At 33.0% G+C, this 72,089-nt stretch overlaps 1 protein-coding gene across 1 annotated transcript; it reads right to left on the bottom strand.

Moving 5' to 3' along the window:
• Positions 1–45,586: 45,586 nt before the first annotated feature.
• On the bottom strand, positions 45,587–46,494 carry LOC146880961 (uncharacterized). Its single transcript, XM_085669193.1, has 3 exons — positions 46,175–46,494; positions 45,949–46,111; positions 45,587–45,859 (listed from the first exon to the last, which is right to left on the bottom strand). Exons 1-3 carry the CDS (start codon positions 46,492–46,494, stop codon positions 45,587–45,589), a joined length of 756 nt encoding a protein of 251 aa, XP_085525319.1.
• Positions 46,495–72,089: the final 25,595 nt, after the last annotated feature.

Below are 72,089 nucleotides of genomic sequence, written 5' to 3'. Positions count from 1 at the left end.
TTGCATACAAGAGATAAAAATACATATTTTAATTTTGGAACTTCGATAAAGATTGACCTATATGTATTCCGATTCAAAAAGGAAAAATCAAGGAAGGGTCAATAGTTCGAGATTGAAATACTATTGGGAAAATGCATTTGAAATATTTTGGACTTTGTAGAAGTGAAACCGAGAAAGATTGGTGTCGAGTATAGATGTCAAGACAAGTAGGATACAGATAGTAGTTTTCATGTACCTTATTCGTTGGATAAATATTCGTCTCGTATTCGTACCTATATTTGTCGAGTATCCGTTATGTCGGTATCCGCGGGTATTTACAAAAAGAAAAATTTAATGTTTAACAACAAATTTTAAATTTTAAATACAATGCATAATATTTTTAAATTTTAAACAAAGTGTAAATAACTCATTTAAATAGTGTTGAATGATAGTTTACAAATAAATGGACATTTTTTAAAACCAATTGATAAAAAATAATCCATTCAAAATCAATGTGTTAATATTTTAATCAATTTTTAAATTTTTTTTTAATTTAAATGAGAGTACAGCATGTACGAGTATCCACGACTATTGATACTATGATACCCGTACCCGTCCCGTTAACATGCGGGTATAAAAAATATTTGTACCCATTATTTGCGGATATCCATCTTCAATATCCATTTCCTACCCGTTGCGAGTTTTATCTACGGATACCCGCGGGTACGAATTTTTTGGCCATCCCTAGTGTCGGTCCTACATATCACATAGTTCTTTATGAAAAAAACATATGTGCGTAAAAAACTATAATATATAATTTTTTAATTCTCAATAATTTTTAAATAATCAATTTAGAAGTCTATTCAATACGATTTGAAATGTTAAAAATAATAAAATTAAAAGTGTATCTAAAGTGGTTTTAAAACATAAAAAATAGAATAATGATAGAATGTTTCACTTATTTGACCCAATTTTTACTCGCCTACGTGGCATGGGTTATTTTAATGTTTTTTAATATGAAAAGAGAAGTGACGCGTGAGAAAAGCGAGAGTGAACGTTGCGGTTTGAAGGTCACGCGCTGCACAGGAAAACTAAGAAAAAAGAAGTGAACGTTGCGGTTTAGGGAAAAGCAAGAGTGCGGTTTTGGAAAAGAATAATAGAGGTGGATCCTTGCCGCAACTTCCTCCACAATTGGAAGCCCTAATTTTGGTGTTCTTCTTCTCCAAATCAAAGGGCAATTTGGTATGTTTTACTACCCCGATTGCAATCCCGTAGTTTTGTGTTGTTTTTCCCCAAATGAAACCCTATTTTCGTATGTTCTTGTTCAACGATTGAAATGCCATTTTTATGTGTTGTTGTTCCCCAAATCGATGCTCTCTGAATCCTAAATGTTGTTGTGGATTGTTAATTCGAAATGTGAACGTGTTTGTGTAAGCAAAAATGCTTCGAATGTACGAATGCTTTTGAAGAAGAATCGTTTCGGCAGTTAGGGTCGGGTGGGTACAAAATGCGAACTGCACATGTGTTGTTGGATGTTAGAAAGTGAGTTTGTTGGTTTCGACATTTAGGCTTGGGTGGGTACAAAAAGCAATCTGGATTTGTGTTGTTGGATGTTAGAAAGTTAGTTTGTTGATTTTTGACTATGTTGTGTGTAATTTGATTTATTTGTGCCGAATTTGTTTAAATTAAATTTGGTTAATGCGTTTTATAATTTCAAGTCAGTTGACATGAGTGGCATTAGTGAAGGTTCTAAAGGTAGTAAAGGTTGTGAGGTTGGAGATTGTAGTGATATAAGTCAAGTATTTTATTTTTTGTTGCTTTGTAACTTTAATTTATATTTCAGTAGAATAAGTTTAACCTATGGTTTTTAATATGAATATTTGCAGATTAATTTCAGACATTCTTGTAGAACACAATATATTGGTTTGTTGAATAAGAAGTTAAGTGTGGAGCAAAAACAATGTATTCAAGGAACACCATTTTGGTGGTTTATTTTGTTGCATGAAAGAGTTAAGATTAGTCGAAAGCTTCTTTGTGACTTAAGTAATGTGTGGGTGGAGAGTAGAGGGGGTTTCATGATTAACTCCGAATTTGTAGCGTTTAAGTTATTAGACGTAAGTTATTAGACTTGTTAACGAAAACTGAATTTTTTTTTATATTTTTTGCCAATCAGGACCTTAACACCAAATTTGCTACCTAGATCAGGAGCAAGCATATCAATCAAGTCGTTCTTAGTGGTCTTAATAGTGCTGTAGTATGCAAACTTCTAATTTCAGATTCATCCCGCTCCACCAAGATAGGGAAGGGCTGGAAGGAATTTTGCAATGAACATCAATTGAAAGAAGGAGATTGTGTGCTCTTTGAAGTGGATCACGCTGATGCCGATGAATTCATTACAGTCTTTGTCAACAAATGTTTGTGTAACGAGTAACTATGATGTTCAAACAATTAGATGTGATGTTATGAATGTTAAGGTTTTATGTTAAATCTGATATTTGTGTTTTGTGGTGAATGAGGTCCTACTTTAATTATATGTATTCCTTGTGGTATTTGAATGAAGTGTACTTTTCTAATTCAATAAGTGTCTTTTTCAAGTCAAGTTTTGGTAGGAGCAGTACTGGAACTAGTTTTCAAGTGTATTTTTACATAAAAACTTGTTTGGACACAATGCAAAAGCCATCCAAATAATTCCATCATCGTGAATCATCAGCAAACAACTTAAAGAAGTGATTGGAATTGAAGATAGAAAAAAAAACCAACTTTTCTGGTACGAGAATGAAGTGTACTTTTCTATTTCAATAAGTGTCTTTTTACACTCAAGTTTTGGTACGAGTAGTACTGGAACTGGTTTTCAAGTGTATTTTAACATAAAATTTGGTTTGGAGACAATGCAAAAGCCATCCAAATATTTCCATCACCATGAATCATCACCAAACAACTTCAAGAAGTGATTGGAATTGAAGATAGAAAAAAAAAACTAACTTTTTTGGTACGAGAATGAAGTGTACTTTTCTAATTCAATAAATGTCTTTTTTAACTCAACTTTTGGTACGAGCAGTACTAGAACTGGTTTTCAAGTGTATTTTAGCATAAAATCTGGTTTGGAGACAATGCAAAAGCCATCCAAATATTTCCATCACCATGAATCATCGCCAAACAACTTAAAGAAGGGATTTGAATTGAAGATAGAAAAAACACTAACTTTTCTGGTACGAGAATGAAGTGTACTTTTCAAATTCAATAAGTGTCTTTTTCAACTCAACTTTAGGTACGAGCAGTACTAGAACTAGTTTTCAAGTGTATTTTAACATAAAATTTGGTTTGGAGACAATGCAAAAGCCATCCAAACATGAATCATCACTAAACAACTTAAAGAAGTGATTCGAATTGAATATAGAAAAAAAAAAACTAACTTTTCTGGTAAGAGAATGAAGTGTACTTTTCTAATTCAATAAATGTCTTTTTACACTGAAGTTTTGGTACGAGAAGTACTCGAACTGGTTTTCAAGTGTATTTTTACAAAAAAACTTGTTTGGACACAATGCAAAAGCCATCCAAATAATTCCATCATCGTGCATCATCAGCAAAATACTTAAAGAAGTGATTGGAATTGAAGATAAAAAAAGAACTTTTCTGGTACGAAAATGAAGTGTACTTTTCTATTTCAATAAGTGTCTTTTTACACTCAGGTTTTGGTACAAGTAGTACTGGAACTGGTTTTCAAGTGTATTTTAACATAAAATCTGGTTTGAAGATAATGCAAAAGTCATCCAAATATTTCCAACACCATGAATCATCAACAAACAACTTGAAGAAGTGATTGGAATTGAAGATAGAAAAAAAAACAACTTTTCTGGTACGAGAATGAAGTGTACTTTTCTAATACAATATGTGTCTTTTTCAAGTCAAGTTTTGGTACGAGCAGTACTGGAACTAGTTTTCAGGTGTATTTTTACCTAAAAACTTGTTTGGACACAATGCAAAAGCCATCCAAATAATTTCATCATCGTGAATCATCAACAAACAACTTAAAGAAGTGATTGGAATTGAAGGTAGGAAAAAAAACTAAATTTTCTAGTACAAGAATGAAATGTACTTTTCTATTTCAATAAGTGTCTTTTTCCACTCAAGTTTGGTACGAGTAGTACTAGATTTGGTTTTCTAGTGTATTTTAACATAAAATCTGGTTTGGAGACAATGCAGAAGCCATCCAAATATTTCCATCACCATGAATCATCACCAAACATTTTAAAGAAGTGATTGGAATTGAAGATGGAAAAAAAACTAACTTTTTTGGTACGAGAATGAAGTGTACTTTTCTAATTCAATAAGTGTCTTTTTAAACTCAGCTTTTGGTACGAGCAGTACTGGAACTGGTTTTCAACTGTATTTTAACAAAAAGTCTGGTTTCGACACAATACAAAAGCCATCCAAATATTTTCATCACCATGAATCATCACCAAACAACTTAAAGAAGTGATTGGAATTGAAGATAGAAAAAAAACTAACTTTTCTGGTACGAGAATGAAGTGTACTTTTCTAATCCAATAACTATCTTTTTTAACTCAACTTTTGGTACGAGCAGTACTGGAACTGGTTTTCATGTGTACTTTAACATAAAATCTGGTTTGGAGACAATGCAAAAGCCATCCAAATAATTTCATCACCATGAATCATCTCCAAATAACTTAAAGAAGTGATTGGAATTGAAGATAGAAAAAAAAATAACTTTTCTAGTACGAGAATGAATTGTACTTTTCTACTTCAATAAGTGCCTTTTTCAAGTCAAGTTTTGGTACGAGCAGTACTGGAACTAGCTTTCAAGTGTATTTTAAAAAAAAGTCTGGTTTGGACATAATACAAAAGCCATCCAAATAATTTCATCACTGTGAGTCATCACCAAACAACTTAAAGAAGTGATTGGAATTGAAGATAGAAAAAAAAACTAACTTTTCTGGTACGAGAATGAAGTGTGCTTTTCTATTTCAATAAGTACCTTTTTCAAGTCAAGTTTTGGTACGAGCAGTACTGCAACTGGTTTTCAAGTGTATTTTAACGAAAAGTTTGGTTTGGACACAATACAAAAGTCATCCAAAAAATTTCATCACAATGAATCATCAGCAAACAATTTAAAGAAGTGATTGGAATCTAAGATAGGGAAAAAAACAACTTTTCTGGTACGAGATTGAAGTGTACTTTTCTATTTCAATAAGTGCCTTTTTCAAGTCAAGTTTTGGTACGAGCTGTATTGGAACTGGTTTTCAAGTGTATTTTAACAAAAAGTTTGGTTTGGACACAATTCAAAAGCCATCCAAATAATTTCATCACCGTGAATCATCACCTAACAACTTAAAGAAGTGATTGGAATTGAAGATGGAAAAAAAACCAACTTTTCTGGTACGAGAATGAAGTGTACTTTTCTATTTCAATAAGTGTCTTTTTCAACTCAGCTTTTGGTACGAGCAGTATTGGAACTGGTTTTCACGTGTATTTTAACAAAAAGTCTGCTTTCAACAAAATATAAAAGCTATCCAAATATTTCCATCACCATGAATCATCACCAAACAACTTAAAGAAGTGATTGGAATTGAAGATAAAAAAAAACCAACTTTTCTGGTACGAGAATGAAGTGTACTTTTCTATTTCAATAAGTGCCTTTTTCAAGTCAAGTTTTGGTACGAGCAGTACTGCAACTGGTTTTCAAGTGTATTTTAACAAAAAGTTTGGTTTGGACACAATACAAAAGCCATCCAAATATTTCCATCACCAAGAATCATCACCAAACAACTTAAAGAATTGATTGGAATTTAAGATAGAAAAAAACCAACTTTTCTGCTACGAGAATGAAGTGTACTTTTCTAATTCAATAAGTGTCTTTTTTAACTCAACTTTTGGTACGAGCAGTACTAGAACTGGTTTTCAAGTGTATTTTAACATAAAATCTGGTTTGGACACAATGCAAAAGCCATCCAAATATTTTCATCACCATGAATCATCTCCAAACAACTTAAAGAAGTGATTGGAATTGAAGATAGAAAAAAAAAATAACTCTTCTAGTACGAGAATGAATTGTACTTTTCTAATTTAATAAGTGCCTTTTTGAAGTCATGTTTTGGTACGAGCAGTACTGGAACTAGTTTTCAAGTGTATTTTAAAAAAAAGTCTAGTTTGGACACAATACAAAAGCCATCCAAATAATTTTATCACTGTGAGTCATCACCAAACAACTTAAAGAAGTGATTGGAATTTAAGATAGAAAAAAAACCAACTTTTCTGCGACGAGAATGAAGTGTACTTTTCTAATTCAATAAGTGTCTTTTTTAACTCAACTTTTGGTACGAGCAGTACTAGAACTGGTTTTCAAGTGTATTTTAACATAAAATCTGGTTTGGACACAATGCAAAAGCCATCCAAATATTTTCATCACCATGAATCATCTTCAAACAACTTAAAGAAGTGATTGGAATTGAAGATAGAAAAAAAAAATAACTTTTCTTGTACGAGAATGAATTGTACTTTTCTAATTTAATAAGTGCCTTTTTGAAGTCAAGTTTTGGTACGAGCAGTACTGGAACTAGTTTTCAAGTGTATTTTAAAAAAAAGTCTAGTTTGGACACAATACTAAAGCCATCCAAATAATTTCATCACTGTGAGTCATCACCAAACAACTTAAAAAAGTGATTGGAATTGAAGATAGAAAAAAAAAACTAACTTTTCTGGTACGAGAATGAAGTGTACTTTTCTATTTCAATAAGTGCCTTTTTCAAGTCAAGTTTTGGTACGAGCAGTACTGGAACTAGTTTTCAAGTGTATTTTAAAAAAAAGTCTAGTTTGGACACAATACAAAAGCCATCCAAATAATTTCATCACTGTGAGTCATCACCAAACAACTTAAAGAAGTGATTGGAATTGAAGATAGAAAAAAAAAACCAAGTTTTCTGGTACGAGAATGAAGTGTACTTTTCTATTTCAATAAGTGCCTTTTTCAAATCAAGTTTTGGTACGAGCTGTACTGGAACTGGTTTTCAAGTGTATTTTAACAAAAAGTCTGGTTTGGACACAATTCACAAGCCATCCAAATAATTTCATCACCGTGAATCATCACCTAACAACTTAAAGAAGTGATTGCAATTGAAGATAGAAAAAAAAACTAACTTTTCTGGTACGAGAATGAAGTGTTCTTTTCTATTTCAATAAGTGCCTTTTTCAACTCAGCTTTTGGTACGAGCAGTACTGGAACTGGTTTTCAAGTGTATTTTAACAAAAAGTCTGGTTTCAACACAATACAAAAGCATTCCAAATATTTCCATCACCATGAATCATCACCAAACAACTTAAAGAAGTGATTGGAATTTAAGATAGAAAAAAACCAACGTTTCTGCTACGAGAATGAAGTGTACTTTTCTAATTCAATAAGTGTCTTTTTAAACTCAGCTTTTGGTACGAGTAGTAGTGGAACTGGTTTTCAAGTGTATTTTAACAAAAAGTCTGGTTTCGACACAATACAAAAGCCATCCAAATATTTCCATCACCATGAATCATCGCCAAACAACTTAAAGAAGTGATTGGAATTTAAGATAGAAAAAAACCAACTTTTCTGCTACGAGAATGAAGTGTACTTTTCTAATTCAATAAGTGTCTTTTTAAACTCAGCTTTTGGTACGAGTAGTAGTGGAACTGGTTTTCAAGTGTATTTTAACTAAAAGTCTGGTTTGGACACAATACAAAAGTCATCCAAATAATTTCATCGCCATGAATCATCACTAAACAACTTAAAGAAGTGATTGGAATTGAAGATAGAAACAAAAAACCAACTTTTCTGGTTTGAGAATGAAGTGTACTTTTCTAATTCAATAAGTGCCTCTTTCAAGTCAAGTTTTGGTATGAGCAGTACTGGAACTGGTTTTCAACTATATTTTTAGATATAATCTGGTTTGGAGACAATACAAAAGCCATCCAAATAATTTCATCACTGTGAGTCATTACTAAACAACTTAAAGAAGTGATTGGAATTGAAGATAGAAAAAAAAAACCAACTTTTCTGGTATGAGAATGAAGTGTACTTTTCTATTTCAATAAGTGCCTTTTTCAAGTCATGTTTTGGTACGAGGAGTACTGCAACTGGTTTTCAAGTGTATTTTAACAAAAAGTTTGGTTTGGACACAATACAAAAGTCATCCAAATAATTTCATCACAATGAATCATCAGCAAACAACTTAAAGAAGTGATTGGAATCTAAGATAGGAAAAAAAACAACTTTTCTGGTACGAGAATGAAGTGTACTTTTCTATTTCAATAAGTGCCTTTTTCAAGTCAAGTTTTGGTACGAGCTGTACTGGAACTGGTTTTCAAGTGTATTTTAACAAAAAGTCTGGTTTGGACACAATTCAAAAGCCATCCAAATAATTTCATCACCGTGAATCATCACCTAACAACTTAAAGAAGTGATTGGAATTGAAGATAGAAAAAAAAAACAAACTTTTCTGGTACGAGAATGAAGTGTACTTTTTTATTTCAATAAGTGTCTTTTTCAACTCAACTTTTGGTACGAGCAGTATTGGAATTGGTTTTCAACTGTATTTTAACAAAAAGTCTGGTTTCAACACAATACAAAAGCAATCCAAATATTTCCATCACCATGAATCATCACCAAACAACTTAAAGAAGTGATTGGAAATGAAGATAAAAAAAAAACAACTTTTCTGCTACGAGAATGAAGTGTACTTTTCTAATTCAATAAGTGTCTTTTTAAACTCAGCTTTTGCTACGAGCAGTACTGGAACTGGTTTTCAAGTGTATTTTAACAAAAAGTTTGGTTTCGACACAATACAAAAGCCATCCAAATATTTCCATCACCATGAATCATCACCAAACAACTTAAAGAAGTGATTGGAATTTAAGATAGAAAAAAACCAACTTTTCTGCTACGAGAATGAAGTGTACTTTTCTAATTCAATAAGTGCCTCTTTCAAGTCAACTTTTGGTATGAGCAGTACTGGAACTGGTTTTCAACTATATTTTTAGGTAAAATCTGGTTTGGAGACAATACAAAAGCCATCCAAATAATTTCATCACTGTGAGTCATCACCAAACAACTTAAAGAAGTGATTGGAATTGAAGATAGAAAAAAAAAACCAACTTTTCAGGTACGAGAATGAAGTGTACTTTTCTATTTCAATAAGTGCCTTTTTCAAGTCCAGTTTTGGTACGAGCAGTACTGCAACTGGTTTTCAAGTCTATTTTAACAAAAAGTTTGGTTTGGACACAATACAAAAGCCATCCAAATATTTCCATCACCATGAATCATCACCAAACAACTTAAAGAAGTGATTGGAATTTAAGATAGAAAAAAACCAACTTTTCTGCTACGAGAATGAAGTGTACTTTTCTAATTCAATAAGTGTCTTTTTAAATTCAGCTTTTGGTACGAGCAGTAGTGGAACTGGTTTTCAAGTGTATTTTAACAAAAAGTCTGGTTTCGACACAATACAAAAGTCATCCAAATAATTTCATCGCCATGAATCATCACCAAACAACTTAAAGAAGTGATTGGAATTGAAGATAGAAACAAAAAACCAACTTTTCTAGTATGAGAATGAAATGTACTTTTCTAATTCAATAAGTGCCTCTTTCAAGTCAAGTTTTGGTATGATTAGTACTGGAACTGGTTTTCAACTATATTTTTAGATAAAATCTGGTTTGGAGACAATACAAAAGCCATCCAAATAATTTCATCACTGTGAGTCATCACCAAACAACTTAAAGAAGTGATTGGAATTGAAGATAGAAAAAAAAAACCAACTTTTCAGGTACGAGAATGAAGTGTACTTTTCTATTTCAATAAGTGCCTTTTTCAAGTCCAGTTTTGGTACGAGCAGTACTGCAACTGGTTTTCAAGTCTATTTTAACAAAAAGTTTGGTTTGGACACAATACAAAAGCCATCCAAATATTTCCATCACCATGAATCATCACCAAACAACTTAAAGAAGTGATTGGAATTTAAGATAGAAAAAAACCAACTTTTCTGCTACGAGAATGAAGTGTACTTTTCTAATTCAATAAGTGTCTTTTTAAATTCAGCTTTTGGTACGAGCAGTAGTGGAACTGGTTTTCAAGTGTATTTTAACAAAAAGTCTGGTTTCGACACAATACAAAAGTCATCCAAATAATTTCATCGCCATGAATCATCACCAAACAACTTAAAGAAGTGATTGGAATTGAAGATAGAAACAAAAAACCAACTTTTCTAGTATGAGAATGAAATGTACTTTTCTAATTCAATAAGTGCCTCTTTCAAGTCAAGTTTTGGTATGATTAGTACTGGAACTGGTTTTCAACTATATTTTTAGATAAAATCTGGTTTGGAGACAATACAAAAGCCATCCAAATAATTTCATCACTGTGAGTCATCACCAAACAACTTAAAGAAGTGATTGGAATTGAAGATAGAAAAAAAAAACCAACTTTTCTGGTACGAGAATGAAGTGTACTTTTCTATTTCAATAAGTGCCTTTTTCAAGTCAAGTTTTGGTACAAGCAGTACTGCAACTGGTTTTCAAGTGTATTTTAACAAAAAGTTTGGTTTGGACACAATACAAAAGTCATCCAAATAATTTCATCACAATGAATCATCAGCAAACAACTTAAAAAGTGATTGGAATCTAAGATAGGAAAAAAAAAACAACTTTTCTGGTACGAGAATGAAGTGTACTTTTCTATTTCAATAAGTGCCTTTTTCAAGTCAAGTTTTGGTACGAGCTGTACTGGAACTGGTTTTCAAGTGTATTTTAACAAAAAGTCTGGTTTGGACACAATTCAAAAGCCATCCAAATAATTTCATCACCGTGAATCATCACCTAACAACTTAAAGAAGTGATTGGAATTGAAGATAGAAAAAAAAACCAACTTTTCTGGTACGAGAATGAAGTGTACTTTTCAATTTCAATAAGTGTCTTTTTCAACTCAGCTTTTGGTACAAGCAGTATTGGAACTGGTTTTCAAGTGTATTTTAACAAAAAGTCTGGTTTCAACACAATACAAAAGCAATCCAAATATTTCCATCACCATGAATCATCACCAAACAACTTAAAAAAGTGATTGAAATTGAAGATAAAAAAAAACAACTTTTCTGCTACGAGAATGAAGTGTAGTTTTCTAATTTAATAATTGTCTTTTTAAACTCAGCTTTTGGTACGAGCAGTACTGGAACTGGTTTTCAAGTGTATTTTAACAAAAAGTTTGGTTTCGACACAATACAAAAGCCATCCAAATATTTCCATCACCATGAATCATCACCAAACAACTTAAAGAAGTGATTGGAATTTAAGATAGAAAAAAACCAACTTTTCTGCTACGAGAATGAAGTGTACTTTTCTAATTCAATAAATGTCTTTTTAAACTCAGCTTTTGGTACGAGCAGTAGTGGAACTGGTTTTCAAGTGTATTTTAACAAAAAGTCTGGTTTCGACACAATACAAAAGCCATCCAAATATTTCGATCACCATGAATCATCACCAAACAACTTAAAGAAGTGATTGGAATTTAAGATAGAAAAAACCAACTTTTCTGCTACGAGAATGAAGTGTACTTTTCTAATTCAATAAGTGTCTTTTTAAACTCAGCTTTTGGTACGAGCAGTAGTGGAACTGGTTTTCAAGTGTATTTTAACAAAAAGTCTGGTTTCGACACAATACAAAAGCCATCCAAATATTTCGATCACCATGAATCATCACCAAACAACTTAAAGAAGTGATTGGAATTTAAGATAGAAAAAAACCAACTTTTCTGCTACGAGAATGAAGTGTACTTTTCTAATTCAATAAGTGTCTTTTTAAACTCAGCTTTTGGTACGAGCAGTAGTGGAACTGGTTTTCAAGTGTATTTTAAAAAAAAGTCTGGTTTGGACACAATACAAAGGACATCCAAATAATTTCATCAGTGTGATTCATCACCAAACAACTTAAAGAAGTGATTGGAATTGAAGATAGAAAAAAAAAACCAACTTTTTAGGTACGAGAATGAAGTGTACTTTTCTATTTCAATAAGTGCCTTTTTCAAGTCCAGTTTTGGTACGAGCAGTACTGCAACTGGTTTTCAAGTCTATTTTAACAAAAAGTTTGGTTTGGACACAATACAAAAGCCATCCAAATATTTCCATCACCGTGAATCATCACCAAACAACTTAAAGAAGTGATTGGAATTTAAGATAGAAAAAAACCAACTTTTCTGCTACGAGAATGAAGTGTACTTTTCTAATTTAATAAGTGCCTCTTTCAAGTCAAGTTTTGGTATGAGCAGTACTGGAACTGGTTTTCAACTATATTTTTAGATAAAATCTGGTTTGGAGACAATACAAAAGCCATCCAAATAATTTCATCACTGTGAGTCATCACCAAACAACTTAAAGAAGTGATTCGAATTGAAGATAGAAAAAAAAATCAACTTTTCAGGTACGAGAATGAAGTGTACTTTTCTATTTCAATAAGTGCCTTTTTCAAGTCCAGTTTTGGTAAGCAACTGGTTTTCAAGTCTATTTTAACAAAAAGTTTGGTTTGGACACAATACAAAAGCCATCCAAATATTTCCATCACCGTGAATCATCACCAAACAACTTAAAGAAGTGATTGGAATTTAAGATAGAAAAAAAACCAACTTTTCTGCTACGAGAATGAAGTGTACTTTTCTAATTCAATAAGTGTCTTTTTAAACTCAGCTTTTGCTACGAGCGGTACTGGAACTGGTTTTCAAGTGTATTTTAACAAAAAGTTTGGTTTCGACACAATACAAAAGCCATCCAAATATTTCCATCACCATGAATCATCACCAAACAACTTAAAGAAGTGATTGGAATTTAAGATAGAAAAAAACCAACTTTTCTGCTACGAGAATGAAGTGTACTTTTCTAATTCAATAAGTGCCTCTTTCAAGTCAAGTTTTGGTATGAGCAGTACTGGAACTGGTTTTCAACTATATTTTTAGGTAAAATCTGGTTTGGAGACAATACAAAAGCCATCCAAATAATTTCATCACTGTGAGTCATCACAAAACAACTTAAAGAAGTGATTGGAATTGAAGATAGAAAAAAAAAACCAACTTTTCAGGTACGAGAGTGAAGTGTACTTTTCTATTTCAATAAGTGCCTTTTTCAAGTCCAGTTTTGGTACGAGCAGTACTGCAACTGGTTTTCAAGTCTATTTTAACAAAAAGTTTGGTTTGGACACAATACAAAAGCCATCCAAATATTTCCATCACCATGAATCATCACCAAACAACTTAAAGAAGTGATTGGAATTTAAGATATAAAAAAAACAACTTTTCTGCTACGAGAATGAAGTGTACTTTTCTAATTCAATAAGTGTCTTTTTAAATTCAGCTTTTGGTACGAGCAGTAGTGGAACTGGTTTTCAAGTGTATTTTAACAAAAAGTCTGGTTTCGACACAATACAAAAGTCATCCAAATAATTTCATCGCCATGAATCATCACCAAACAACTTAAAGAAGTGATTGGAATTGAAGATAGAAACAAAAAACCAACTTTTCTGGTATGAGAATGAAATGTACTTTTCTAATTCAATAAGTGCCTCTTTCAAGTCAAGTTTTGGTATGATTAGTACTGGAACTGGTTTTCAACTATATTTTTAGATAAAATCTGGTTTGGAGACAATACAAAAGCCATCCAAATAATTTCATCACTGTGAGTCATCACCAAACAACATAAAGAAGTGATTGGAATTGAGATAGAAAAAAAAAACCAACTTTTCAGGTACGAGAATGAAGTGTACTTTTCTATTTCAATAAGTGCCTTTTTCAAGTCCAGTTTTGGTACGAGCAGTACTGCAACTGGTTTTCAAGTCTATTTTAACAAAAAGTTTGGTTTGGACACAATACAAAAGCCATCCAAATATTTCCATCACCATGAATCATCACCAAACAACTTAAAGAAGTGATTGGAATTTAAGATAGAAAAAAACCAACTTTTCTGCTACGAGAATGAAGTGTACTTTTCTAATTCAATAAGTGTCTTTTTAAATTCAGCTTTTGGTACGAGCAGTAGTGGAACTGGTTTTCAAGTGTATTTTAACAAAAAGTCTGGTTTCGACACAATACAAAAGTCATCCAAATAATTTCATCGCCATGAATCATCACCAAACAACTTAAAGAAGTGATTGGAATTGAAGATAGAAACAAAAAACCAACTTTTCTGGTATGAGAATGAAATGTACTTTTCTAATTCAATAAGTGCCTCTTTCAAGTCAAGTTTTGGTATGATTAGTACTGGAACTGGTTTTCAACTATATTTTTAGATAAAATCTGGTTTGGAGACAATACAAAAGCCATCCAAATAATTTCATCACTGTGAGTCATCACCAAACAACTTAAAGAAGTGATTGGAATTGAAGATAGAAAAAAAAAAACAACTTTTCTGGTACGAGAATGAAGTGTACTTTTCAATTTCAATAAGTGTCTTTTTCAACTCAGCTTTTGGTACAAGCAGTATTGGAACTGGTTTTCAAGTGTATTTTAACAAAAAGTCTGGTTTCAACACAATACAAAAGCAATCAAAATATTTCCATCACCATGAATCATCACCAAACAACTTAAAGAAGTGATTGGAATTGAAGATAAAAAAAACAACTTTTCTGCTACGAGAATGAAGTGTAGTTTTCTAATTCAATAAGTGTCTTTTTAAACTCAGCTTTTGGTACGAGCAGTACTGGAACTGGTTTTCAAGTGTATTTTAACAAAAAGTTTGGTTTGGACACAATACAAAAGTCATCCAAATAATTTCATCACAATGAATCATCAGCAAACAACTTAAAAAGTGATTGGAATCTAAGATAGGAAAAAAAAAACAACTTTTCTGGTACGAGAATGAAGTGTACTTTTCTAATTCAATAAGTGTCTTTTTAAACTCAGCTTTTGGTACGAGCAGTAGTGGAACTGGTTTTCAAGTGTATTTTAACAAAAAGTCTGGTTTCGACACAATACAAAAGTCATCCAAATAATTTCATCGCCATGAATCATCACCAAACAACTTAAAGAGGTGATTGGAATTGAAGATAGAAACAAAAAACCAACTTTTCTGGTATGAGAATGAAATGTACTTTTCTAATTCAATAAGTGCCTCTTTCAAGTCAAGTTTTGGTATGAGCAGTACTGGAACTGGTTTTCAACTATATTTTTAGATAAAATCTGGTTTGGAGACAATACAAAAGCCATCCAAATAATTTCATCACTGTGAGTCATCACCAAACAACATAAAGAAGTGATTGGAATTGAGATAGAAAAAAAAAACCAACTTTTCAGGTACGAGAATGAAGTGTACTTTTCTATTTCAATAAGTGCCTTTTTCAAGTCCAGTTTTGGTACGAGCAGTACTGCAACTGGTTTTCAAGTCTATTTTAACAAAAAGTTTGGTTTGGACACAATACAAAAGCCATCTAAATATTTCCATCACCATGAATCATCACCAAACAACTTAAAGAAGTGATTGGAATTTAAGATAGAAAAAAACCAACTTTTCTGCTACGAGAATGAAGTGTACTTTTCTAATTCAATAAGTGTCTTTTTAAATTCAGCTTTTGGTACGAGCAGTAGTGGAACTGGTTTTCAAGTGTATTTTAACAAAAAGTCTGGTTTCGACACAATACAAAAGTCATCCAAATAATTTCATCGCCATGAATCATCACCAAACAACTTAAAGAAGTGATTGGAATTGAAGATAGAAACAAAAAACCAACTTTTCTGGTATGAGAATGAAATGTACTTTTCTAATTCAATAAGTGCCTCTTTCAAGTCAAGTTTTGGTATGATTAGTACTGGAACTGGTTTTCAACTATATTTTTAGATAAAATCTGGTTTGGAGACAATACAAAAGCCATCCAAATAATTTCATCACTGTGAGTCATCACCAAACAACTTAAAGAAGTGATTGGAATTGAAGATAGAAAAAAAAAACAACTTTTCTGGTACGAGAATGAAGTGTACTTTTCAATTTCAATAAGTGTCTTTTTCAACTCAGCTTTTGGTACAAGCAGTATTGGAACTGGTTTTCAAGTGTATTTTAACAAAAAGTCTGGTTTCAAAACAATACAAAAGCAATCAAAATATTTCCATCACCATGAATCATCACCAAACAACTTAAAGAAGTGATTGGAATTGAAGATAAAAAAAACAACTTTTCTGCTACGAGAATGAAGTGTAGTTTTCTAATTCAATAAGTGTCTTTTTAAACTCAGCTTTTGGTACGAGCAGTACTGGAACTGGTTTTCAAGTGTATTTTAACAAAAAGTTTGGTTTGGACACAATACAAAAGTCATCCAAATAATTTCATCACAATGAATCATCAGCAAACAACTTAAAAAGTGATTGGAATCTAAGATAGGAAAAAAAAAACAACTTTTCTGGTACGAGAATGAAGTGTACTTTTCTAATTCAATAAGTGTCTTTTTAAACTCAGCTTTTGGTACGAGCAGTAGTGGAACTGGTTTTCAAGTGTATTTTAACAAAAAGTCTGGTTTCGACACAATACAAAAGTCATCCAAATAATTTCATCGCCATGAATCATCACCAAACAACTTAAAGAGGTGATTGGAATTGAAGATAGAAACAAAAAACCAACTTTTCTGGTATGAGAATGAAATGTACTTTTCTAATTCAATAAGTGCCTCTTTCAAGTCAACTTTTGGTATGAGCAGTACTGGAACTGGTTTTCAACTATATTTTTAGATAAAATCTGGTTTGGAGACAATACAAAAGCCATCCAAATAATTTCATCACTGTGAGTCATCACCAAACAACATAAAGAAGTGATTGGAATTGAGATAGAAAAAAAAAACCAACTTTTCAGGTACGAGAATGAAGTGTACTTTTCTATTTCAATAAGTGCCTTTTTCAAGTCCAGTTTTGGTACGAGCAGTACTGCAACTGGTTTTCAAGTCTATTTTAACAAAAAGTTTGGTTTGGACACAATACAAAAGCCATCTAAATATTTCCATCACCATGAATCATCACCAAACAACTTAGAGAAGTGATTGGAATTTAAGATAGAAAAAAACCAACTTTTCTGCTACGAGAATGAAGTGTACTTTTCTAATTCAATAAGTGTCTTTTTAAATTCAGCTTTTGGTACGAGCAGTAGTGGAACTGGTTTTCAAGTGTATTTTAACAAAAAGTCTGGTTTCGACACAATACAAAAGTCATCCAAATAATTTCATCGCCATGAATCATCACGAAACAATTTAAAGAAGTGATTGGAATTGAAGATAGAAACAAAAAACCAACTTTTCTGGTATGAGAATGAAATGTACTTTTCTAATTCAATAAGTGCCTCTTTCAAGTCAAGTTTTGGTATGAGCAGTACTGGAACTGGTTTTCAACTATATTTTTAGATAAAATCTGGTTTGGAGACAATACAAAAGCCATCCAAATAATTTCATCACTGTGAGTCATCACCAAACAACTTAAAGAAGTGATTGGAATTGAAGATAGAAAAAAAAACCAACTTTTCTGGTACGAGAATGAAGTGTACTTTTCAATTTCAATAAGTGTCTTTTTCAACTCAGCTTTTGGTACAAGCAGTATTGGAACTGGTTTTCAAGTGTATTTTAACAAAAAGTCTGGTTTCAACACAATACAAAAGCAATCAAAATATTTCCATCACCATGAATCATCACCAAACAACTTAAAGAAGTGATTGGAATTGAAGATAAAAAAAACAACTTTTCTGCTACGAGAATGAAGTGTAGTTTTCTAATTCAATAAGTGTCTTTTTAAACTCAGTTTTTGGTACGAGCAGTACTGGAACTGGTTTTCAAGTGTATTTTAACAAAAAGTTTGGTTTGGACACAATACAAAAGTCATCCAAATAATTTCATCACAATGAATCATCAGCAAACAACTTAAAAAGTGATTGGAATCTAAGATAGGAAAAAAAAACTAACTTTTCTGGTACGAGAATGAAGTGTTCTTTTCTATTTCAATAAGTGCCTTTTTCAACTCAGCTTTTGGTACGAGCAGTAGTGGAACTGGTTTTCAAGTGTATTTTAACAAAAAGTCTAGTTTCGACACAATACAAAAGTCATCCAAATAATTTCATCGCCATGAATCATCACCAAACAACTTAAAGAAGTGATTGGAATTGAAGATAGAAACAAAAAACCAACTTTTCTGGTATGAGAATGAAATGTACTTTTCTAATTCAATAAGTGCCTCTTTCAAGTCAAGTTTTGGTATGAGCAGTACTGGAACTGGTTTTCAACTATATTTTTAGATAAAATCTGGTTTGGAGACAATACAAAAGCCATCCAAATAATTTCATCACTGTGAGTCATCACCAAACAACTTAAAGAAGTGATTGGAATTGAAGATAGAAAAAAAAACCAACTTTTCTGGTACGAGAATGAAGTGTACTTTTCAATTTCAATAAGTGTCTTTTTCAACTCAGCTTTTGGTACAAGCAGTATTGGAACTGGTTTTCAAGTGTATTTTACCAAAAAGTCTGGTTTCAACACAATACAAAAGCAATCAAAATATTTCCATCACCATGAATCATCACCAAACAACTTAAAGAAGTGATTGGAATTGAAGATAAAAAAAACAACTTTTCTGCTACGAGAATGAAGTGTAGTTTTCTAATTCAATAAGTGTCTTTTTAAACTCAGCTTTTGGTACGAGCAGTACTGGAACTGGTTTTCAAGTGTATTTTAACAAAAAGTTTGGTTTGGACACAATACAAAAGTCATCCAAATAATTTCATCACAATGAATCATCAGCAAACAACTTAAAAAGTGATTGGAATCTAAGATAGGAAAAAAAAAACAACTTTTCTGGTACGAGAATGAAGTGTACTTTTCTGTTTCAATAAGTGCCTTTTTCAAGTCAAGTTTTGGTATGAGCTGTACTGGAACTGGTTTTCAAGTGTATTTTAACAAAAAGTCTGGTTTGGACACAATTCAAAAGCCATCCAAATAATTTCATCACCGTGAATCATCACCTAACAACTTAAAGAAGTGATTGGAATTGAAGATAGAAAAAAAAACCAACTTTTCTGGTACGAGAATGAAGTGTACTTTTCAATTTCAATAAGTGTCTTTTTCAACTCAGCTTTTGGTACAAGCAGTATTGGAACTGGTTTTCAAGTGTATTTTAACAAAAAGTCTGGTTTCAACACAATACAAAAGCAATCAAAATATTTCCATCACCATGAATCATCACCAAACAACTTAAAGAAGTGATTGGAATTGAGGATAAAAAAAAACAACTTTTCTGCTACGAGAATGAAGTGTAGTTTTCTAATTCAATATGTGTCTTTTTAAACTCAGCTTTTGGTACGAGCAGTACTGGAACTGGTTTTCAAGTGTATTTTAACAAAAAGTTTGGTTTCGACACAATACAAAAGCCATCCAAATATTTCCATCACCATGAATCATCACCAAACAACTTAAAGAAGTGATTGGAATTTAAGATAGAAAAAAACCAACTTTTCTGGTACGAGAATGAAGTGTACTTTTCTAATTCAATAAGTGTCTTTTTAAACTCAGCTTTTGGTACGAGCAGTAGTGGAACTAGTTTTCAAGTGTATTTTAACAAAAAGTCTGGTTTCAACACAATACAAAAGTCATCCAAATAATTTCATCGCCATGAATCATCACCAAACAACTTAAAGAGGTGATTGGAATTGAAGATAGAAACAAAAAACCAACTTTTCTGGTATGAGAATGAAATGTACTTTTCTAATTCAATAAGTGCCTCTTTCAAGTCAAGTTTTGGTATGAGCAGTACTGGAACTGGTTTTCAACTATATTTTTAGATAAAATCTGGTTTGGAGACAATACAAAAGCCATCCAAATAATTTCATCACTGTGAGTCATCACCAAACAACATAAAGAAGTGATTGGAATTGAGATAGAAAAAAAAAACCAACTTTTCAGGTACGAGAATGAAGTGTACTTTTCTATTTCAATAAGTGCCTTTTTCAAGTCCAGTTTTGGTACGAGCAGTACTGCAACTAGTTTTCAAGTCTATTTTAACAAAAAGTTTGGTTTGGACACAATACAAAAGCCATCCAAATATTTCCATCACCATGAATCATCATCAAACAACTTAAAGAAGTGATTGGAATTTAAGATAGAAAAAAACCAACTTTTCTGCTACGAGAATGAAGTGTACTTTTCTAATTCAATAAGTGTCTTTTTAAATTCAGCTTTTGGTACGAGCAGTAGTGGAACTGGTTTTCAAGTGTATTTTAACAAAAAGTCTGGTTTCGACACAATACAAAAGTCATCCAAATAATTTCATCGCCATGAATCATCACCAAACAACTTAAAGAAGTGATTGGAATTGAAGATAGAAACAAAAAACCAACTTTTCTGGTATGAGAATGAAATGTACTTTTCTAATTCAATAAGTGCCTCTTTCAAGTCAAGTTTTGGTATGAGCAGTACTGGAACTGGTTTTCAACTATATTTTTAGATAAAATCTGGTTTGGAGACAATACAAAAGCCATCCAAATAATTTCATCACTGTGAGTCATCACCAAACAACTTAAAGAAGTGATTGGAATTGAAGATAGAAAAAAAAACCAACTTTTCTGGTACGAGAATGAAGTGTACTTTTCAATTTCAATAAGTGTCTTTTTCAACTCAGCTTTTGGTACAAGCAGTATTGGAACTGGTTTTCAAGTGTATTTTAACAAAAAGTCTGGTTTCAACACAATACAAAAGCAATCAAAATATTTCCATCACCATGAATCATCACCAAACAACTTAAAGAAGTGATTGGAATTGAAGATAAAAAAAAAACAACTTTTCTGCTACGAGAATGAAGTGTAGTTTTCTAATTCAATATGTGTCTTTTTAAACTCAGCTTTTGGTACGAGCAGTACTGGAACAGGTTTTCAAGTGTATTTTAACAAAAAGTTTGGTTTCGACACAATACAAAAGCCATCCAAATATTTCCATCACCATGAATCATCACCAAACAACTTAAAGAAGTGATTGGAATTTAAGATAGAAAAAACAACTTTTCTGCTACGAGAATGAAGTGTAGTTTTCTAATTCAATAAGTGTCTTTTTAAACTCAGCTTTTGGTACGAGCAGTACTGGAACTGGTTTTCAAGTGTATTTTAACAAAAAGTTTGGTTTGGACACAATACAAAAGTCATCCAAATAATTTCATCACAATGTATCATCAGCAAACAACTTAAAAAGTGATTGGAATCTAAGATAGGAAAAAAAAACAACTTTTCTGGTACGAGAATGAAGTGTACTTTTCTGTTTCAATAAGTGCCTTTTTCAAGTCAAGTTTTGGTATGAGCTGTACTGGAACTGGTTTTCAAGTGTATTTTAACAAAAAGTCTGGTTTGGACACAATTCAAAAGCCATCCAAATAATTTCATCACCGTGAATCATCACCTAACAACTTAAAGAAGTGATTGGAATTGAAGATAGAAAAAAAAACCAACTTTTCTGGTACGAGAATGAAGTGTACTTTTCAATTTCAATAAGTGTCTTTTTCAACTCAGCTTTTGGTACAAGCAGTATTGGAACTGGTTTTCAAGTGTATTTTAACAAAAAGTCTGGTTTCAACACAATACAAAAGCAATCAAAATATTTCCATCACCATGAATCATCACCAAACAACTTAAAGATGTGATTGGAATTGAAGATAAAAAAAACAACTTTTCTGCTACGAGAATGAAGTGTAGTTTTCTAATTCAATAAGTGTCTTTTTAAACTCAGCTTTTGGTACGAGCAGTACTGGAACTGGTTTTCAAGTGTATTTTAACAAAAAGTTTGGTTTGGACACAATACAAAAGTCATCCAAATAATTTCATCACAATGAATCATCAGCAAACAACTTAAAAAGTGATTGGAATCTAAGATAGGAAAAAAAAACAACTTTTCTGGTACGAGAATGAAGTGTACTTTTCTAATTCAATAAGTGTCTTTTTAAACTCAGCTTTTGGTACGAGCAGTAGTGGAACTGGTTTTCAAGTGTATTTTAATAAAAAGTCTGATTTCGACACAATACAAAAGTCATCCAAATAATTTCATCGCCATGAATCATCACCAAACAACTTAAAGAAGTGATTGGAATTGAAGATAGAAACAAAAAACCAACTTTTCTGGTATGAGAATGAAATGTACTTTTCTAATTCAATAAGTGCCTCTTTCAAGTCAAGTTTTGGTATGATTAGTACTGGAACTGGTTTTCAACTATATTTTTAGATAAAATCTGGTTTGGAGACAATACAAAAGCCATCCAAATAATTTCATCACTGTGAGTCATCACCAAACAACTTAAAGAAGTGATTGGAATTGAAGATAGAAAAAAAAACCAACTTTTCTGGTACGAGAATGAAGTGTACTTTTCAATTTCAATAAGTGTCTTTTTCAACTCAGCTTTTGGTACAAGCAGTATTGGAACTGGTTTTCAAGTGTATTTTAACAAAAAGTCTGGTTTCAACACAATACAAAAGCAATCAAAATATTTCCATCACCATGAATCATCACCAAACAACTTAAAGAAGTGATTGGAATTGAAGATAAAAAAAACAACTTTTCTGCTACGAGAATGAAGTGTAGTTTTCTAATTCAATAAGTGTCTTTTTAAACTCAGCTTTTGGTACGAGCAGTACTGGAACTGGTTTTCAAGTGTATTTTAACAAAAAGTTTGGTTTGGACACAATACAAAAGTCATCCAAATAATTTCATCACAATGTATCATCAGCAAACAACTTAAAAAGTGATTGGAATCTAAGATAGGAAAAAAAAACAACTTTTCTGGTACGAGAATGAAGTGTACTTTTCTGTTTCAATAAGTGCCTTTTTCAAGTCAAGTTTTGGTATGAGCTGTACTGGAACTGGTTTTCAAGTGTATTTTAACAAAAAGTCTGGTTTGGACACAATTCAAAAGCCATCCAAATAATTTCATCACCGTGAATCATCACCTAACAACTTAAAGAAGTGATTGGAATTGAAGATAGAAAAAAAAAACCAACTTTTCTGGTACGAGAATGAAGTGTACTTTTCAATTTCAATAAGTGTCTTTTTCAACTCAGCTTTTGGTACAAGCAGTATTGGAACTGGTTTTCAAGTGTATTTTAACAAAAAGTCTGGTTTCAACACAATACAAAAGCAATCAAAATATTTCCATCACCATGAATCATCACCAAACAACTTAAAGAAGTGATTGGAATTGAAGATAAAAAAAAACAACTTTTCTGCTACGAGAATGAAGTGTAGTTTTCTAATTCAATAAGTGTCTTTTTAAACTCAGCTTTTGGTACGAGCAGTACTGGAACTGGTTTTCAAGTGTATTTTAACAAAAAGTTTGGTTTCGACACAATACAAAAGCCATCCAAATATTTCCATCACCATGAATCATCACCAAACAACTTAAAGAAGTGATTGGAATTTAAGATAGAAAAAAACCAACTTTTCAGCTACGAGAATGAAGTGTACTTTTCTAATTCAATAAGTGTCTTTTTAAACTCAGCTTTTGGTACGAGCAGTAGTGGAACTAGTTTTCAAGTGTATTTTAACAAAAAGTCTGGTTTCGACACAATACAAAAGCCATCCAAATATTTCCATCACCATGAATCATCACCAAACAACTTAAAGAAGTGATTGGAATTTAAGATAGAAAAAAACCAACTTTTCTGCTACGAGAATGAAGTGTACTTTTCTAATTCAATAAGTGTCTTTTTAAACTCAGCTTTTGGTACGAGCAGTAGTGGAACTGGTTTTCAAGAGTATTTTAAAAAAAAGTCTGGTTTGGACACAATACAAAAGACATCCAAATAATTTCATCAGTGTGAGTCATCACCAAACAACTTAAAGAAGTGATTGGAATTGAAGATAGAAAAAAAAAAACCAACTTTTCTGGTACGAGAATGAAGTGTACTTTTCTATTTCAATAAGTGCCTTTTTCAAGTCAAGTTTTGGTACGAGCAGTACTGCAACTGGTTTTCAAGTGTATTTTAACAAAAAGTTTGGTTTGGACACAATACAAAAGGCATCCAAATAATTTCATCACAATGAATCATCAGCAAACAACTTAAAGAGGTGAGTGGAATCAAAGATAGGAAAAAAAACAACTTTTCTGGTACGAGAATGAAGTGTACTTTTCTATTTCAATAAGTGCCTTTTTCAAGTCAAGTTTTGGTACGAGCTGTACTGGAACTAGTTTTTGTAAGACCCGGGAAAATTAAATAGTTATTTAATTAAATATTTAATTAGGACGGGTAGCGAGAACATTTAAAGCAATAAATGCGAGGAGCTATGACATGGAAGAGTACTAGCTCAAGTGGTTGAGAGTACTTTATTGTGTGTGAGGACTTGGGTTCGAGTCCTATGTGTGTCACTTGGATGTTATTTAAATTATGTGTTTTTGTGCGCTTATATATTGAACTCGTATGGATGATGATAAACTCTTAAAATTGTAGGATTTAGCATGAAACATGTGTTGGTTGAGTGGTTTGGCCTTGGCTTGGTTTGTGCATGAGAGTGGGTTTAAACCTTGGTGAGAGCTAAATAATTCCTTTTTGCCAAATTTTTCTTGTGCATGAATGTGGAAGAGTTAGAAACCTAGCAGCCAAGGAGGGGTAACCTAAGGGCTGGAAAACAGAGGGTTAAATAAGCATTTGGTTAGTTTTGCATCATTTTTATTTAAAAATTCGTGCAAGTCATTAAAGGGACAATTAAGTGAGAGTGGAAGTGGGAGAGAAGGTTAAAAGAAGGGAAAAATAGCACTTAGGGTCGTGGTACTCATAAGCAACAAACTTTCTGAGAATTGGGACTGATAAAGTAAGGTAGTGAGGCTGAAAACGCAAAGGTTGGAGTGAAAAGCAAGGGCTAGGGAGGCTTGGTGAAGGGATAAGAACATCTATTCGAATTTGGGCAAAGAATCCAGGTTAGGGGAGTTGTCTGTTGTGTTTTATTTCGTGTTTGATTGGTTATGTGTTGTTTTGAAAGAATGCATGAGTTCCTTTTCTCTTTGACGCTGTTTCACGCAAAATTCTGGGAATCTGCCCAGAAACCGCCTGGCGGGCATGCAGGTGCCGCCAGGCGGCACATCAGTTTGACCCAATTGTGTTGTTTCTGCTATGAACTGCCTGGCGGTGGGATTGAGCCGCCAGGCGATGTACGCTGTATTGACACTATTTGATTGAACTGTGTTGTATGTTGCTTTGTGTTGATTGTAATTAATGGCTATAGTTGCGAGGTCATAAAAGACCCTGATGTTTCTGGTATTGGCACGCGTTAAATTGACATTGGTGTAGGAATCGTGGGATAAAGGAGGGAATTCGCTGATTACTGAAATGGGATATGTAATGCGATGTTTTGAAACCTAATGGGATGGGATGAGTGATCTGAAGGAGAGCGTGTGTAATAAAATTATGTGAAACTGATGATTATTGTTAGAGGCAAAAGCGGAAATCAGATTCTGGAATTTTGGGTGTTGAGCGCGTGTGCAGAAAATCTGGGTATGATACCCATGAACTGATGCACCGCCCGGCGGTGGACGATTAGCCGCCAGGTGACAGTGTCCTATCAGAGTGGTGTGAGAAATCTGGAGTGTGTTGGGTGGAAAATGAAACATGAGAGAAGTATAAAGGAAATGTAGTGTAGGCTGATGATCAAATAAAGGAAAATGTGAGCAAGGGTGGGGATTAGGAAATGTTAGGTATTGGAATGTTGGTCAAGGATGAATGGAAGATGGAAGAAAGCAAAAAGAGGGAAGGAGTATATGATTTGGGTATAAGAGAAGTAAGGAACTGGGAGTTGACAAGAGCATGCGGTATATTTAGGGATGTGATGAAAGATAATTGAAATGCTAGCAGCCCCTAGGATGGATGAAGTGGTTATTTTATGTCTACGATCTTGTTAGATGAAAGAGAACTTAAGTGAGTGGATTGATAGAGGTGAAAGCACATGTATTGGTTACATATGATTAGTGTAAATTCACCTATGCGTGGGCCTGATGTTGGGGGTTCTCCTGTGAACCTTGGGAATGAGTTAAATGGTAGATTTGGGGTAACGGGGTGTCATAAACTGGAAAAGCACTGTTCTGGTATGGTGCCTGGCGGTACACTGATACCCGCCAGGCGATGGACTTAACAGGAGAGTGCGCTGCACTGAGTGGCGCCTAGCGGCACGGAGTGCTCCGCCAGGCGGTGACGAGAAACCAGTGGCTCTAAAAGGCGCTGGCGCCTGGCGGTGAGTAAATACCGCCAGGCGGTCTGGAGCAATTTCGCCTGGCGGCGTGTGGGCCGGGCCAAGCGGAAACGCTGTTGTTCTTGCATTTGGTGTGTTGTTTTTTTTTAACTGACAATGATGCTTGGATCGGGAGATGCTGTGCCATGAGCGGGTAGGTTCATGGATGGTGTGACATGTGATGATATGAGCGGGGAGGTTCATATCAAGTTACTCTCACGTGGGGATACGAGCGGGGAGGTTCGTATGTTCCGTGCTCACGTTGAGAGATGCCACGTGCGGGGAGGTACGAGGGCTGGTGGATCACATGTGTTGGACTACGGGCGGGGAGGTCCGTAGAGCAGGAGTACGAGCGCGGAGGTTCGTAGAGGCAGGACCACGAGCGGGCAGGTTCGTGTGAGCATCAGATTCCCGAGTCCAAGGCTAACCAATTGTGTGACTTGAAGACTGTTAAGTCTTGGGGTTAGGGTCTTGGCCAAGATTTATAGATAATGATTAAGATGGGTAAATGATCTATCTTGTATTTATATTCTTGTTATTTATTTTCTCAGCTCACCCTTTCTGTTTGTGTGTGGCGATGATCGTGTAATTCGTTACACGGGAGCAAATGTTGATACAGGTGGTGCTGAGGATGCGCAGATGGCGGAGTGAGGGCTAGCATGGGAGTAGTGCTAGGGTTTTTATAAATTGTAATTTATATTTTAAATGCAAATTTTGGGAACTTGTAACTTTTTATGAATTTATTTATGAGTTTTGGCGCGCTATCTTATTAAGTTAAATTTTCCCGCGTTAGGATTTTTATCGAGATGGCCATTAATGCAATTATTTATTTTAATATTTATTTTTAAAGTAATATTCCCTAGGGATGTTACAGTTTTCAAGTGTATTTTAACAAAAAGTCTGGTTTGGACACAATTCAAAAGCCATCCAAATAATTTCATCACCATGAATCATCACCTAACAACTTAAAGAAGTGATTGGAATTGAAGATAGAAAAAAAAACCAACTTTTCTGGTATGAGAATGAAATGTACTTTTCTAATTCAATAAGTGCCTCTTTCAAGTCAAGTTTTGGTATGATTAGTACTGGAACTGGTTTTCAACTATATTTTTAGATAAAATCTGGTTTGGAGACAATACAAAAGCCATCCAAATAATTTCATCACTGTGAGTCATCACCAAACAACTTAAAGAAGTGATTGGAATTGAAGATAGAAAAAAAAAACCAACTTTTCAGGTACGAGAATGAAGTGTACTTTTCTATTTCAATAAGTGCCTTTTTCAAGTCAAGTTTTGGTACGAGCAGTACTGCAACTGGTTTTCAAGTGTATTTTAACAAAAAGTTTGGTTTGGACACAATACAAAAGTCATCCAAATAATTTCATCACAATGAATCATCAGCAAACAACTTAAAGAAGTGATTGGAATCTAAGATAGGAAAAAAAACAACTTTTCTGGTACGAGAATGAAGTGTACTTTTCTATTTCAATAAGTGCCTTTTTCAAGTCAAGTTTTGATACGAGCTGTACTGGAACTGGTTTTCAAGTGTATTTTAACAAAAAGTCTGGTTTGGACACAATTCAAAAGCCATCCAAATAATTTCATCACCGTGAATCATCACCTAACAACTTAAAGAAGTGATTGGAATTGAAGATAGAAAAAAAACCAACTTTTCTGGTACGAGAATGAAGTGTACTTTTCTATTTCAATAAGTGTCTTTTTCAACTCAGCTTTTGGTACGAGCAGTATTGGAACTGGTTTTCAAGTGTATTTTAATAAAAAGTCTGGTTTCAACACAATACAAAAGCAATCCAAATATTTCCATCACCGTGAATCATCACCAAACAACTTAAAGAAGTGATTGGAATTGAAGATAAAAAAAAACAACTTTTCTGCTACGAGAATGAAGTGTACTTTTCTAATTCAATAAGTGTCTTTTTAAACTCAGCTTTTGGTACGAGCAGTACTGGAACTGGTTTTCAAGTGTATTTTAACAAAAAGTCTGGTTTCGACACAATACAAAAGCCATCCAAATATTTCCATCACCATGAATCATCACCAAACAACTTAAAGAAGTGATTGGAATTTAAGATAGAAAAAACCCAACTTTTCTGCTACGAGAATGAAGTGTACTTTTCTAATTCAATAAGTGTCTTTTTAAACTCAGCTTTTGGTACGAGCAGTAGTGGAACTGGTTTTCAAGTGTATTTTAACTAAAAGTCTGGTTTGGACACAATACAAAACTCATCCAAATAATTTCATCGCCATGAATCATCACCAAACAACTTAAAGAAGTGATTGGAATTGAAGATAGAAACAAAAAACCAACTTTTCTGGTATGAGAATGAAGTGTACTTTTTTAATTCAATAAGTGTCTCTTTCAAGTCAAGTTTTGGTATGAGCAGTACTGGAACTGGTTTTCAACTATATTTTTAGATAAAATCTGGTTTGGAGACAATACAAAAGCCATTCAAATAAGTCATTCATCAGTAAACCTCTCTCAATGAATGAACTAAAATTTAATACGATAAAAAATTGCAAGTTAAATAACAGTTTCCAATGTATCAGTTTCTATTTCATCCAAGTTTCCAAACTAAATATACAATGAGTACATTCATTTCTTGTGTCTACCTCATTCTAACTATACATATCTACAATTATCTCAAAAATCTTGTTATTACATTCCATCAAAGCCTAAATTCGTAATCTTAGTCTCCAAAAAAATATAGTCACAGAATTATGTTGTATGCAAAACCACAAACTTCTACATTTACAGCAGCTATTTCTTCATGAGCAGATCGTAGTGCTGAATAACTTCATCGCGGTGGACATTATCTTCATGTAAAACCCAATCACAAACGAATTTATGCCTAATTAATTGTAGCTCCTCCTAAAAAGAACATGAAGATAATGTTACCAAATGTAATCTTCAAAGAAACACTATAAACAATAAAACATATTATACAGGTAAACTTACAGTAGTGTAGTTAGCCAGGCTTTGCCATCAAATTTGCTTACACCATCCCACATCTCTATAAATTTCAATACTAGGACCCCACAATCACGACTGCAAAATGAAATAAGCAAAAAAATAAATTTTAACAAATACAACAAAATATTCAGACCTCATTAAGGTGTGCTAAATTACACTCATTCAACAAACAAAATGTAAGAAGTTACCCGTTAGGTTGAATTGGAGTGTCCACACACTGCACTTCAAAAGATGGCTTCTGGTCCGATTCACAGTTTAATAACATAGACAGAAACAATTCCATGTTACGCGCTTGCCATATAAGTTGGACATATTATGGGAAACAATATAACAAAAAAAATGTAATAAACATATAGAATTTCTACTTACAATATAGTTTTCTATCCTTGTGCGGTTCTTTCTACTATGTCCAAGGGAATCAAACACAAAAAATTCCATGCTCTTAAGCTTCACACAGTAGCACCACCAATGATCACCATGGACAATTGGAGCAAACAACTACAAAAACCATACAAGACTTAATTGTTTGTCATACATAAATAACACAATGCACCAACTTCCATGGCAACAAATAAAAAATGTACAACAGTAATAAAATGTATACAAATTCAGCGCTAAGGATGTCTTGCATGCCAACCAGCAAGCTACAAAAAAAGGTATTGTAGTCACTTAATTTCCAAACACGTTTGTTCGCAACTCTTTTATTGCTGTCATGTAAAAGACAATCCTGCATTCCACAATGCACTTTGTCAATTTCATATAATTGTTATCAAAATATCAAGTTTAACTAAATATTAGAATAATATCGTGTACATGGGATTCATTATGATTCTTTGCACCTGTTCATGCAACTTCCTTTCATTATACATCATAACATTTGTTGCAAACAATACAGCCTACAACAACACAATAATCTACTATTAAATTATTCTACATTATAACATAATTACTAACATTAACATGTAATTTAGGATCTTACCATGTTGCATATGTAACCTATCGGTCGAAAACCCATACAATCCTCAAGATTTGACTATTTATATTGCAAACAACGCTACAAAATTAAATTAATGACTATTAGTAATTTAAATCAAGTAAATGAAACTTATAACAGTAAATGCATGCTTTGGTGTTGGATTGTTTTTGGGGTTTCACTGTAGTTATGAATTCTCATGGCAGAAGATGCTAAACTGTTCAACCACAAATCAAGAATGTAGAAGCAATGAAGTAAAAAAATAACCACATTAAACCACATACACAATCTTCAACCACATCCGCAAATTAAACAATGACTTCAAGTGAAGAAAAATGATTCTACAATGGAATCAAAGCCATACATTCAACCAATAACCATTTCGAAACTAACCGCCTTCAAACAGGGGTTTTGGATGATAACCTACCGGGCAAATGTTCCTTGTGTGGATGGCCTTTAATGAACCAAGAACTACGCCACCAAGAGTGCGCCCAAGCAATGCACCGAACGATACCCACCAGTTTCTACCGAACCCGCCGCGTCCAACAACCCAAACCACTCTCGAGAAGTTCGCTATCCGCTTCGACTGCTACCCACAACAACAACCTTTATGGAAGAACAACCTTTTGGGGAAGAAAAAACTCTTGGGGAAGAAATACCTCTGTGTTTGTGTAAGCTGGTCGAAGAAGAACATTGCGGGGAAGGAGAAGGACGAGGGAAAACCGAACCAACGCACTATATTTTTTTAAAATGTTTCTCCAATTCAGTGCACGTGCACATGACGCACAAAGCCCTGGGACGCTGCCTTCAATTACTGTATTATTTAAAAATAATAAAATAACCCATGCCATGTAAGCGGGTAAAAATCGGGTCAAATAAGTGAGGTATTCTATCATTATCCTAAAAAATAATCAAATTAGGAGTACATTTAAAGTAATTTTGAATTTGAAAATAACCAAATCAAAAGTGAAATCTAAAGTAGTTTTAAAATTTGGAAATAACCAAATTAAAAGTGCATCTAAGGTGGTTTTAAAATCTTCGAATAACCAAATTAAAAGTGCATCTAAAGTGAATGACCAAATTAGAAGTACTTCTAAAGTGGTTTTAAAATATTAGAATAACCAAATTAGAAGTGTATTTTAAGTGATTTAAAAATCTTGAAATAATGAAATTAGAAGTGCATCTAAAGTAGTTTTAAAAATATTAAAAATAAATAATACAAAATTATATATAAAATTATTTAAAAAAAATTAAGACAACCAAATTAAAAATATAGTTAAAGTGGTCTAAAATGATAAAATAAAACAACCAAACCTAAAGTGACTTAAAGTATCTTAAAGTATCAATAGTAAATAAGTGTGGTGAAAAGTGGAGTGTTAATAAGCATGAGAGTAGAATGGAACGGGGGGTATGGATAGAAATGTTGCTGCCGAATCAAGCCACGCCCAAAATGTATTTGAATGGCTTACAAGTTAAGATGTAAAAAAACATGAACCCCACCTTTCATCATGGACATTTCAATAAGCATATATGTTTTACTCCTAAATACCTTTTGAGACTAAATCATGTGCTGCACCTTTCAACCAAGCCAGGCATGAATTCTCATGTATAATTCTTAAGCATAGAAAACTTACTCACGTATAGCCACTAAGCCACACCAAAAAAAAGGTTTGCCCAGACTTAACAAATGAAAAGGTCTCTAGTTTTTTATATCCTCAACAATCTTTCTTTTGGTGTTGAGTGTCTAATTGTGTTTGATTGTGAAATCACAATGAAGAGTGAGTGGGTGTTGCGTTCTCGGTTGTGAAGAGAAGCATTTAGAGAACATTTATTCACTATTCACAAATTTCATTGATAGGAACCCATAAAACTCAAACGAAGTGGAGCGTTGATCTTGAGAGGTAGATGAAGAAGGGGTTATGTCGAGAGTCACACATTTTGCTAGAAATAAGACGATTTTATAGTATATAAGTAAGTGCAAATCTCACTTTATAAATCGGTTTTTTTTGTTGCAAATCACTTTATAAGGGGTTATCTCATTTATTATTGTTATTATAATTGTTGATCTCTTATTAATATTCATTGATTTATATATATGTTTTATTATTACTATTGATTTAATAATTATTATTATATCATTTTATATTTATATTATTATTAGTATTATTTGAGTAATCATTTTCTAACATTCTTATAGAGATTTTTTTTTTGTTATTTCTATGTTTGATTACTCATCTGCATTCATTTCTAAAATTAAAAACAATATAGAGTTGAAGATTGAAAACATATTTTGTGAACTAATGTGTTTCTTATGGTTATAATTAAATCAGTTTCAACTAAGCCTAAAAATTGATGTGTATAATTGTTTCTATTTCTATTAGTAACAATAAATCAAAATTATGGATAAATGATATTCCTCTTTATTGAATAATTTTTTGTGATGTCTATAACTAATGTTTTTGTTGTTATATTAATTTATGCTTTAATATTGTCTATTATTACCATTGATAAAGATGTTCTATATCATGTATATATTTTAATTGTTTTGTATGAAAACAATTATAAAATAAGTTGTCATACTAAAATTACTACTGTGTTATGGAAAACACTTGAACTAAACTTTGCATTTGCAAAAAAAAAAAAAAAAAACTTGATATTTATATGAAAAAAAAATGACTAATAAATTATCAGATTTATGAATAAAAAGGATTTTTTCATGTTTCTGAATTTAGAAACTTTCTTGTGCTCAACAAGGTTATGAAGTGGTTTTCAAGTGCAATAAGATTATTATTTCTAAACATGTATTTTGGTTGGTAAATGATATACTTGTGATGATTTGTTTGAGTTAAGTACCTTTATCTTCTAATAAAATATTTATAAGTTTTCTTTGATTATTACAAAATGTTAAGTTGTGATTTATGACATGCTATTATTATAATTGTTAAGAAGTTGAGAAATTTTGGTTAGAGACCATTCAAATTATAAAATTTTGAGGTGCAAAATTAATTAATTAAAGAAGTGATGATACATGTCTTTATAAATGAGTTTTTTATGTAAAATTCATGGTATAATTCATTAAGCAACATATTCATATGGTGTTAATGTAATGGTGCAGCGAAAGAAAAAAAATGCTTTTATTTGATATGGTAAATGTTATGCTTCAAGTTCTAGTTTGCCTAACATTATATTAATGAAATTTTATATCCTGCTTACCATATTTTGAACACAAAAGATTGTGATAAAACTTTTTATGAGTTATGAAAGAAAGGAGAACCACATTTAAAATATTTCAAAGTGTGGGGGTGTCTTGTAAAGGTTAATATACCTTTTAATGAGAAAAAAAATATTGGTTATATATATTATAAAGTGAATGAATATATACTTCACTGATTTGTCATCTAGTGTAATATTATTTGTGTTTCGTCTAGTTATGACAATATGTCCAATTTCTTGAGATGATTGAAGGATATATTAATGTAAATTGTTATTGATTCTAGTGACACAAGATCACCTGTTGGTTATGGTTATGTTTTAACCTTGGATGAAGGTGTCCTATCATGGAAATATGTTAAAAATTTGTTTTGTCATGGTATACTATGCAAACATAAATTATTTATTTTTTTTCCAATGCATCCTGACAATCAAATTTTTATATTTAAAGTTTATAATAAAAATGTCAATGAAAATTTGACATATGAGAATGAGAGACAAATGTATTACAAACTTAAGTACTCATGGTTATCTCTCTTGACTTTGTCAGGTCAAAAAGAAATATTATAGATCTACTTATCAAAGGGTTGATGCATCAACAACAAGTATTTGATTCGTCGAGGTGAATGAGACTATAGCCCATAAATTAGTTGTAACAATGGACACCCATCTCCACATGAATGGCAATCTCATGGAATGGAGTTCAATGGGTAACAACGAAGTTGTTGTTGACTAAAGTACACCAAATAATTTGATTAAATTTTATGTCTCATTCCTATGGCGAGGTGTACTATAAATTGTGGCAATAATTTATGTTGAGGTATATGCATTGTTATGCTTATATATTATTTTATAAAATACCTCTTAATAAACCCAATGGTTGAGGTATGTGCATTATTTAATAAAATACCTCTTAATAAACCCAATGACAATTATTATAGGGGTGTGAGTCACAAACCACCCTTTGAGGGAGGGTTTACCTAGTGAGTGTGATGGTGGGGCCGCCATTGTGAGACATGGACAAGTCTCTAAGTGAAACTCATGAAACAAGATACATGCACAAGGCCGTAACGTGTACCCACTGATTAGAACCTATAATGAACACTGATATTGTATGTTTTATTTACTAAAACTCGACCACAGGGGATGTAGTTCAAGACAATCAAGTCTCTGCATTTTCTCGGTGGAAGTTTATAAGCACTAGGTGTAAGGGTCAGACCCGGAAGGTTCCTTACATTGAACTACAATATTTTGTTTTAAAAGATAATATATTTTTGTTTTATTTTTTAAATTATGTGGGGATTGTTAGAAATATTTTAATATAATTTAAAAAAATAAATAATTAAAATAAAAATTCTACTGTTACTGAAGTTTTTATAAACCTCTAATCTATGGGTTAATGTGTTTTATGGCTAATGACTATATTCTTATTACACTTTACTCGTTTGTCTCCTTTTGCTACCTATAAATACCACCTAGGTGCATGGGGAAAAAAACAACAAAAACAATAAACAATAGAGTTCTTTAAAAAGTGTTCTTCTTTTCTTCTCTATATTATCTTTAAGACAGTGGTGTTCATAAGGTTCGGAGATCCTTCGCTGCACTCGATCGATTTGACGGGTTGTTGTATCTTGGGAGAGAAACACATTTGATTTGAAACACATATGATTGTGTATTTGTTTAGTCCTGTGCAGTATGGGCATTTTCTCTCTAAGGATAGCGCTATGCGTGCCTCAACCCAGGATATTTCTACTCCTTTCCTTGTTTATTTTTATTTATTATTGTTATTATAATTGTTGATCTCTTATTAATATTCATTGATTTATATATATGTTTAAGTATTACTATTGATTTAATAATTATTATTATATCATTTTATATTTGTATTATTATTAGTATTATTTGAGTAATCATTTTCTAACATTTGTTAGACATGTTGTTCCACCCACTATCGGACTACTATCGAACCACCCATGAATGTCTTAAGGTCTGATGTCTAGTATGAAGCTCGAGATGTATATATTTCGATGAGAGGGTGTGTTGGCAGTGGTGGAACTTGGACCAAAATTTTAGGGGTCCAAATTATATTTTTTATATATAATTATTTTTTTTATATTAAAAAAATTTATTTCCTCACATTATTTTCTCTATTCAAAACAAGCACATATGATAATAGAATCCAAAAAAATATGATAATAATATATATGAAAGTGTAACATAAAATTTATTATCAACAATCACATATTAAAAAAAAAAGCAAAAGTTACTATAGGTAACTTTTAAAGACTTGAATAATTGAATCAGAAATGAAGTTTGTTGTAATATCCCTTGCAATATAAACTATCATAGTCCTTGCTAGAAAAAATTTTAAAACCTATAAAAAAAACACTCAAAAAAAGATAAAATATGTTGATGACAATCAACACAATGCCAATTAGAATTCAATGAAAATCAACTCAATTACATGTAACAATGAAAACATTTGAGTCAGGTCGTCTGCTTGGTTTTTTTACTAAAAAGATAGCATGATAAACAATATCGAACATCTTTTACTAGTGAATACCAAATACTCTAACCATGAAGGAAATAAGCTAAATCATGTGTATTGGTATCTTCTTGGATAACCATCTTTACTAGACAACGAATAGTTCTCTAGATGCATTTGATATGGATCCCATTTTAGATAAGTCATTCGTACCTTATCAATTTGATTTGGTGGGTATTGCCAAATTTCAGGACGTTTATGCGGATCACAATCTAAAACATTTTCAAATTCATTATATGCAACTCTAGGAACTTTAGAGAGTTGTTTTTTATTTTCTTCAATTTTTGGATTATAGTGAAGTTTTTCAAGTTTAGAATTTTTTTCATCTTCATCACAAACATTCCTTTTGTAAAAAAAAATCAATTCTTCTACTCTTTATCATAATTTTCTAATATAAATTTGTCACCTCTCACCTATTTAGGAAACAATCAAATTATGAATACCCCAAATTAAATTTCAAAACCAAGACTCAATATATTAAGAAAATTAAAACCTTCTAAATAATTAGCTTCCCTTATCTTAAAGTAGATTCCTAATATTGTTCTTCCCCTACACAACTTCAAAAGCTAAAATAGCTCTATCTACACAAAGAGAGTTTGATAAACAATTAGAGCATGAATTTATTATCATAAAGATATGCCTATAGCATAGAAAAGCCACATACAAGAGAAAAACATATTGTTTCGAAAAAAAAAGGCAAAAAATGAACTTACTCAAAAGAAATAATTGTTCGGTCCAAAATGTTTCTTAATTCCTCATTTTTGCTGTGGTACCATTTGATTTTGAAAATAATAAGATATTGGTGATAAAAATTGGAATAGAAAGAAGAATAGAAAAAGAGATGGAGGTACCGAAGATAAAGAAATCAAATAAAGAAGTAAGAAAAAGCAAGACGATGAAATGGTGATTAGGGAGAGGATACAATGGTGATTGGAGAAAACCATTGTGTTGTAAAGATTTTGTATAGTATAGAGTTTATTTATGCAATAGAGTGTGCTTGGAAGGAGAAGTTTCACGTCTTATATCTTAATTTTATATTTCATTCTAATAAACAAAATATAAAATTGGTATAAAATTTGTGTGATGTTATGTTTTTTAGGATAAAATATAAAATTATGATATATTTTCAATTTTCAATTAAAAGCATAAAATCATAATTATAAAATTTTAATTAAAATATTAAAAATATTAAATTATACAATTATAAAATTATAAAATCAATAAATTACAAAATTTTAAATAATAAAATAATAAATAGAGATGGCATGTGACGACAACCTATTATAATTATATAATTTGTAATTAAAATATTAAAATTATTAAAATATACAATTATATAATTATAAATTTATAAAATTTAAAAATTTAAAAATTATAAAATAATAAATTATAAACTTATAAATAGTTAAATAGTTAAATTTTAAAATAATAAAAAAGGAAAATGACGTATGACATATAATATAATGACAACTAAGCAAAAGTAAAATGATATAACAAAATAATACGAATGTGAACCACTTATCAGTTACATTACCATCCAATTAAATACAGTTATCTATTGAAAAAATTAAATTTATTAAATACTTATATCCGTTGATTATATTAATGTACAAATATATAATTATTATGTGAGAAAGTGTATTATTTGTTTTTTAAATTTCACATGATATAAAATATTAATTTGTTTTTTAACTGGAAAAGGATCTTGTCACATAGTCATCTTCTTTTTCATATACTAGCATAAATATAGGCGCTATCACGTCTGTGTATTTAGGGTTTATGATGTAGGGTTTAGGGTTTAGGATTTATAAAAGAATAATCATTGATAATTAAAGAAAAAGAAAAAAAACAAAAATATTTGATTGTATAAGAAGCTCGTAGAAGTAACAGTCAATTTTTAAAAATTTAATAAATTATTATATTTAAAGAATAAAATTAATATTTTAAAATATGGACACAAAAAGAAAATCCTTTTTATATTGTTATAAATGATCTGAGAGTTATTTAAAATTTAAAGATGGAATATACATGTGGCGTCTCTACATCTCTACCATCACCGTATTTGAAAGTTTATCATGAGAAAAAAATCTATTTAAAACAATTTTTATATCTTTCAAGTAGAATTTATTCCGTTATAAGAAATGTAGTTGCAATAATTAAATTATAAGCAGAAATAAATTTTTGCAATTTAATTAGTTCCGTTATAATATTATTCATTGATTTATTCATATGTATTTGAAAATATAAAACAATTAAATATTTTTAAACTTATTCTAATTTTAATCACCCAGTTTATATTCCCATCTGTAATTCACATCTTCAGAATTTAAATATAAATAGTACTTTCTCTTACAAACCTTTTTTCTAGTTATCTTCTTTTATGGAATTTGATTGTAACATTTTCTTAAAAAAAGAATTTATTAATTAATACCCGAGTTTTCAACAATTAAAAGGAAGATATAAAAAAATGAAAGAAAATAGTAGGAAGAAAAAGTATGAAAATAGATAACAAATATTATTTATTGATTAAGATGTATTTCTAATAATTAAATAGGAATATTATTTCCTTTAACATTTTTGTGTTCAAAAATTATTGCTACAAATTAATTACAACCTTTCCTTACACTCTTGGATGCAAGAATTCATCACATTGTCCACAAGATCATTAACACCTACAAGAAAATAAAGTCAATGGTCAAAATCAAAAGCAAACAAAGTCAATGATCAAAATAAAAAAAGAATGAAATCAAATATAGAGAAAAAAATACATAAAATCATGAAAAGAAGAAAATAATTTTAGAATACTTACCATTCTTTGTGGCAATGGACTTCATTAGGTGACAACCAGTAATACAATTGTAAACAGGATGAGAGGATATTTTACTACAGCTTGATTTACAATCCCTCATACATTTATCATATACTTCAGGAAATGGTTGTTCTTCACATTTTATTTTACACTTCACATTGCACCAAAAATTAGCTTCAGCAAAACTTGTTAGAATCATAACTGTCATTATAACTCCAATAATTTTTATTTCAAATTTCCCCATAACTCTTCTCTAAATCCTCACCCAAAATCTCAAATTTGTATGCAAAATGAGATCTCACTTGCAATGTCTCATGAAAGCTAAATATGAATTTATAGAAAAAAGAATTGCTACATTTTCTTACTTTTAAAAGAAAATATTTAGTAATAAAATATATTTTAGTAAAAAGTATTAATAATTTATTTATTATTTTCTACTATAAGAAATATCTATTAGTAAAATATATTTTAATATAAAGATATTAATAATTTATGTATTATTTACTGATATAATGAATATCTATAACTATATATAAAGGGGATTCCCTCTTTTGTGTCCACATTTCATAATTCCAACTTTACCCTTTATAATTTAATTATTTATTAAATTTTTAAAAATTAGCGGTTACTTTTACAAGTTTTTATAAAATTATTTACTTATTTCCTTTTTCTTTTTTTCTCTTACTATTCATCAACAGTTATTTTTCTCTTATTTTCTCCGTACATTTTATTTTATTTTTTATAAATATACTTTTATTTTGTTTATTAAATTAATAACATTACAATATCATCAATTATTAATATAATTCAAAAAATGCGTACACACAGGTGCGATAGCGCCTGTGTTTACACTAGTATGTATAATGAATGTTGCGTTTTGACTATCTATCATATTTAAAAAATAGTTTGTAAATATTATGTTCAGAACATTTATTTAATATTATTTAAATTATAGATTTTGGGAAATCTTTTATATTAAAATAAATATTTATATATAGATCAAAATATATTTAATTATTGTTTAAATTTAGAAAATTAAAATATACATATGGTTAATATTTTGTTATATACATTAATAAGCTAAAAGAAAAATTTCTCCGTATAGAATATTTTGTATATCTGTTATATTTTCAAAATCACGAAAATGCTAACATACTAAAACTGATTTAATTGATATATATATATATATATATATATATATATATATATATATATATATATATATATATATAAATCACGAAAATGCTAACATACTAAAACTGATTTAATTGATATATATATATATATATATATATATATATATATATATATTATGTATATATATATACTAGGGTAAACATAGGACAATAGCGCCTGTGTATGCATTTTTTAAATATGCGTGATATTATATTAGTAGGTGATAATATTGTTGTAATGTTACTGATGTAACGTCCCATTTTTTATAAATAAACTTACTTCAGTGACACGTCACACGAAATGATAATGAGTAGAGATGCGGAGTAGGAATTCACTCCTTAAAGATATCCAAGAGTTATGAAAAAGGAAACGTCAGGGCATACCACGATGTCAAACAAGATAAAATACGAGGTCTAAAGTAACAGGAAACACAGTACAAACAAATAATACATGGGCCATAGCCCTAGCAAAAGACATAAAGTAGAAGCTCAAGTCCAGTCGACTAAGCAGCAAACCATCACCTCCCGGTTGACCACGGGTGTTCCTCGCATCTGCTCACATCAACAAGTTGATGATCATCGCAAAAGAGAAACCCACACAGCAGAACACACAACAACAGAAGGGTAAGCTAGAGCCCAAAATATATTTATCATGCAATCAGATACATCGCCACAATCCAATACACATATATCATCTAATCATGTTATGACTTTTCAAAGCAATACACTAAGACTCGACTCGACTCATCCAGATACATATAACCTGGTCGGATTCAACAGATGCTTGTACTTGTGGTGGATACCTCTGCTCACCCCCGAGCTGCTCACCCCCGAGCTAAGTGTTACAATGAATCAATTCCCTCACACACAAGGTTGGCCCTTAATGAGTTTCAGGCCTCCTGCTACTCTCAGCACATGAGTTAGTCCGCTCTAAGTGAGACTAACTGACTCCTTAGAGTGTCAGGATGCAATCCTTACCAAGTTATATAGATGGGGCACCACCATGATCACCCACTATCAAGAGCCATGGAATTACGTCTCGACCACTGAAGCACGACCCTGAAGTCTCACCTAGAAACTCCAAGGAATTATGCACTGACTCATACTAGATACATTCATACAATCAAGTAACAATAATCATGCATTCGAACCTCGTGTCCACATTTGAAACCAAATTCCCATTCATATTCCATGTTGTACCATACCACCTGTAACATCCCATCTGGATATTACGAATTTAAATAATAAAACAAAAACATAATAATAATACTTCATTTATTTTAAATTATTTCCCAAAAACTGTGGGAATTTAAAACTTTATTACATTAATAAAACCAAATCCAAACCAAATATTTATTAAACATAATACATTATCAACTCAGTCTCATTACAAAGACAAGTTCTATAGTTCAAATAATTACAAGAAAATCCTTAAAATTCATAAAAAAATGATAAAATGATGCCATAAAGTTTCCCAACTAGCCCACGCTCCAGCTCTACGCTCCACCAGTACCACCTGCAACATCATCTGCTCCCGTGTACCGCGTACACGATCATCGTCAAACACACGCAAATAGGGTGAGCTAAAGGAATATAAACATATGCAACAATTTATATAACCAAAAGACACATATTAAAGGAACTCCATCCTTTGGTCTCATCACACATGGCCACCACCATGTAATCCATGTTCTACGTCTTTCGTTGATAATCTCAAGCTATCGTTGTTGTCCAACCTACAAGCCACCACTTGTAGAACACATGCGGGAACACTTGTTATTCCAAGCCACAACTTAAAGAATGCTCATATTACCCTCCATCCTGAGCCACAACTCCAGGAACACTCCAACATCTGACCCTTGAGATATCGCCCAAAGTCTCGTAGACCACGCAAATCCAACGGAAGCAAAACACAGTGTCTGCTTCATCAAAAATCGCTTGGTGCTCCACACGAGTCTCCAAGCTCAAAGGCTTCCAGACCGCCTGGCGGGGGACACGTGCTGCCAGGCGCCAAGTGCCTCTAATGCTACTGTTTCCACAAGCATCGCCTGGCGGGACAACCCTTATCGTCAGGCGCAATACGCTTCAATTCTCTACTGGTTTTGTAGCCATCACTTGGCGGTCAAACACCATTGCCAGATGCTACACCAGTACTTGCGCAAAATTAGTTTTTAAGCACCCAAAACAAAGTAAAATCAATCCATTCCCATTTCATATACATTCTCCCCCTTTAAACCCATGCTAGCATTCAATTCTAACTTATGAATAACGCATGCTCAAACAAGTATAAGAAACATCATTCTAACAATTTAAGCACATGATCCTAGGCACCAATGCAAATTAATGTTGACACACATGCATTCACCAATAACCAATTCTCCACATGTGACTAACCCAAAGGGACATTCAAATTGATAGAGACTTACCACATAATCCAATCATGCTTCATTAGAAGTTACTTGAAATTATCCAGAGCTTATTCATGTATTTTAAATACTCCAAAATCAGCAATATTAAGTAACGTATACCTCTAGCTGCTGACCTCCAAATCAAAGCTCCACCGTTCAAACTGGGGAACTACATGTTGTGGAACACATGTCTAAATTTCACCTAAATCGGACGGTTAACGAACCGGTAAATGTAGTTTTACAAAAACTGTGCAAACCAAAAAAAATGGTGGCGCCTAGCGCCCAAAAATGAGAAAAGTGGCGCCTGGCGGGACTATACTACCACCGAGCGGTTCCTGTTCCGCGAAAACTACGAAAAATAACATTTTTCATGAATCAGATCACCACACATCACTGGTACGGCGCCTGGCGGCCAAATGGGTGCCGTTAGGCGGTTCCTACAGTTCCAGGAATTTTGCAGCTCTTCCCTTACGCCTGCGAATCTCAACCAGCCCAACCATCCCGATTTCCTTCAATTTCAACTCAATACTCACCATTGAAAGATTTAGGATCACAATTCATCCCTTAAAACTTTTAATCGACGAAATTCCATTAATATTATACATTCAATTTAGTCCATCTCTAAATTCCTAATTTCACAAACCCTAACACGATGTCCATGAGGTTCTCTTCCAATTTAACCACCAACCATGTATGATTCATTGGAATACAACTAGTAATCATTCTCACATAGTGAGAACAACCTCTTTCCCCCGATTAGAATCATCCCCACACACCCAGAACATTAAAATCGAACCAAAAGCTCGCGTCGCCTGGCGGGTCAATCACCACCGCCAGGCCCTTCATCTAGAAAACCCAGAATTTGGTTGAACAGCAAGCACCACCTGGCGGTCCAGTTTGTGCCACTGGGTGGTTCCACTTGAAACCTAGAAAAACACACACAAGCATATGCGTCGCCTAGCGGCAGTTCGTCGCCCGCCAGGCGGTCTCTGGGAATTTTCCAAAAACACAAAATCCAAAAATAATATACGGTAAAGAGCATACACAATCATGCTATAATTCATGTAATTATTCAAAAACATAAATAAACGTGATCCAGCTTCCCTAACCTGGTTTCTTTGCCAAATTCTTGGAATTTATTCAAGTCTTTGGGCACCAAAAGTCCAGCCCTTGACTCCTTCCAACTTGCTTCTAATCTTCTAAAATTGTTCTCTAATTCACTCTCAATGGCTGTTTTACATTTCTTTTCTCAGCCTCCTTAGTTTCTCTCACACAGCTATAGGGTTCTTTTGTCCCTTCAATTTCATACAAAAAATAAATTTGGCAAAAAAGAAAGTTTAATTTGGTTCTAGCAAGGATCGAACCCCTAACCATGTCAATGCCAAATCCATATGTAACCATCAAACCAATTCATGTTTCTTGATAATTTCTATAAGTATGAGATTATATTATCCCTCTTCACGAGAAACATATTACTAAAATTAAATATTTAAAATAACACTTAAATAGCATGCATATGATTTGAACTCAAGTCCTCTCAATCCAATAAAGTACTCTCAACCCCTTGAGCTAGTACTTTTCCATGTCATAAACCTTAACTTTAAGTGCCATAAAGGCTCCACTACCCGTATTTATTACATAATTATTTATTTACTTATTTAAATTTTACAGGTCTTACATTCTCCCCACCTTAAAAAATTTTCGTCCTCAAAAATTGAGGTCACCCATAAAAAATGCAAATAGAACTGCCTCAACTCCCTTTATCTTGAAATTCTCCCTTCCTGGTCTCTACCTTTTTTTTTAGAATTCACCTCATACATTTCCCCACTTTTCCTTATGCGTACTCGCATCTTTGATCAAAATATTTTCTCAAAGGTCCTACTCAACCCTTGCAAAACAACATATCAAGTTTGGCCTTGATTCTGTAGTTAACCACTACAGATAACACACACATATCACAAAACAAACGCAAACCTAATAAGAAAGGCATAGGAGACAAACTCAACCTATCACTTTTCTCCCTTTTTACCAAAACCTTTAGAATTAAGAAAGGAAACTATCTCAGATATAGTCATGAGTGTGCACCTTCATCACCCTACCAAGACATTTTCTATTCTTAATACTTCCAATTCACAAGTTCCTTTCCCTGCGCACCAATGCTTCTTGGAAGGAACCTCTCCCCTTGTGCACCAACGCCTCGGGAAGGACAAGTAATACCTCTTACCTGCTCGCCAAAACCCAATAAGAGCATTACTTTTCTTAGGTCTTATAAGCAATTACCCTTGCCTGCTCACCAAAACCCAACAAGAGTGCCACTCTTACCTGCTCACCAAAACCTGGTAAGAGCGCTGCCTTTACTAAGACCAATAAGCAAAACCTCTTGCCTGCTCATAAAAACCCAGCAAGAGTATCACCCTTACCTGCTCACCAAAACCCGGTAAGAGCGTTGCCTACCTTGAGACTCACAAACAACAATCCTTGCCTACTCACCAAAACCCAGCAAGAGTCCACCTCTTACCTGCTCACCAAAACCCGGTAGGAGCGTTGCTTCTCCTAAGTCTCACAAACACGACTCTTGTCTGTTCAACAAAACCCAACAAGAGCCCAACCCTTACTTGTTCACCAAAACCCAGTAAGAGTACCACCCTTACCTGCTCACCAAAACCCGGTAAGAGCGTTGTTTCCATTAAGAACCATAAGCAACAACTTTTGCCTGCTTACCAAAACCCAGCAAGAGTATCACCCTTACCTGTTCACCAAAATCTGGTAAGGACGTTGCTTTTCCTGAGAATCACAACAACCACCCTTTTCTGCTCATCAAAACCCGGCAAAAGCCTACCACTTACTTGTTCAACAAAACCCGGTAAAAGTGTTGCTTCTCTTGAGTCCCCACAAATACAACTCTTGTCTATTCAACAAAACCCAACAAAAGTCCCACCCTTAACTGTTCACCAAAACCCGGTAAGAGCATAACTTTTCCTAAGCCTCACAAGCAACATTCCTTGCCTGCTCAATAAAACCCAGCAAGGACATTGCCACTAAGCTTAGGTCAAAGTCTTACAGTAACCCAAAATTCCATTTTACCCGACTCTCCAAGTCCTAAGGGTAAAATAGCAACTCCTTTTACTCGACTCTCCCTAGTCTTATGAGTAAAAGTACAACCTAGTTTTAAAGGTATGAAAGAGTTTCAAGCATGCATCATACAAACTAGAATAACATGTTTCACTACTCCAAAAACAAACAATTCAGACTTTACCTCAATGTTATCGTGGCACTTCAAACTCCCTCTCGTTCAGGGCAAGATTTCGCGTAATGACTTGGCTTGCGACAATTGTAACACTTCTTCTCTTTCAACTTTACTCCTGAAAGTTCTGGACAAACTCGCCGAAAATGGTCTCCCCCGCACTCGAAACATTTCACTGTCCCTCGTCCTTCATGTTGAGGTTTGGTGTAGGGTTTCTCTTGTCGTTTCTCATTGATGCTACTGTTATTAGGATGTGCCCTCATGACCTGACTTGGACCCTTCTCCAGTTGTTCCACCATTTTTACCTGTTCCACCAAAACAGGGAACTCTCGGATCCTTAGAGGTACGAGGAATCGATGCAACTCATGGTTTAGACCGCCCTCAAATTTTCTACAACGCCATTCTTTTGTGACAGCCTGCGAGTAGAACCTCGCCAAGTACTCGAAAACTTTTTAGTATAGGCCTGCACCGTCATAGTCCCCTGCTGCAAAGTAAGAGATTTTGCTTCCCTCTCATATCTGGCGTCGTCAGGAAAGTATTTCTCCAAGAATTGTGCCCTGAAATTAGTCCAAGTCACCTGCTCTTCACGAGTCTACATCAGCTGTTGCATCCCCACTCACCAGTACTTAGCGTCTGCCACAAGAAGGAATGTGACAAAGGTCAACTTCTGTGCATCAGTGCACCCGATCGCTTGACATATCTTCTCACACTCCCTCAGCCATGCATCTGCCTCGTCCAGGGTGGCCTTGCTAGTGAACTTAGCTGGCCTATGCCTCATGAAATCTTCCATAGTCACGGGATGAGTAGGTGCGACTCTGATTCTGGGTTGTGCTGCATTAGGCTGCATCGCGTCCACCATCCAATGAATCGCATGTCCAATCTCATCAGCCCCAGTATTATCCCTCCTTCTTTTGTTTGCCAAAGCTTGGGCACGCCACATTTCAGTTGGATTAAACCACACAACTTAAGTCATGACTATGCAAGCAAAAGGCTTAACACAAAAGAATTAACACACTGACTCATAAGCAGAACACGATAAGCTCACTCCCCATAGACCCCAAAAATCTTTTGAAAACCATTGCTCTGATACCAAATGTAACATCCCGTTTGGATATTACGAATTTAAATAATAAAACAAAAACATAATAATAATACTTCATTTATTTTCAATCGTTTCCCAAAAACCGTGGGAATTTAAAACTTTATTACACTGATAAAACCAAATCCAATCCAAATATTTATTAAACATAATACATTATCAACTCAATCTCATTATAAAGCCAAGTTCTATAGTTCAAATAATTACAAGAAAATCCTTAAAATTCATAAAAAATGATAAAATGCTACCATAAAGTTTCCCAACTAGCCCACGCTCCGGCTCTACGCCCCACCAGTACCACCTGCAACATCATCTGCTCCCGTGTACCGCGTACACGATCATCGCCAAACACACGCAGATAGGGTGAGCTAAAGGAATATAAACATATGCAACAATTTATATAACCAAAAGACACATATTAAAGGAACTCCATCCTTTGGTCTCATCACACATGGCCACCACCATGTAATCCATCTTCTACGTCTTTGGTTGATAATCTCAAGCTATCGTTGTTGTCCAACCTACAAGCCACCACTTGTAGAACACATGCAGGAACACTCGCTATTCCGAGCCACAACTCAAAGAATGCTCGTATTACCTTCCATCCTGAGCCACAACTCCAGGAATACTCCAGCATCTGTCCCTTTAGATATCGCCCAAAGTCTCGTAGACTACGCACAGTGTCTGCTTCATCAAAAATCGCTTGGTGCTCCACACGAGTCGCCAAGCTCAAAGGCTTCCAGACCGCCTGGCGGGGGACACGTGCTACCAAGCGCCAAGTGCCTTTGATGCTACTGTTTCCACAAGCATCGCCTGGCGGGACAACACTTATCGTCAGGTGCAACACGCTTCAATTCTTTACTGGTTTTGTAGCCATCACTTGGCAGTCAAACACCATCGCCAGATGTTACACCATTACTTGCGCAAAATTAGTTTTTAAGCACCCAGAACAAAGTAAAATCAATCCATTCCCATTTGATATACATTATCCCCCTTTAAACCCATGCTAGCATTCAATTCTAACTTATGAATAACACATGCTCAAACAAGTATAAGCAACATCATTCTAACAATTTAAGCACATGATCCTAGGCACCCATGCAAATTAATGTTGACACACATGCATTCACCAATAACCAATTCTCCACATGTGACTAACCCAAAGGGACATTAAAATTGATAGAGACTTACCACATAATCCAACCATGCTTCATTAGAAGTTACTTGAAATTATCAAGAGCTTATTCATGTATTTTAAATACTCCAAAATCAGCAATATTGAGTAACGTATACCTCTACCTGCTGAGATCCAAATCAAATCTCCACCGTTCAAATTGAAGAAATACATGTTGTGGACTACATGTCAAAATTTCACCTAAATCAGACGGTTAACGAACCGGGAAATGCAGTTTTACGAAAACTGCGCAAACTAGAAAAAATGGTGGCGCCTAGAGCCCAAAAATGAGGAAGGTGGCGCCTGGCGGGACTATACTACCACCGAGCGGTTCCTGTTCCTCGAAAAATATGAAAAACAGCGTTTTTCGTGAATCAGATCACCATACATCACTGGTATGGCACCTGGCGGCCAAATGAGTGCCGCCAAGCGATTCCTGCAATTCCAGCAATTTTGCAGCTCTTCCCTTACGCCTGCGAATCTCAACCAGCCCAACCATCCCGATTTCCTTAGATTTCAACTCAATACTCACCACTAAAAGATTTAGGATCACAATTCATCCCTTAAAACTTTTAATCGACGAAATTCCATTAATATTACACATTCAATTTAGTCCATCTCTGAATTCCCAATTTCACAAACCCTAACATGATGTCCATGAGGTTCTCTTCCAATTTAACCACCAACCATGTATGATTCAATGGAATACAACTAGTAATCATTCTCACATAGTGAGAAAAACCTTTTTTCCCCGATTAGAATCATCCCCACACACCCAGAACATTAAAATTGAACCAAAAGCTCGTGTCGCCTGGCGGGTCAATCACCACCGCCAGGCCCTTCATCCAGAAAACCCAGAATTTGGTTGAACAGCAAGCACCACCTGGCGGTCCAGTTTGTGCCACTGGGTGGTTCCACTTGAAACCTAGAAAAACACACACAAGCATATGCGTCGCCTAGCGGCAGTTCGTCATCCGCCAGGCGGTCTCTGGGAATTTTCCAAAAACACAAAATCCAAAAATAATATACGGCAAAGAGCATACACAATCATGCTATAATTCATGTAATTATTCAAAAACATAAATAAACATGGTCCAGCTTCCCTAACCTGGTTTCTTTGCTAAATTCTTGGAATTTATTCAAGTCTTTGTGCACCAAAAGTCCAGCCCTTGACTCCTTCCAACTTGCTTCTAATCTTCTGAAATTGTTCTCTAATTCACTCTCAATGGCTATTTTACACTTCTTTTCTCAGCCTCCTTAGTTTCTCTCACACAGCTAGGGTTCTTTTGTCCCTTCAATTTCATACCAAAAATAAATTTGGCAAAAAAGAAAGTTTAATTTGGTTCTAACATGGATTGAACCCCTAACCATGCCAATGCCAAATCCATGTGTAACCATCAAACCAATTCATGTTTCTTGATAATTTCTATAAGTATGAGATTATATTATCCCTCTTCAGGAGAAACATATTATTACTAAAATTAAATATTTAAAAATAACACCTAAATGGCATGCATATGATTTGAACCCAAGTCCTCTAAATCCAATAAAGTACTCTCAACCCCTTGAGCTAGTACTTTTCCACGTCATAAACCTTAACTTTAAGTGTCATAAAGGCTCCACTACCCGTATTTATTACATAATTATTTATTTACTTATTTAAATTTTACGGGTCTTACACCACCTCATTCACCAATTTCATGAGTATAGAGTCTCATCTCATACCAATACCATTGCCATTTCAACAACGTCCATCTCATTCACTTTACATGCTAAGACCACATCAATATATATCAATTCAACCCATACCACATATATTCCATGCTATTTCTCATACTTCATACTTAAAACACACCAATCAATCAACCAAACAATATATATAACATTCAAGTGAAGAAATAGCAAGGCCCACAATGCATCTCGCTTAAGCCACAAGCCCTCGCTCAGGCGAGAGGAGTTCCCTCGTTTAATCGGCAGGCTCTCGCTTAGGCGAGATCGCGACAGAGGCCTTGGAAGGTTCTCGCGCACTCGCTTAGGCGAGTCCTCCCTCGCCTGAGCGAGCCCACTCCTCGCTCAAAGGTGAGGTCCCTCGCTTAGGCTGAATTGCAGCGACACACCTCGAGCTCCCACGCGTTCTCGCTTAGGCGAGCGTGTCTCGCCTGGCGAGATGGTGCCTCGCTCAAACTAAGACCCTCCACCTGAGCGAGAGCTCGAGCGCGAGCTAGGGTTTGTCCACTGCAAGTCTCGCCTAGGCGAGATAGGGTCACTTGGGCAAGAATAACAGGTCTCGACCACTGTTCATCCTGTAACAGCCAGATTTCCATACCCAAACAATAGAATCAACCAGTACATATATCCACAATAGCATACAAGCTTAGAAATCACAGAACGAAGACAAAACGACACCAAATCGCACCAAATAGAAGGTTTCTAGCTTCCCTTACTTGGAAATTAGCTAGTAGACTTTCCCGACGCAACCTCGACAGAGAACGTAAGAACGCAGTCGCTCTAGGAGCAAAACAAGTGGCTAGAAAAAGGAACAAAGAGATAGAGCAGAACGGGTTATTGAGATGAGTCTCAAGAGAACGCCAAAATAGAGCTAAGGGAAGACCGTTACGAGTTCAAAAGCAACTTACATGGAGTGGAAGAGTCGGAGTGGAAGAGTCAGAGTTCTCTTGGAAATAGATGACGGCTAACCCTAGCAGAGATCTAAAACGGAAGAGAGGTCGCGCTTAGGTTCAGTTTGCAAGAGTGAGGCTGAAAGGGAAACCCTAGCAGCTTTAGGGACTTAGCATCCTATGGGCCTGCTTTTAGGCCCAACAGATTAAGGTCAACCCTTAAACATTAGGGTAGAGAAATAAATTGGGCCTTACAACTAAGTTAATATATAAACTAAAATTGTATTTATTAAAATTAAAGTGAAATATATTAGACAGATGAAAGAATAACCATTGATAAATATATAAGAATAGAAGAAGCAGAGATAACCGATTTTATATAAAGCTTGTAAAAGTAACAATCAACTTTTAAAAATTTAATAAATTATTATATTTTAAGGGTAAATTTGGTATTTTGAAATGTGGATACAAAAAGGAGAATTCCCTTTATATATTGTTATAGACGCCAAAATAGAGCTAAGGGAAGACCGTTACGAGTTCAAAAGCAACTTACATGGAGTGGAAGAGTCGGAGTGGAAGAGTCAGAGTTCTCTTGGAAATAGATGACGGCTAACCCTAGCAGAGATCTAAAACGGAAGAGAGGTCGCGCTTAGGTTCAGTTTGCAAGAGTGAGGCTGAAAGGGAAACCCTAGCAGCTTTAGGGACTTAGCATCCTATGGGCCTGCTTTTAGGCCCAACAGATTAAGGTCAACCCTTAAACATTAGGGTAGAGAAATAAATTGGGCCTTACAACTAAGTTAATATATAAACTAAAATTGTATTTATTAAAATTAAAGTGAAATATATTAGACAGATGAAAGAATAACCATTGATAAATATATAAGAATAGAAGAAGCAGAGATAACCGATTTTATATAAAGCTTGTAAAAGTAACAATCAACTTTTAAAAATTTAATAAATTATTATATTTTAAGGGTAAATTTGGTATTTTGAAATGTGGATACAAAAAGGAGAATTCCCTTTATATATTGTTATAGATATAAACTAAATTTATATTTATTAAAAATAAAGTGAAATATATCAAATAGATGAAAGAATAACCATTGATAAATAAAGAATAAGAGAAGAAGCAGAAATAGCCAATTTTATAAAAAGTTTGTAAAAATATCGGTCTTTAAAGATTTAATAAATTATTATATTTAAAGAATAAAATTGATATTTTAAAATGTGAAAAAAAAAAGAATTCTGTTTATATATTGTTTTATATATATATATGACTGTGTTTAATAAAACTTTAATAAATGTATTAATAAAAAAGTATAAACAGTTAATATCACGTAGTTATTGAGTGTAAATTTAATAACTATAAAAAATACATAAATACATAACATTTTTTTCGTATAATATTTTTATGTAGATATGATTTAATAAGTTGATATGATTTGTTTTTGTCTTTTTGTATACTTAATTATTTGAATACCTATATGTTTTAAAACAATATTATTGGTAGCAGTGTCATCATTATTCTTATTCTCGACTAAATCTAAGTCATTTGAGTAAAGTACGCTTTATTTTATGGATACAAAAATTATCTCTAATGGTCTGGGTGAACTATTTGGTAATAATATACATTAATTATAATATTTGTAAAACGAAATCTATATTTTTACAGCAAAAAATATTTAAATGTTAAAATAAATTGCTTATTTTAAAATATAAATAACTGATTTATTGGTATATATTCAAAACACATACTTTGAAAATATACTGATAATATTTGTTAGGATTATAAACTGATAATGTTTTAATATATATATATATATATATATATATATATATATATATATTGACTATACTATATATTTAATTAATATTGTATTTAATGTTATTATTATGTAGAGTATTGTAGATACAATGCTATATTTTAAATCATGTGATGTTACGAAATTGTTGATGGAGGTGATTCGAACTTTTGTATTTTAATAAATGGGTATAGAGTTCTACTATATAAATTACATTGAAAATTGTATGCTTGGATGCATACACTCACAAAAATAAACAATAGTATTTTAAAAAATTTGATAAAAATATTTTAATTTCAGTATATTTATTGTACACATAATAATACATTTAGATAGAAAAATGTTTTTAGAAAAATTTATTTATTATTTTAATTTTTATATAATATTTCTACAAATGTAGTTATATATTGTTCCATCTGAATGTAACTAAATTTATTAGTAAAATCCTACAAATTTATTAGTGAAGAAGAATTATGTAACTCGAGTCAGATAAGGTTTAGTGTTCTATTTCACTGCTCTTTGGTTTTATCTTGTTTCGTTCTTATTTTTGTATGCATAACATAAAACCTTTATTTAGAATTTCCTTTTTGTGAAAAAATAAATTGGAAGAATCATAGTGCTATGATTTCAAAATTCGTCCAATTTAGTTGATCTATAATGTAAGGCCCTCTTTATTTTTGTCCAATGTTTAAGGGTTATCCTAGTCTGTTGGACATAAGCAATGGCGGAACTTGAGCCAAAATTTTAGGAATGTCAAAATTTTGGTTGAATTAATTTTTTGATCTAGTTTTTTATCCAAAAATATTATATTAATCCTCTATTTTTTTTTAACCTCAAATTGGTCTTGATTTTTCAAAAATAGATGCAATTTGATCATTTTCATTACATTTTTTGAAGAAAGAAAGGAGTTTTTATCAAAATTGATAATGAGATTATGTCAATTACATCAACAAAGAAAATCATCATTATTTACAACTTCAATTTTTATGAAAAAATCTTCATCCAATTCAAGAAATTTAACAAAAATAAGACCAAATTACATTATTTTTTAAAAAATTGGGACCAAATTGAAACTAAAAATAACTAAAAGATCAACTTAATATTTTTGAACCGAAATAAAAACTAAAAGAGTAATCTCAAATCTTTTATACAAACTAGTAAAAACATTGTATTTATTTTTTTATGATAATAACAAATATTATTATTATTATTATAAATTAAATATAAATAATTTTTATTTTACTATAATTAATTTTCATTTATATTGATTAAGTTTAAAAAAATAATTAAATAAAAAGATAGTTAAATTAAACAAGTAATCATTTAAAAAAAATATTAAGAAAATAATTATTTTTATTTAAAAATATTCAAAAGGCCAAATTAAAAAATAAATGTAGGTAATAAAAAAAATATCTTATGCATTAATATATATTTTTTAAATATAAAATATATTAAAAATATTAATTTTAAAAAAATATATTTAAAAATATATAATAAATTATGTAAGTATAAAAAATTTTAGGGGGGCCATGGCCCCCTATGTCATAACATGGTTTCGCCATTGGACCTAAGGCTGGCTCATAGAGTGTCCAAAGCCCCCTAAACCAGTCTAACACTTTCATTTGCTACCACTATTCAGAAAAACATTTTTCCTTCCTCTCTTAGAAACTGCAACAGTGCTCTACTAGGGTTTTGGATCCCATTCATCTTTAAGTTAGCTTAACCCATTTTTCTGCCCACGTAAGTTGTTTCTCAGATCATACTAGTTTTTCTCTAGTCTTATTTTCGTGTTTCTCCTAAGGCTCATCTTAATGACCTCGTTTCCATTTTGTTCTGCTATTTTTCTAGCTCATTAATCTATTCCTAGAGCTATTATGCTCGGTTGTTTGGGTGTACGAGTCTTTGGCTAGCCTTTTCCAGGTAAAGGAAGCTAGGGTTCCTCATATTTTTCTGAATGTTTGTCTATTTTTGACTTGCCTCGAGTTTGTATGACTTGTATGCTACTATGGTTATATGGAATGCTTCGTTTTGTGTTTTGGGCATGTAAGTATGGCTGATGCAGGTACGAATAGTGGCGAGAACTAACATTCTCGCCCAAGCGAGCTCGTCTCGCCTAGGTGAGAATAACAAAGGTTGGCCCAGGTTCTTGCTCGATGTAACGTCCTAGCCGTCCCGGGTCTTACACTCGAGCTCTCGCTTAAGCAGAGAGCTTTCGTTTTGAGCGAGGTGTCATCTCGCTGAGGCGAGAGGGGCTTGCCTAAGCGAGAACTCGTGGGAGCCTGATGTGTTTCGCTGCAGTTGTAGCTTAGGCGAGAGACCCCACTTTGAGCGAAGAGCAGCCTCGCTTAGGTGAGGGGGTCTCACCTAAGCGAGAACTCACGAACCCTGTTGTACATTCTGTGGATAGTCTCGCCTAAGCAAGGTCTAGTAGCTTGAGCAAAAGACCTCTTACGCTTGAGCGAGGGTCCATAGCTTGAGCGAGACTGGTGTTGGAATTTGTGTTCTTTTACATGTTTCTCATTGTTGGTTGTATGGTTGGTTGGAGTGCACTATTTAAAGCACGAAATATGTGAAAATGCATGTAACATTTGATTTGTAGTGCCATGTATGTTGTATGAAATTTATATGAGGATGAGATGTGGTTATGATGAAATGGAAAGTATGAATTGTTGGATGGTTGGTTATACTTATTGGCATGGAATTGGTATGCATGATAACTTTATGCTTGGTTGGTGAGACATGATTTTTGGTGTGGTTTAGGACGTAATTCCATGAATCTCTAGGTGATATCTCATGGTGGTGCCTCATTGATTAGAATGTAATTCCATGATGGTTTCGTGGTGGTGCCTCATTGGTCAGGACGTAATTCCACGATGGTTGTGTGGTGGTGTCTCATGGTCAAAACGTAAATCCATAACCCCTATTAGTGGGAGCTCATGGTGGTACCTCATGCTTAGGACCCACGAAGGTTCATGGTGGTGCCTCATTATATAATTTAGTAAGGATTCAAGTAAGGATTGCATCCTGACACTCTAAATAGTCAGTTAGTCTCACGTAGAGCGTACTGACTCAAGTGATGAGAGTAGTAGGAGGCCCTAGTCTTTGGCAGTATAATGACCTGAGATGTTTGAAGGCTAACCTTGTGAGTGGTAAGGTGAAACACATTGGCAATTGGCTCTGTAGAGCGGTAGAGGCTACCATAAGTGCAAGCATCCTGTGAATTCGACTAATTATATGTATTCGGATAATCGCGTATTGAGTCGTAGTGTCTTATTTGTGAGTCTTCACATGCTTGGTTGATGTATGTATCTTTGGCTATAAAATTGTATGCAATGGTATGATGAATCATTTTTCTACTCTAGCTTACCCTTTCTGCTTATTTCTATATTTTATGTGTGGTTTCTCCTTTTGCGATGATCATGAATTTATTGATGGGACTAGATGCAAGAACTCCTCGTGATCAACAAGGTAATGGAGATTTCGCTGCATAGCTTATCTTGGATCGGACCCCACCTTTTATGAATTCTCTTTTAGGGTTGTAGCCCATGTATTTCCTTGCTCTTGGAGCACTTACTTTAATACTATTAAACTGCTTTCTCTTACTTGTTATTGGCATCGTGGTGTGTCTTAGTTTTCCATCTAAGTATTCTTGGATAACTGTAAGGAGTAGCGTTTATACTCCATGACTTTGCGCTTTTATTATTCATCGTAATGTTTCATTTAATTATGTTATTACTTAAATGAGACGTTACATCTAACGGACAAAACTTGAGAAATAAATTGGAAATTGTCTTAAAACTGTAAAGACTGTATTCTGATTATTTCTAAATAAATTATGTGTTTTTGTCTACTCAATGATCTCTATGTATAACTAGCGAACATACATGCGCTATCGCACTTGTGTATTCACATTTTTTAATTTTTAAAAAATTTAAGTTAAGATTAATAACAAATATATAATTAATTTTTAAAATAGTTGTTAAATGTAAAATTAAAAAAAAGATATGTACAATTTTTTTTTCTAAATAATGATTTAAGATAAAAAAGATTCTTAGAATAACGGTTAAAAGTAAATTATTTATTAAATAATTAATTTTTAAAATAAGTAAGAATAAAACTGATATTATAAAAGGTGGATATAAAATAAAGAATTTCTTTATCTATTGTTATAGATAATCTAAAGTATAGAGTTTATGTTTATTATGTGCTTTGGATGCACTAAAATGGGTCCATACAAAAATTGCATTAAGTGAAAATGCAAAACCACCCTAACTACAAAATCTAATAAAACTGATAATCTATTACAGCTTTTTCTTTATTTTAAAATAGCTATTGGCTTCAAAATTCATTTTTCAACTATCCAAATTTAAGCCTGAGTTAGGAATCCAATGCATCAAATATTAGCTCAAACGGACATCTAAACAAAATTATAAATCAAACAACTAACTAATGTTAGTGAAAAAAAAATACAATATCTGTACAAAATTTATTACAGCTCTTATATATTATGAAAAATACAAATTCATGCCAAAAATTAAGAATAACAAAAGAGAGGAACATTTACGGAATGCATTAAACCTATAAACGTGAGTACAAAATATAAAATACATAAAAATTTTCTATAAGCTTAAATTATGCTATCTTTAAGAATTTTTTATTTTCATTTTCGAGTGTTTTAAGGAAAGATTAAAAAATATAACCTATAAATGATTTAATGCAAATATCTAGACTCTCTCCTAAAGATAAAGTTCCATTTTTATCCTCAACCTCTTCCAAGAGTTCCCTATGTATACAGAAATTGTATCTTAACTCCTTTCTCACATTATTGTTAAATATTTTAAATAATTATGTAGATAATTGAAAACAAAAAAGCCGTTATTACTTTTTTCAGATGAAAACAAAGGTTATTATTATTATTATTTTTTTTTTCAGATGAAAACAAATAGAGTTAATGTCACATTTATTTATTGTGATATATTATTTTGATGTTATGAATATGCATTTATTATTGCAATAACCTTCTCATTTATATCATTTCTTAATTAATAATTTGGCATATTATCATGTTATCATAACACATCATAAATTAAAATTGATCTTTGATTAAATCACCGATTAAATATAATTTTAGTCCCTAACCTTCGATTCCAGATTGATTGGAATTTGTTCATTTATAAATTTTATATATTTTTGTCCTTTAATTTTAATATATATATATATATATATTATTTTTTTTTCTTAACTTAATAATATTAACTTTTTTTTTTACATATTAAAGTATGCCTCCAATATGACATTTGAGCTTTTAAACCTATTAAATGGTATAAATAATAAAAACACGAAAATTTCACACAATTAATTATAAGGATTATATTTACTCATTTTAAGTTTAGAGACTAAATTATATCATGACTTTGGACACAAATAAATTCTAATTTTATATCAAAATTTAGGGATTAAAAATATATTTAACCATAAATTATATATTTATTAGAAAGTTGTTTACCGTGAGAAAAAAAAAGTCTATATGTGATACTTCTTATTAGGGATGGCAATTAGGGTCTGGCCCGCGGACCCGCAGAAAAAACGTAGGCGGGCCAGGGTAGCGAGCCCGCAGACCTACGCAGGCCAAGCCCGCATAGGCCCGCGGCCCGCGCGGGCCGGCCTGCAAGCCCACATAAAATTGAAAAAAAAAACTTCCACTTGTTTATATTAATTATTTTTTTTATGGACTCTTGCATTAACGTTTCAAATTCTTGTATAACTGGAAAAGACAAGTTTTATGTAATTTTTAATGTGTTAAAATTTAAAGAATACATTGTGTATGTCATACTATGAATATGATGAAAATGTTGAATTATCAATTTATCATCTAATTCCCCAAAGTCTTTACTTAATTTTGTGAACTTCTTAAAGTTTTACAATTTTTAAACATTGAAAGTTTTATCATAAAAATTTAAAAAAAAAAGTAAAAAAAAAGCGGGTCGCCCCGCGGGCCCACGGGCCAAGGAGTATGCGGGGCGGGCCAGTGTTTTCAGCCCGCATAAAGTATGCGGGGCGGGGTGGGCCAGTCTGCGTTGTGCGGGCCTTATGCGGGTCGGGTCTAAACGGGCCGGGTCGGGCCGACCCACATTGCCACCCCTACTTCTTATTCCTTTCAAGCACAATCCTTAAACCTCATTCAATTGTGAGAAATATAAAATTAATAATCAAATTGTACTACAACTAGGCGGCCTAACAAAAAATACTCACACTTCTCACCCTCTGCCGCTATAGATACACTGGTAGAGGCTGGAGGACTGGTGTACTGCACCTAGGCAGCCTAACCTGACTATAACCGTGAAATCCGCCTACATAACCCCTAAGCAAACAATCACCATATATATCCAACAAGCAAGAGTAAGCGGCCTAAGCCGCTAACTTGAGAAAATCAAACCAGAACTTGATAAACTCAAAGCATTACTGGGCCTACAATAATCGAGCAAAGGGGCATGGGCTTGGCCCAGACCCACCTACGGCCCAAGCAAGGGCTCAACCCATGACGTGGCCAGACATAATTAATAATCTATAAATATGCATGGACCCTAACAATTAAAGGTACGCATTCATTAATTCCTTAATAACGAGATTTGACTTTCTTAGGAATTCCTTGTTGACTTGAGCGTCGGAGTCTTCTCCACAGGTAACCCCTCTTGGGTCCAAACCGGCCCAAGCCAAGACACAGCAGATAACATATGTCAACCGAAAGGAAGCCTACTGAGAAGATTTGCAGATCGAGGTAAGGTAATATTTGTGTCTGACATCCCTTATTTGTTCTTCGCAGGAAATTATACGGGAAAAACAAATTTAAGTGAAAAAATAATTAATCATTACAGAAATTCATTTACTTATAATTTATAAACTAAAATTTATTGATATCTAAAATATTTTTTATCATGAATAAAAAAATATTTAATTTATGGATAACACTCTAAATTGGTTTTTAAAATTAATCATCAAATTTTAGTTATCGAACAATTAGTGGCTAAATTTATTTCCAATTTCAATTATAGACTAATTTAGTCACTAAATTCTAATTATTTTTTGTCTTTAAATTTGATTGTTATTTAATGATTTTTTTTTAATAAAAATTTAATTATTTCTGGAATAAAATTATCATTTATTTATTTTTATGTATTTGAAAGGTGTAAAACAATGAAATATTTATAAACTTATCCCAATTTTACGTATAAGATATATTCACATTTGTATTCAATGGTAACGGCTAAATACCTTTCTCAGAGTTTAAATATCACATCTTCGTAATTTTTTCCCCCTAATTATGTTTCTTAATAGAATTTGATGATAACGGTTTTTTTTTTATAACAAAAAAAGTTTTATTAATACCCGGATTGTATCAATAAAAATGAAAACAAAGAATGGAAAGAAAGCATTTGAATTTTTTTTTTTATGAAAGTAGATACCAAATATTATTTATTGATCAAGATTTATTTCCACTATTTTTTTTTTCACTCAATTGATGCTACAAACTATAACAGTTCTTTACACTGTTGTATGCAAGTATTCATTCCATTGTTCACAAGATCACCAACACCTAATAAACAAGTAAATCATAAGTAAGCAAAGTCAATTATAAAAATTACAAAAAAAAATGATTAATGAAATCAAATATATAGAAAAAAGTTAAAAAAAAAAAAGAAAATACTTTTAGAATACATACCATTTTTGATGACAATTGACTTCATTAAGCGACAACCAGTAATACAATTATAAACAGGATTAGATAGTTCAGTGCAATGTGCTAGACAATCCTTCATACATTTTGCATAATGTTCGGGAAATGGTTGTTCTTCACATTTGATTTTACACTTCGCATTACATAAAAATCCATCGGCTTCATCGGCTTGTGCAAAATTTAATAGGATCATCACTGTGATTATAATAACTCCAATAGTTTTCATCTCAAATTTCCCCATAACTTTTCTTTCAATTCGGTCCAAGAATCTCAAAATTGTATAAATGGTGAGTTACTTGTGCTGTTTCAAGAGAGCTAAACATAAATTTATAGAAAAAAGAATTGTGTTACTCATTTTACCGTTGAAAATATTTAATAATAAAGTATATTTTAATAAGAAAAAAAATTAATAACGTATTTATTATTGTATGTTATGATTAATATATGTAATAAATGTAGCAGTTAGATTAGGTATCATACTTAGGTTAAATATATTTGTAATGTTAACTTAAACATGACGTGGAATTTGTTCCTATTTCATTTTGGTCCTACACTTCAAGAATACACTTCAAGAGTGAATGCATAACCTCATTTAAATTATGGATGACAAATAAACTCATCCCCATGTGTATTCTTCGAACTCGTCCCTGTTTTGACGGAAAGTTTTTGCATTGATTGAGTATGGATATAGGTAATATAATATCCGATTTTTTTTGGATACGAGAATGAGGATGAGTATGTACATATCTGCCTTGTCCCTATCCCTATACACGCACCATAATACTCATCTCCATCCTCATCTTCGTTCAAGTTATTAAAATACTTGTAATCTATTAAGTAATTTTTCATTTGTTGATACTTGCCATAACATTGTACTTGAAATCGTTTCATGTTTCCAATATTTGTTGATAGAAGTCATAGGAAGGTTTGCATTTTAATAAAAATATGTAGAGTTGTACTATTAATGGTACTATATAAATTGTATTGAAAATAGTATTTTAAAAGTTGTGATAAAAATATTTGAATTTGAGAAAATTTATTTTAGCATAATAACACATCTAAATTGATAAATGTTGCAATGATCCTAATTAATATAATTATACTACTAATTATATTGTTACAAAAATGATAATATATATATATATATATATATTTACAGTCTTTTATGAGAAATTATAACTTTAAACATTCAAAATATAAAATTACTTATCTAAGTGGAATTTATTAAATGGACCGTCAACAATCTAACTACTACTCATCTCTTCCAGTTGTACTATCTTCTACTCACGTATAACATATGATCATAGTAGGTGAACAAATCACAACAATAGAAAACATTGTAAGCTAGCGAAAGTTTAACAATTCATAAACTTAAGAAAACCACTAATTCAAGCATTCAAATATACATAATCATACCCTTGAAATCTCATTATAACAATCACTAACACAAAAATATATTATAGACTTAATTTTCAAAATATACATGTATTGAGTCAAATGTGCATGAACTCCCACAAGTGTCATGTAATATCATAGTGGATTGTATCTAAAGACCTTGACTCTACTCGGTCTAATTTCCTATGACAAGGTTACTTCCTTCTATCCTTTAAATCACAACACTATTTTATACGAATCTCATAGAGTTCAAGAATCTCGTAGAACAAGAATCTCCTTTACCACTTGAACTCCATTATCTATATGAGTCTGTGAGTTTAGTAGAGATAAGACAAATTTTCCAGATCCTCACTTAATACATATCGTAACACTAGACAATGTGGCAAATTTCTTTAAAAATATCCACATTCATATAACACATCCACACATAACATAAAACAATTCAAACCAATATATTTATACCATAATAAACCTTAGTTCAATTCATCTTCACCCTTAATTCATACGATTTATACATTAACAATGACATTTATTCACAATCTCAATAGATCTTTAGCATTAAATCTAAAGCTACTTTCAAGTGAAGTCATCAACACCATTGAAACCTCTTTCCACCCTTCCCGTCATTCAAGAAAAGCTTTATGAAAATTTTTTATCAGTGTTCGCTCAGTCACTACTAGAAATTCTCATATTACATGAGATTTTTCTTGCAAAATTATTAAAAAAATTTGCAAGAAAATAATTTGTTTTGCCATTTTTTCTAAGAATCTTAATTCGCAGGTAATTCCTTAGTGAGTAATTATTTACTACAAAATTATAAAATTTGCAAGTATTTCTTACAAAATTTGTTGTGGAAAGTGTTTTATACAAAATATTTTGCAAAATAATTTGTAGCAATTTCTTGCAATTTTTTTTCATAACAAAATTTGTAATTATTTCCTACGAAAATAATTTCAAAACAAAATTGGTAGGAAATATGAGTTTTTTTAGTAGTGAGCAACCTCTTCTCCTCTGCTCGGGCTTACCTAGTGGATGATAAGGCACATCTAATGAAAACAAAATAGAGAATTTTGTTCCAACTAGCACCATCATCACTAATCTTGTGGCAACCGACAAACCTTGCACTTAATGGCATAAAGCTAGCATCCAACATCCAAATGCCTAAAGCTCTTTGGAATTAAAGTTTTAGGTGGCATCCAATGCTCTAGACCCTTGAAGCTCATTGAAAATTAATTTTTCTTTGACAATTAATGGTACCAAGGTATTGTCAATGCTCATGCAGATTTTTGAATGCTACCTAGCTGAATTAGACTGGCCAATTAAGTCTTTCTAAGCTAATTAACTTTTTTCTTCCATCAATCAACCAATTTAATACTATATGAAGCAGATTCGTTCATCATACATTAATTCAGTATTTGACAAACCAACCAACACATATTTAGACTACTTCAACAAATATCACAAATAAATTTATCATACAAATTCCTCATTACTCCACACATCAGTTCTTTAAATTCAAATCACAATCATTGATAGAAAACTTACTGGGTTCCCTTACCTGGATATAGAATCCTCAAAACTAAAAAATATTTCATGCATGCTTAACTCTCAAAAGCTTCACTTACTCTACCTGACTCAGGTTGCTTTATATACATACACATAGAGGACTCTAATTAACTTTCAAAACAAACCCTAACAATCCTAATCGAACAAAGATTTATCTTGAGCCCTTTAACGACACATGAACTTTAACACCTCCATGCAAACAAATTTCTTAAAAGACAAAAAAGAAGATAAAAGATGAACTTACTTTGTTTAAGAAACCAATCAGATAGGATTGCAACCCTCAATGTCTAGAGTCCTATGGTGTACTCCGATCTTCAAACAACCGAGTAAACTCGTCAGAATCAGAGGAAGAAGAAAGAATAGTTTTAGAGGGATGATGGTCTTTATAAAATAAAATTTGATTGACTAGTAATTCTATTTATAAGTTAGACTTTAATGAAATAATCAAACTCCATTTTTAAAGATCACTTTGACTCTTTAGTTATTTTCTAAGTCCATACAAATGATTTTAGAATAATTTACTATTTTAATATTTTTATAGTATTTCAACAAATGTAGTTATATATTGTTGCGATTGAATGTAACTTAGTGTATTAGTTAAATGCTTCAGAGTTAGTGAAAAAGAACCATCGGTAACTCGAGTCAGATAATGATAAGGGTTCTATTTCTCTTATTTTTGGTTTTCACTTATTTTATTCCTATCTCTTGTACATACACCGGTGCAGTAAAGAGTGACTACCTACGATTATTTTGGCTATGTGACTTCGATTATACACTCGAGGTATATCAGGGCTAGGTAAAAAAGGGTAGCCTTTCTGCCTCAGTTTCCAACTGAGGCAAAAAGTCCACATTGTGCTTTGGTTATTGAACAAACCAAAGCATAATATCCTTTAAAATTAAAGAATCTATTGCCTCGGTTCTAAATACAATTGAGGCCAAATTTTTTTAAATCTAAAAAAATTTAAAAATTAAAGGCCTTACTACTTCGGGTAGTGTAAAATCAAAGTAGTAAAGGGTCTACTTCCTCGGTTTCAGTGAGAATCGAGGCATAATAGCAATAAAATTTAAGAAAAAAAATATAAAATCTAAAAAGGTATAGGCCTCGAGTGGGCCAAAACCGAGACAAAATCTCGCCTTTATGTTTGGTTTGTTTTGAACCGAGGCATAAAATGGGCATTTTTTAATACAATTTTTATTTCTATTGTTCCCTACACATTAAACCTGCAATTAGACAACCACAATTTCAAAAATTTATCTCATAAGTGTATAGTATTAGTTAAATTGCACGTCAATTAGACACTTATCTTGCACTAAATTAATGTAAAAATCATTAGAATTGCTCTAATTGCATACAAAATGTGTTGATGAGAAATTATAAAATGTGGAATTTAATACATTTGTGTTGATTTTGCAGGTAAAAAATGAAGGAAATTACAAAGTTGGTGCTAAGCCCAAAAGTTGCAGCTCAAGCCAAAAAAATCAACTTAGAAAAGTAAATTTTAAGCATGCGACTAAGTAGCAAAATTTGGCGTTGCACTATATTTTAAGAAACCTTCAGTCCTTCATGGCAGGGAAAGCTCCATTGCTGATCTCCAAAAGATGGATGCCCAAGCTTGGGAGAAAACCCACTTAGGAAGGAAACCTCCATGGCTAAACTTCAAAGATGGAAGCTAGAACAACACCTAAAAATCTATAAATACAGGGCATGTCCCTAGGATTAAGATGTTGATTTTGATATTGATTTTGTACAATACTTTTAGAGAGAGAGACTCCATAGATAACTTTAGTGCTTGTTGTATATCCTTGTAAAGCTATGGAAGGAGGAAAGCTACTCCAAGTTCTTATTGTATTCGTCATCATGAGCAACTAATTCCTTCATAGTTGGGATTGAATGTAACATCTAAACTCTCTGTATTGCACTTGATTTATATATATATATATATATATATATATGTATATATACATATATGTATATATGTATATATGTATATATGTATATATGTATATATGTATATACATATATACATATATACATATATACATATATACATATATACATATATATATATATGTATATATATATATATATATATATATATATGTATATATATAAATATATTGTGTTCTTGTTTCTACATGTTGGTTACTTGATTTGTGTTGCACTCTCTGGTGATTTAGCCAATCATCTTACATCATCAATACTAGATGCAAAGACATTTGGTCTAATGCTTAGATCCAATCAAATCTCCTAATCCTTGGCATATACCAGACATGGATATGCGGATTTAGTTGGTTTAAAGAGTCTTGTTCTCAAAGCAAGGGTTCATCCATCCAGATTGAGAAATCCTGCGTATGACATCCTTAGGTTCTAACTCACAAACATGCGGTTAGATCTACAAGTGAAGCGTACTTCCATGAACACTAGAAATAAAGAATATGATTTATAGATAATTAAAGGCAATACAATGAAGTTAATAAGCCAAATTCAATCCCAACACCTTAATCAACATTACCTCTCTCAATATTAGTTTTAAAATATCATTAAACAATCATTTACAAAGAAATTAATTAAAAGATCACATGTTTGCTCACTAAAAAAGGCTTATTGTTTTGCACATGTACAAGATTTTGTGCTCTATTTTAGATAGATAACAAACAAAAAATGTTCAATCAACGAGCTAGGTTACACACTGTTAGAGAAATAAAGCCTAACATTCTATAATTTTGATTAATGAAGTGCTAAAAATTGTTAAGTATAAAACATGACCATGCTTCTTCTGAAAGACGATGACTTAACGCACAACAAATCATGATATACATAAGTGCTTGTCTTATACATAATACAAATGTAGTCTTAGCTTTCTTCTAATAAAGCATAAATGCTCTCAAATGATAAAGAACATAAGAGTGAATTAACCTCATACTAAAATGAAAAAACACAAAAATGTTATTTTATATTGTAGGAAATGTCTAGCCACTGCAAGAAATTCTTTAACTACCGATGAAATTTACACATGGATTTATTTTCGTCAGTAAAGCAAAATCTACTAACGAATTTTAATGATGGAAAAAAATCAATTGATTAAATCCATTAATAAATTTTCGTCAGTAGTTCTGTCGGTAAAATCTGTAGGCAATCCATAATTATATTTACTAACGGATTTTTTCGTTAGTAAATTTTGTTGGTAAAATTGCACTATATTTCCTACTTTGATTCGTGATAAAATATATTGGTAAATCAATTGTTAATTGATTTTTTTACAATTTTTCGATAAAAATTTGTCAATAAAGTAAAATTTTGATTACAGTAGAAACAAATCGTAGGTAAATATGTTGGTAAAGTAGACACCATATTTCTTGCCCAATTTGATGAAGATGAAGGGGAGGAGAAGGAGAAGAATAGGAGGCGGTGCAACAGTGCCTAGAGTTGTAAAAATGGGTTAAAACCTGTGAGACAAAATGACCCACCACATGTTTGAGTCGGGTAGGGTTAGAAATAATTGCAAATTTCAGTATGGGCTAAAAGTTGAACTAACCAACTAAGAACCCAGCTCGCACAGGGTGAACCCTGGGCTCACCAATTCAGACATGAAAAAAAAAACAACAAAATTACCTTACTCCTAACATAACAATCCAGCCAAAAACACAAACAAACTTTTTTTTTTAAATTTTGGTAGGGAGAGAGGCCCACGCCCATGATGTAACATCTTATTCAATAATATAAGGCTACTAAATAAAACATTATAAAATTGGTAATTCCAGAGCAGATAAAACATGGTATATAAGGTTAATAGTACAATTATCCTTAAAAGAAAATAACTATAATAATAACATATATACAACTCAACTATAGGTAACATGAGTTCTTCAAAACATACAAACTTCTATATATAACCACTACTAGGAGACTACAACTACTCTATAACACTCATGTCCTCCACTAGAGGAATATCATCATATACCTCCACATCTGCTCACATCGTGTGGTGATCATTGCAAATAAGACAATCAAAACACAAAAGACACAACAGAAACAAGAAGATAAGTTAGTGTACAAAAGAAATATTCATATATAATTAAATCGTGACAAATACCTACAAACATGGTATAAAGCATATCTATGTCTATAATCAAACAAGCAGTTGACATTAAAATCAATTATTCGAATACTTTAACTTGACATTGGACTCACTAGTGGTGTACACCTATGCTGGATCCCAAGCTCTTCAAAGCTTGGCCTCAAAGGATTATTACCCAACCACACATAAGGTATATCCCATTCACACCTAGGACCAAACAAGTCTAGTGATAAGGACCTCCTACGACTTTCACCATATAACCTATTCTACTATACTTTAGTGTGAATAATTATTAGAGAACAAGATACCTCCATACTAAACCCATATATATCAATGCATACACTATCATCATCACTACACAAAATTTCTCATTGAAATTCCTTCAACACCATCATCATACATGCTCATTACAACATATTGCCTTCAATTTATAATAATGAAAACCATAAAATATGCTTAGCATCAGTCATAAAAACATCCAAAAATAGTCAAACACAAAAAACAAGGCATCTTGCGTTCAACGCTAGAGCTCAATGCCATTTGCCTCGTAAAAAATGGTACTCAACGACATCATGTCAACGTTCAGCGCCCTAGAGCCAAAATGCTCCAAGACCTATAGTGAACACTAGCGCTCAATGCCACCTAGTCACCACTCAACACTCATCAACTCACAAAAATTTGCACTTGGGCAGTGACATTTGACTCTCATTGCCACATCTGATGACAACTTATGTACTTTTGTGAATTTGGGGATTTTATTCCTATTTTATTATTCGAATTGGTACTTTTTTCTCATGGTATTGGTCCAACATGGTTTAAAGGAATTTGAGTTGATACCAATTTGATCAATGACTCAAAATTATAATTTCTCCCAATTATCACAAAATCAAACAACAACAATTCATAATTTATCAAACAATCCAAAATACCACAACCATATATACCAACAAGATTCGCCATAGAACTTAATTTCATCATGAAATCATAATCAAACATAAGCATGCAAAAATATCAATTTCTATAAATCTCGCACACACATAACAACTAGCTTCCTTTACCTTGAATCATCAACCCCAAAGCTCTAAGACTCCAACCACACCTTTCAACTCACATGATGCTCTATCTACACATAGAAACACCACAAACATGATCTAACCATACCATCATGATGATTGATTAGTAGATACTCAAAATGAAGACTAAAACCTACATGCGACTAGGAGAGGGTCACATGCAACCCAGATCAAAGAGACCCCCAAGAAAATGAATAGAAAACCACTTACACAATTTGAAAAAACTAATCAGATAGAAAGGAAGAGCTCGCCAAGAGGATCACTGTAAGACCCAAGAAACTTAAATAATTAATTAAATAATTATTTAATAAATGTGGGTAGTAGGAGCCTTTAAGGAATTTAATGCGGATTGTTATGACATGGAAAAGTACTTGCTCAAGTGGTTGAGAGTACTTAAATGTGTGAGAGGACTTGGGTTCAAGTCCTATGTATGTTGTTTGTGTATTATTTAATTATTATTGTTTTTAATAATATGCTAGAGCATGTTGAGTGATAATATAATCATAAAATGTGTTAATCATGACGAAACATGAATTGGTTGAATGATTATGCATTGATTTGACAATTGGCATGGTAGGGGTTCAAACCTTGGTGAACCCAAATTAAACTTTTTTTTTCCAAAATTTCCTTTGGCATGAAGGTGAAAAGGCAAGGAAACCTTAGCAGCCAAGGGGGCTGGAAAACCATCATAGAATTGCCAATGAATGGCAATTAAACTCAAGTTTAATGGTATTTTCGTTTTATACCATTTATTGTTATTGTTGCATAGCCTTAGGTATACGAAAATTGAGAGTGTAAGGTGAGAATATAGGGAAGCAAGGAGCTGGATTGAGATAGAGTCAAAGGAACATCATTGGTGATCAAAAGGGAACTCACAACAAGTCCAAAAATAAGCTAAGGAAACCAGGTTAGGGGAGTTGGACCATGTTTATTTATGTTTTTGAATAATTACATGAATTATAGCATGATTGTGTATGCTCTTTGCCATATATTATTTTTGGATTTTGTATTTCTGGAAAATTCCCAGATATCGCCTAGCGAGCGATGAACTGCCGCCAGGCGACACATATGCTTGTGTGTGATTTTCTGGGTTTCGAGTGGAACCGCCTAGCGGCACAAACTAGACCGCCAAGCGATGCTTGTTGTTCAACCCAATTCTGGGTTTTCTGGATGAAGGGCTTGGCAGTGATGATTGACCCGTCAGGCGATGCGAGCTTTTGGTTCGATTTTAATGTTTTAGGTGTGTGGGGATAATTCTAATCGGGGAAAAAGGTTGTTCTCACTGTGTGAGAATGATTACTAGTTGTATTCCATTGAATCATACATGGTTGGTGGTTAAATTGGAAGAGAACCTCATGGACGTCGTGTTAGGGTTTGTGAAATTGGGAATTTAGAGATGGACTAAATTGAATGTCTTATATTAATGGAATTTCGTTGATTAAAAGTTTTAAGGGATAAATTGTAATCCTAAATCTTTGAGTGGTGAGTATTGAGTTGAAATTGAAGAAAATTGGGATAGTTGGGCTGGTTGAGATTCGCAGGCGCAAGGAAGAGCTACGAGATTCCTAGAACAGCAAGAACCGCCTGTCGGCACCCAATTGGACGTCAGGCACCATACAAGAGATGTGCGTGGTGTTCTGATCACGAAAAACGTTGTTTTTCAAACTTTTCGCGCAACAGGAACCTCCGGGCGGTATTTTAGTCCCGTTAGGCGCCAGCTTCCTCAGTTCTAGGCGCTAGGCGCCACCATTTTTCTAGTTTGCGTAGTTTTCATAAAACTGCATTTCCCTAGTCGTTAACCGTCCTATTTAGGTGAATTTTGACAAGTAGTCCATAACATGTGGTTATTTACTTTGAACGGTGGAGATTTGATTTGGAGGTCAGTAGCTAGAGATATACGTTACTCAATATTGCTGATTTTGGAGTCTTTATAATGCCTGAGTAACCTCTTGATAATTCCTTATAACTTCTAATGAAGCATGATTGGGTTATGTGGTAAGTCTTTATCAATTTGAATGTTCCTTTGGGTTAGTCACATGTTGAGAATTGGTTATTGGTGAAGGCATGTGTGTCAATATTAATTGTATTGATGCATATGATATATGGTGATACTTGTGTACGCATATGATTAAGCTATCTAAGTGGAGATTATGCATGTGAGTCATGTTGATTTCTGGAAGCATATATTTTTGATTGTGGATATTCTTATTTATAAGAGTATGATATATTTTTACCTTGTTCTGGGTGCTTAAAAACCAGTACTGCATAAGTACTGATGTAGCGCCTGGCGTTGTGTTTGACCGCCAAGCGATAGCTACAAAACCAGTAGAGTATTGAAGGTGTGGTGCTTGGCGGTAAGGGTTGTCCCACCAGGCGATATTTGCGGAAACAATAGCATCAGAGGCGCTTGGTGCCTGGCGGCATGTGTCCCCCGCTAGGCGGTCTAGAAGCGGTAGCGCCTGGCGGTACGTGTCCCCCGCTAGGCGATTTTGCTACAGCAGATTGGTGCTATGCTTGCTATGATGTGTGTGATCTACAGGGCTTCTAGGATACCTTAAAGGTCAGCTTGCTTGTGTTCCTTGAGTTGAGCTCGGAACGTATCCCTTGAGTTGAGCTCGAGATAGGGGTTAAGCACGTGGCATTCCTTGAGTTGAGCTCGGAATGACATCCCTCGAGTTGAGCTCAGAATGACATCCCTCGAGTTGAGCTCGGGTTGGCGAGTGTTGCCGGTGTGAGTGTTGTAAGATCCGGGAAAATTAAATAGTTATTTAATTAATTATTTAATTAGGACGGATAATGAGAATATTTAAAGTAATAAATGCGAGGAGCTATGACATGGAAAAGTACTAGCTCAAGTGGTTGAGAGTACTTTATTGTGTGTGAGGACTTGGGTTCGAGTCCTATGTGTGCCACTTGGATGTTATTTAATTTATGTGTTTTTGTGTGCTTATATATTGAACTCGTTTGGATGATGATAAGTCCTTAAAATTGGGGAAGTCATCATGAAATATGTGTTGGTTGAATGGCTATGTATTTAAATTGTTAGTTGGTTGGTTGTGGGTTCAATCCTTGCTAAGAACAAAACTAATTTTCTTTTTGGAAATTTTGGGTTGCATGGTATTGAAGGGACGTAGAAAACCTAGCTGCAGATGAAGGCAGCCCAATGGGTAGGAAATCATTCAATAGTGGTTCATGAGTGGTCATTAGCTAAGACACTTAAGGCATTTTCGTTTTTAGCACTTAGCACCTTTAATTTGGGTAATAAGTGAGGGAGATAGTAAGAGCAAGGGTTAAAAGAGAGGGAATAGCAGTGAGGGTTCGTGGTACTCATAAGCAGAGGCGTTTTCTGAGTTTTGAGACTGATTGAGAGAAGTGGTAGGGCTGAAATCATCAAGGCTTGGATTGGAAACAAAGGCTAAGGAGGCTTAGTGAGAGGATAGACATACAAATTCGAATTTAGGCAAGGAATCCAGGTAAGGGGAGTTGTTTTTAATTGTTTTGACTCGTATTGGCTGTTCTATGATTGATCGAAGTGAATTGGATGAGTTTTGTGCCTAATTATGCAGTTTGTTTCACGTTTCTGGGTTCTCGCCCAGAAACCGCCTGGCGGACACGAAGGTGCCGCTAGGCGGCACATTAGAAATCACTGTGATTCTGGGTTTGCTGTTGAACTGCCTGGCGGTGGGACCGAACCGCCAGGCGATACATGGGGATGGGGTACTGTTTCATTGTGGTTCTGAGTAAAATGGGATGTAAAGAGTCCTAAATTGATTTTTTTGTGTGTTGGTATGATTGCGAAATTATTGTTTCATGGGTTTTGTGTTGCTTGCGAATTTTACTGTGAGGGTATCATTGAGTGAATCACATTTAAACCTAAGCGTTCCATTAATAATCTGTTCTAGGGTTCATGATAGAAGAGGATCGTAGAAATTGGGATTTGGAGCGGATAAATACAGTAAAAAGAAAAGGGTAATGAGTGGTTGGTTATTCTTAA

The sequence above is a fragment of the Vigna unguiculata genome, chromosome 11 (genome assembly GCF_037176805.1).
Source record: "Vigna unguiculata cultivar grain cowpea cultivar isolate G323 ecotype 2 chromosome 11, ASM3717680v1, whole genome shotgun sequence".
Taxonomy (NCBI): domain Eukaryota; kingdom Viridiplantae; phylum Streptophyta; class Magnoliopsida; order Fabales; family Fabaceae; genus Vigna; species Vigna unguiculata.
The sequence above is the reverse complement of the archived record's forward strand: the minus strand, read 5'-3'. Positions and strand labels throughout refer to the sequence as shown.

Excerpts from the sequence above, each read along its gene's own strand:
- LOC146880961 (XM_085669193.1), bottom strand. The coding sequence starts at position 46,494 with ATGTGGCGTGCCCAAGCTTTGGCAAACAAAAGAAGGAGGGATAATACT. Across the intron at positions 46,112-46,174 it reads GTGGCAGACGCTAAGTACTG|GGCACAATTCTTGGAGAAAT; the intron begins GTGAGTGGGGAT and ends GACTAATTTCAG. Across the intron at positions 45,860-45,948 it reads TGTCACAAAAGAATGGCGTT|GTAAAAATGGTGGAACAACT; the intron begins GTAGAAAATTTG and ends TTGGTGGAACAG.